This window comes from Calonectris borealis, chromosome 2 (genome assembly GCF_964195595.1).
Source record: "Calonectris borealis chromosome 2, bCalBor7.hap1.2, whole genome shotgun sequence".
Lineage (NCBI taxonomy): Eukaryota > Metazoa > Chordata > Aves > Procellariiformes > Procellariidae > Calonectris > Calonectris borealis.
The window spans coordinates 32,685,088-32,757,176 of NC_134313.1; the positions used below are offsets into that span (position 1 = coordinate 32,685,088).

Below are 72,089 nucleotides of genomic sequence, written 5' to 3' on the forward strand. Positions count from 1 at the left end.
CATCACATATTATGTATCACTCCTCCTGTAACTTCAACGTCGAGCCCATAAGTTCTGTTGTAATTGAAGTGGTGGTACTAGTGAATAAAAAACTCTATAAAAAGCTACCTTCTATTCATATCACTGCAACCAGCTTTCTGAGAATGTCACTTTAACTAACATTCCCTATACCACTTCCCTATCTATAAAAGAGTGACAGTGATGAAAATCTAATATGGCACTAAAGACCAAAAGAACAACTACACAAAACAGAAAGGTATTATTACAGAGTGATATAGATAACATGAAGAAAGATATGCAGACTTCCAGCTATGTAGTGTGGCTTTAATTTTTTATTTCAACCAGAGAGTTGTAAAAAATGGGGAAAATTTTAGTGGGATTGATTGTGATAAGGCTCACAAAGGCAGGGCTAAATTTTTTGGTACTGATAATTTACCATAAACTCAAAAATATGTATCAATTAAGTGTCAGCATATCATGAAACATCTCCATCTATAGGGTTCCTAAGATCGTTTAACTCCTAAATATGGCCTAAAATGGATATAATACTAATTTACTTAGTACAGAGGTGTCAAACCTCAAACCAATCAACTAGATCTGGCTTGACAAGCTGGTTAATCTGGACCAGTTCTTCCTGCTCTCTTTCCCAAAGCTCCCACAGCGATAGGAGGGGACTGCTCCATAGTGCCAACCAAACTGGTCTGGCAGAACCAACCAGCCTTGGCCACCAGCCTTCCACCACCAGGACCCATGGTCTCTCCCATCATAGGGTGACATCTGAGACTGGGCTGAATTCATTGCTCAGAAAATGGTAGCTTTCTCCTGGCTCTTTTCCTAGGGGCTTCTCAGAGGTGGTCAAAAAGCCAGCAGAAACAAGAAATATTCACAGGTTTTAAGAGTTATATTTGCATAAATTCAAGTCTTCAGGACATTGCAATGCCAGGAGGAGATGAGGTGAACAATCATGTGCTTGTGCAGCCTGCTGTATGAAGATTAGGTGTTAGGGACTTAAGTCTATCATCTATTTTATTATTGTGGTTTGCGTTGCATTTGTCTTTAATTAAAAGGCAGCGCATCCATTAGAAGTAATAAGACACAATTTCAGCACTTAGTCCAGAAATGGTACAAATTATATCACTAACGTATGCAAACCAATACCAGAAAATCTGCAGGCCTCTGAATGCGGAGAGGAGACAAAGGAGACTAAGCACATAAAAATAGGGTGAACGTAACCACTTAAAGCATGTCCTAACCATGCAAGCAGTTTAAAAAAAAAAGATATTTGTATTAACATTTCTAGTTTAAATGGTATTTGTTCGCCTCAATATATATTTTCCGCTGATGTGGGAGAAATATGCAGAAAATGAACAGTTGCAGGCTTTGTGGTTTTAAGGAATCATTTGAGGCCGTAATGCTCAGTGTGATGACATCTCCCCATGTAGGCAGCACTGGGATATATAGCTAGAGTCAGCTTTTGTACCCATCCGGTCCCTTCTCAGCTTTTGTATTGGTTCACAAAGCATCTCTCACACCACTGTTGAAGATTGCATTCTGTAGGTTGGTGACATTGTGGCTGGACTCCTCCATTCACAATCCAGCACTGTCATCACCCCGTTTTGCTATCTCACATGGTCAGAGGCCTGGGCTATCGCAGCACATCTAGCAAAATCAGTAAAAGGCTGAACAAAAGAAAGAAGTGTTCAATAGCTCATTACTAGTCTGAACAGCTGCTCGGGTTTCTGAAGAAATGAATTTTCTAAAAGGGTTGAATTTTCGCACACATTCATTTATGTAAGTCATACTAAAAGGGCTTGTCCCTGTCCTGTGGGGTAGAAGGAGAGAAAGAAAAAAAAAGTGCTCTGAGAGGGTATTATGTCTTTTCTAAGAGGGTAGCATTCAGAATTCTTGACTTTGGTGCCTTTTGAAATGCTGAGATCCCCAGATGCACATTCTTCCTTCATAGATTACATTCCCCTTGGAGCAGAGAGCATACAGCAGCTGTCTTCTTTCCATCAGCAAATATTGTACCAGACTTGCTGGATGGAGACTTTTGCTCTCTGACGCAGTGCTGTGAAAGAATAAACTATGCCAACATGGATACGGGGCAGTAAAGGGCAAGGAGCTGAGGATTACAGCTTTGTTCACGCTACTGTAAGAGTAGTTGGTTTTGATCCTTTGTGATCTCATGAGTAAAAGTTATGGCTGCTTCTCCCTTGCCTACTTATCCTATAATCCACCCAGCAGATGTGCTAAGCAACACAGAGAAAACTGCTTTGCAAAATACAAAATCTGGGTTGTGCAACAGTCCGCATTGATGAATGTAGCATTTGTACAGTCTCCAACACTTCAATTTCTAAGGTCTTTAGGCTTTCCAGAACATTAATTTGTCACATTAGGTGCCTTAATGCACGTTTGGAACAAGGACATACACACATCCATTTTCCCCCTGTCTTCCCATATCTATTTTGCATGATCCCTGTAAATGCTGGACAAAACCACATGCCTATCATTCAGGGCATCCTAGGAAAGGTTCCCCCAAAGGGAGACAGCTGCATCTTTTGTGGAAATGTGGAAACAACTGCAGAGGGAGTAGGTGTCGGGAGAGCTTTCTCAGCCAAAACGCTTCCCAAGGCTCCTGCTGAGGCAGGGAGGCTCTGCACCACTTCCAGCACAGCCGCTACCACGCCACGCTCTGCTGACTCAGGGCTGAGGCTCATCTCCAGCAGCCTCTCACCTGGCTGATGCAATCACGCTGTACTTTCAAATCTTTTCAACAACTTGCCTTTCACCTTGGAGGTGCATGCAACATAGACTGTGCACTACGGGAACCTTGAGTAATTTTATTTCAGATTGTGAAATGCTGGCTATTGGGCAATGGTAAATCCACTTTAAGCCTCATTATCTCACTGCTTTAAGAAGTGAAAGCATGTCTGCAAGCATATCTGAATCACACTTCCAAAACGAGGCTTTTCCACAGCCTGTTTTGAACAGGGCTAACTTATACCTGGAAAATCACCTCCCCAAGTATTTTCTTCTCTGCTGACCTGTTTTTAATTGTGGTTATAGTCCCATCTCACAAGCCTAGCAACCTACATTTATACTAAGCAAATTTTAAAAAGGCCTTGAAAACAGTTCCTTTATCATAATATTGTCATCATAAATATGGCCACAATGCAAGACTGAGATCTTCAGTTACCACGTTCTCAAAAGATCATGTGTTTCTTCCAGAAAAAACAATAGACCCAGCAGAAAAAAAAAGTAACATACAGACATATCAGTGTGAAAAACATGTCTTGAGAATTGACATTCCCTCTTCCTTCTGGGCCCCCTGATCTCTTTTCTTTACCTCTTCTATCTCTTCCTGCTTGTTTTTTCTGCTTATGCAGAAAATGAGTCAGAGAACACTGACAGGCCTTGAGTTTTTTTTAAAGAACACTTTAAAGCACGGAAAACTACAATGTTTCAGTAGGAACGTGAAAGCAAATTTAACATAACACCTTCCTGGCAAAGAGCTGAAGTGCCAGATGTAGTGCAAAGTGAAGCATCACGCTGCTTTTCACTTCAAGGTCCTATCCTGTTCTCTTCCACTGTCATATATTCTCTACTCATGGTACCCGCTGGGCTCCTGGTAGCTGTATCCAACTATTTTGTGGGACAGGCCCTTTGAGTCCTTTTCTTCTGAGTGCTTCAGTCTGTGCTTGACTCTAGACCACCTGCTCTAATACCACTCCTCCGACAACATCCTTCTTCTAGGTGTCGTTTCAGTGTGTCATTTACATTCCCCTTTAAATTATGGATTGTTCACAGTTCAAAATGCTTCCCTTTCAGCTTCACCAAAGTAACACTAGATGTAAGTGGTGGGATTTGCTCTAGGCATTCATTTGAGGGCACAAAGATAGAGGACATAGACTGGGTCATAGCCACTCCTTAACCCAATGGACAATTTAATCCAAACTGGAGATTGCAATCTCAGTTCTTCTCCACAGAGATCATTGAAATGAATAGGACACCTTTATGAAGGAGAATGCCAGAATTATAGTCACTATAGTGTCACAGTACAGGGTACTAAGCAAACACATATTGTGTAGAGTCAGTCCAGAACAGGCTACAGAAAACCATACTACTGCTGCAAACTTACTATTGTTCCAGTGGCACATAACTTTAATTCTACAACTACGGTAGCTAAAATGCCTATAAAGGATATTCTCTAGATCTGCAGATAGGCTAGTTGTTCAGACGCCATACTTTGAGTACATCCTAAAGTCGTTAAGTTTAACCTCCTCCACCCCAAAAAGGGAGAGAAGGTGGGACAAAGGATCTGCCCCAGAAGGATAGGAGGAAGCTTACTAATGGGCAGGAAAAAAAGAAGAGAGGAAACCTTAGTCAGAGCGAGAGTACTAGCCTGGCACCAGCAGGCATCAGTTCCTTATTCTGGTGAGGCATTTGGCCTTTGGCCCGTGTTAAAGGGGCCTTTGTAAGTGCCAGAGTTCTATCAGTTGGTCTAAAAATACCTTTTTAAAATGGAAATTTTTGGCATGACATTCTGATACTAAATGCCCCTGCAGCAGGGACAGCATCACCAATGACCTGGTGACCCATGTACTGAGGGACAGTAACCTCCTCTCCCACCTCGCCAGCCCACGACGCACTTGGGCTGGACACCTCTCTGTCCAGCAATGCCGTGCCACACTGCCAATGCCTCGTGGGCCTGACAAGCAGCAGGTTTTGAGAGGCTTATAACTAATGAAATTGAGCCCAATTTTCAGTGGCGCAGTATAAGATGTTCCCCTTCAGTGGGGCTTATGTCTGGCTCACTCCATGCTTTTTGATTTTTTTGGTGCCAGATTTGCTCAAAAAACTGTGAGTGAACTTACTATGGGGAAGTTATTTTCTCATTCTTCCCATAAAACTCAGCCAACAAACAAGAAATACTTCCAATAGTCTTTCTTTTTCTTTTGCCTTTTTTTTTTGAAAATATGAATTGTTCACCTCATGAAAACAGGAGCCTGGAGTGGAAACATGTAAGCAACCACAGGAGCTGCTGGTGCTCCAGTTGTGTTACAATAAAGCTAGACAGATCTGTTTGTGTGCATGCATGTAAAATGAAACTGCAAGTAAGTATGCATTCTTCTTTTAGATAAAGTTGTTGGCTACCTCACTAACAAGTATTATTACCAAAGAACTGATTATAGAAGAAATAAATATACTTTGCTAGTAGATTTCTTCCTCATCCACAGTGAGCACACTCCATAAACATGCACAAAGTAGTACATCCTGTTTTCTTTTCAAAAAAATCACTTTCTTGAGAAAAAAGTAATGTTACTTTAGCCACAAGAACATGCATGCTACACGCATGAGGTGTTTATTGATCTTCCTACTGAAAGACACCCAGTTCTCCAAGCTGTCGGTTTGTGTGTCAGTTCTGCCATTCTTTCCAAGTACCTGTATAATTTCTCCATACATGTGCAAGCTACTAATCAACAAGGTTGTTTTGGAAATAAGCTATCTCAGATAGTATGCCAATGCCTCCAGCTCATTTGGATATGAAGGAAAGGGCTGAGAAACAAAATGTTTGACTTAAAATTAAACTACTGAAATAAAGGATTAAGAAAAGAAAGCATTTCTGTTAGTGGAGGTAAAAATCTACCATTTTGTAACCTAAAATTAACATCTGAGTTGCCATCAGCAATTCATTTACTTACATTAAAATGAAATTTATCCAATTCCATTCAGAAGAAAAAATCAAGATTTTTTAAAATTAAAAAATATTTAACCTTCATTTTGTCTAATTGCATCTTTGCAATTTTTTATTTGGAAATGACATTTTGACATAAGATTGAGACACCTAAATGTGTAATGGGTGTCTATCTGTGCTCTGGGTGTCTAAATCCCTTCATGTCCAGCCGATATCTAACTAGTACAGTTGGTAGAGCCTGCGCTGCTGCTCAGCTGACCAGTGAATCAGTGTCTACTTTAGGGTGATCTGGACTACCAGGCTCCACTGACTGGTTGACTTGAGGTTCAATTCAGCTGCCTAAACATAGGCATCCAGTGCCACCATAGGTGCCTTACATGCCCACCTGGCCTCCAGCTGCCTCCAGCAGGTTGCAGGGCTTCAGTATGTCCCACATGGTAACCACCAGGCATGTGGAGATGACCCAATGCCTCCCAAATGATGCCAGGCACTTGTGTAGGGGCATTGGATTGAGGGAGGCCGCCAAAGCGCATGTGGACACCTAAGGGAGACACCCAAATTGGGTGTCCCAGGTGGGAGCTGAATCCTGCCTTTTGTTTCTTTTTATTCAAAAGATTAAAACCAGCATCCAAACCCCTAACAGATTAAGCAAAAAAAAATTATTTTCCTCAAAACAATTTTTCAGTCTTTCAGTTTGGCCAAAAAGAGAAAGGAAACCCGTTCTTCCCTTTCATCTCTATCACTATATCCCATTTAGCTGGATCCGGCCAGGGAAGCTAAAAGCGACAGTCAGACTTTAAAAGTACACATAAGATCATGAATGTTTTTTGGCCATAGACGTAATCCATGGCATTTCTAACTCATGTGAACTTTTTTCAGTTAAATGGTCTATTTTTACAACTGTTCATCTTTCCCCATTCACGTCCTTTGCCCTTGCTTCCAGCGTGCACCAGTTTTTATTCCATCCTTGCTGCTTCCTCACTCTTAGTACTCTTCTTTTTTAACAAAGGACCTGCTTGTTGGTGAAACTCATATGTTTATTTGTATGCTTTTCTCTGTAACGTACTTCATACAATGATAACCTGTTGAAGAGCACAAGGTATTTGTGCCTGAATATCATATTTACCATCAGTTTCCCTAGAGAAATTGAAGAAAAAAGTCCTAGAAAGTCTCTGCTTACTATGTTAGAAGAGTCCACCTTGCAGGAGCCAGGCACAATCTACACATGGGACACTTACTCGTTCTATACTTCAAGCATCCTATTTTTCATTAGTAGAGCATTTTTAAAGGTCCTCAACTGATGTTTTTGTGTGTGACAAAGAGCAAAAGCATTTGCTTTCTGTGAAATTTCCCAATATTTTTATTCAGCCTTGTAAAAATTAAGTTAGCAAAAAGCAAAATAATCTAATCAATGTCCCAGGCAAAATTTCCTTCAAGAGTATCTAAACGCTCCAACAGTGCAAAGCAGTATAAAGTCCCAATCCAACAATCTTCCTTAAAATTTGCCATAAATTTTGAATGCATTTTAAATGCATTTGAATGATCCATAGTTGCTTGCTGCAAATTCCTGAGCCTTTCCTCAAAACTACCACAAACTAAATATTTAACTTTTTAAGCCACTGTGCTATCACCCATACCCTCCCGTAATAAGACGCTGTTTTCGTTTTCTAGCTTGATATACAGTATTATAGCAAAAGTTGGTTTTAAAACATCCCAGAAAAGCACACGGCTCAGTTTACAATGAAATCCACTTAAAACTGTAATTGATTTTAATAGGCATCGAAGAGCTTTCAGCCTGTTTAGGTGTCCTGAGACATGTCTGATCAGTCGTCCTCACGTTCATGATCAGAGAGTTAATGTGTGGTTGCAGATGGCTAACTACACAGAAACATGCTCCTTATCAAGGTAGAGTTTCTTCTTACATAAGAGTTAACCAAAAGATTAAATTGAAAGATATGACTGAAAATCCAGGTGCTAAACTGGAAGACAGCAGCAACTTGGAAACATATTCCCATTTTTTTGGCTGGAGAACAAATAATAATAATAATAAAAGACTTTTGATAATTAGTTGTGTAATTGCAAGTGGTTTTTCTTTTTGTTTTGGTTAGGTTTCTTTAGGAAAAAACAGTTTTGTCAAATGAAAATGTAGTCAGTTCAGAGCACGGCTCCAAGAAGAAAGCATTGCCTCACTGGAGGGAGAGGGCAATGTGGCCTCCCCAGTGCTCAGGGCGCGAGACAGGCTGGATATCTAAGAGCCCTGGAGCCAGGGCCTCATGTCTTTGGGGAAAGGAGTGAGCACACAGGCCTTGATCCAGCACAGCTGCCCGGAACCAGCGCCGTGGGTGCCACCAGGCCTCCAGCCACCTCCAGCAGGCCCCAGGGCTTCTCCACCTCCCACTTCGTGTCCACCAGCCCATGGCAATGCCTGCGGGGAGCCAGGGCACTTGGGCTCCGCTCCAGCTGCGCACCGTCTGTCAGCCGCAGCCCGGGGACACCCTGGACACCCACTGGCACAACGCAGCCACCGCTGCCGGCAAAGCCAGGCCCAGACATGGTGTGAGCTCTTTCAAGGATAAGCACTGAGGCCCGTAATCTTTTTGGAAAATAGCTAAAATAAAAAGAGCACTTGCTGGGGCTGCTGGAGCGAGAGGGAGGTTTCTAATGCCCCAGTGGCTATCGCTTGAACTTGTGCAATAGCAGCTCTTGCTCCAGGTCCTGGAGGCCGTCCAGCAGCGGGCGGGGGGCTCCGGGCCTTCCTGCCGCTGTGCGTTTCCAGGCCGGCCCGCCGTCAAGAGAAAATAGGAGCCTGAAAATGCCTAAGCAGGATTTTTGGATGGTCTGTCTCCATGTAGTCCCTCTGTGCTGGCACCGGCCCAGGCCCAGCTGCTTTCCCACGGGCTCCTCGAGGGCCAAGGCCCAGCAGCCATGTCCAGCATCCAGCAGCTGCACCCAGCTCTGCCGACCGCTGCTTCGGGTACAGCCATCTCCATCTGCTGGCGATTCCTCCTGTGTCCATGCACAGCCATGGCCCCAAGTGCCGGGTTGCTAGCAGGAATAGTCAGTTCCCAATTCAACACTTGTGTAGGCTTTGTGTCTCTCCCTTCCCGGACGAGCGATGCCTGCATGGCATTGCAGTGAGGAGGGACGTGGTGGAAATGGTGTCTCCTGTTTAGCAGGTTTCCACGGCAGGTTTCCACGGCAGGTTTCCACAGAAAACCACATGTTTTCTGTCATGCATGGACTTCAGCACCAATATGTGTCCCACAGGACAAACTTCTTCACAGCAGTCTCTCAAGAGCTTGGCCCACACAGGGTCTCCATAGCATCTCCTAAATGTGGCACATGGGCAAGAAAGAACCTGCTTTCCTCTTGCTTCCTTGGATGCCGTGGCTACACACACATAACTAGGCAATGATCACTTCAGTTACTGATATTTAAATTGAATTTAATTTGAACAGCAGGAGAACAAGGTTGAAAAATCTGAGTAAAAGAAAAAAATGTTTGGCCAGTTGTATGGCCAGGAGAGAAAGGAGCTAAACTCAAATAACCTTTTTCAAGGACAACTCTCAGTTTGAATGAGTTCAACAAAAGTGCATCTCCAGAGAGACAAAATATTCCTTTTTAGAGAGTTGTTGCTTTTTTTAAAATAAAGACTGAGGTTCTGGTATTACCATAAATTCTGACTTTAAAAAAAAAAGACTGGATAAAACTGGGTGGCTTTATTTTGATTGTGATCTCAGGGAATACATTGTAAACTTGCTTGTAGAAAGCAAGTAGAAATTTAACACTATTTATATTGCTTGGAGGCAGAAATCTAGTTGAACTTACAGTCTCATTGAAGTTTTATCTGCCCATGCTGCAAAATGCAATATTAATGAAAAAATCTGAGGGATTAATTTCTGAGGCTTAAAAGCATTTTTGTGAAGAAAGTAAACCTCATTTCCATGCCATCAAATTCCTCATTTTATCACTTTCACAGGTCAACTAAAAATGAATAGTTGCTTGAATTCAAAATATCAAATTAATAACACAGAGAAGAAGGAGTATCATGGGAAAACAGAGTGAGTATTACAATTTTTTCTAATAAGAAATGAGACCAGAAACACCTGTTCCTAGGTGTAGCCATTTTGAAAAGTCAAAAAAGTAACAAAGAACGCTTACTGGATAAGCTGAGCCAAAGGACTAGAAATTGCTTCTAGTCTTGCAGCCTCAGTTTAGTGGTACAAGTCAAGCACAGGCCAGTTGTGTGTCCCTAAGCTGACATTGTTAGTTCTGCTCCCATTTTATATCAGGAATGAGATGACAAAAACTCACCACTACATTTGGTACTGATTCAGAAAATCAGCAATAACCTGAAGGCTTCAGGTATGGAGAGCAAATCTGAGAAGTTGCCTTTGCAGCTCACAGTCAAACAGCTGTGGCTGAGAAGGCAATACACACAGTTTTACCTGCTCTCTATACATAGAGAATCTGTGTATCATTTTTCCACGGCACCTTTAAGATGATAAGATTTTTCTTTGATATGGAAGGCAATGTGTTAAGGAATATGCTGCTTTCAGACTGGAAGAAATCTCTCCTGCCCAACTTTTGTGGAATTTGTGAAGGAAAATGGAAGTTATTAGGAACAAGAGAAGCATTCAGCGAGGCAAAAATTGGACTTTGAAGAAACCTACGTGACACACCTACATTGTAAATGACATTTTTCCTTCACAGAGGAACACACAATTCAGTAATTCAGCCCCCTCCACCATAACGCATTAGAAGCCAGCACTGCTTGTCCATTCATCCAAAACTGCACATTCTCAGAAACTGGGAACTGTGCAGTTCCTAGTGGGCTGCCTGGATGATAATAGTAAGCTGTTTCCTTCTAAGCCCACTTAATGGCAATTAATACAGCTTCGGGGATGGTGATAATCAAAACATTTATAGTGTTCTCCAATGGAAAAAGGAGCCTTTACCAGTATTTACCAGACAGCAATAGCTGGGATGTGCAGGTTACCTGGGGACAGCTGCACCTCTTATACAGACCCTGACTACAAAATGCTATCGAGTTTTATTATGCCTAGAGAGCATTGGGCAGATTGTACTTGATAAGCTCTTGTGACATATCACTTCCACCATAATTTTCCTAACTACAAAACCTCCACCCCTCTCTGGGTAAACTGTTGTCTGGAGGGAAGAGTGAGAAGCTGTTGCTTCTCCATTTGGCCCTTGCCTAGCCAATGCAAATGAAGACATTTCTTATACAGCATTCTACCTGCTGCCCAGACTAACAACAAATCAAATCTGGATGTATGCAAACGGAGTCACTGCCTTGGACTTTTCAAGATCCAGCTAGAACAAAGCTATGGCTGACCTGACGCTGTACTAGTGGTAGTCCTGCTTCGAGCAGGAGGTTGGACTAAATGACCTCCATAAGTGCATCCAACACTTGTATGAAGCTATGAAGTGTGTATAAAAGCCTTAGACATTTAGAACATGCTGGTTTTGTATTTGAGTTGCAATTGTTTTGCAACTGAACCAAGAACGCTGTATTTAATGAAGCTGGTGCTATTCCATCTGTGCGTCCAGGACTTCTGATGACACATATTGTTGCACATCATACTTCTGTAGCTTGCCTATCCATTCCATGGATTGCAGAGGTCTTTTGATTTCAAAATAGGAAAATGGAACATCAACAAGTCAATATGGTCCCTCCCATGCAAGAGGGATGCAATTAGCTTCAGTCACTGGCCTGACCTGAAAACAGAGGGCCATGGTATCACAGGAACCACTGACAGTGGTTAAAGCCTGGAGGAGGAACTTCCAACATCTTGCTAACAGCACAAAGCCTTCAAAAGAGAGCAAAATAATTGCTAAATACTGGTTAAGTAGCCTCCTTTATTCCATTGGATGAAAATGTTTTAAAGTCTGTAAGACTTCTTCCATTATACCACCTCCATTATGTTTTGATTATTTTCACATGTGAGGGATCATTTCCTCTGAAGTGTTAACAGTGGCAACAGCCCGATGAAGACTGAAAGGGAAAAATGGTAAAGTCAAGATCCTTTTCACGTTGGGCACTTTCAGAGCAGTTTTGGGGCTTAAAGGGCCTCGTCCCCTGAGCGTGTTGTGTCAGCAGCACCTGCAAAGTGGTGCTGAACAATGGAAACTTCCAGGAAAGCTGAAGGGAAAAGCTGTAAAGATAAAACTTCCTTGTTTTTCAGGATCTGAATCTGAGGACAAAAAAGCAGACCGTATCTGTTTTTGTGCGTGCCACATTAATATTTTAGTGAGTGTGGGGGCAAAGAATATAATTTAAGGTGAGGCTGATGAAGGTGTGGGGGTTTTTGCATAATTTTAATTCAAACTAGTGGGAGGAAGTGGTTAGTGTCATTTTTAAAACACTCCCCTTCTCATAGCCTCTTCCCTCGCCTACCTCTATGACCCCATTATTTTAGTGTGTTGAGTATTCGGAATAAATGCCTGCGAAGTAGAGAAGTATTATCTTGATATCTTTCAGATGAGAAAGAAAAGCACAGAGGCTACAGTCAGATGTTAAAAGACACATAAGCACATGGCTTTGAAGATGTATGCATAAGTAATTGTATTTGCTTAAAGCAATTCGGAAGATTAGTGTCAGTGTCTTGTAGTCTTGCTCACTAACCACTCTAATAGCATTCTTCTCTGGTATTTATTGCTCAACAAATGGACGTAATTAGGTGACCCTCGATTGTTAAAAGCATTTGCTCATTTGTCTGTTAAGATATTAATAATAATTTAGTCCTGTCGAAGTCATGTGCCATAGTCCTCTGATTTATTCTGATATTAATATTACAGTAAATAACAATGTTCCAGCAATACTTTTTTTCATGGATGTTTCCCATATTTGTAGACTAAAAGGGGTCAAACCTCCTCACATCAAAGTTTATGAAAATACCAGTTTCAGTTTTCAACCAGGTACAAAGCTAGCTGAGATATGACTGATTTCTAAATAAGAGAGGGAGAAGAATAAACCTGTACTGAAAAATCTAGCATACTCATGCTTTTTTCTATTATCCAGTAGATAGATAGCAAAAATGTGTTGACAGAAATGTGTGGTTTAATAAGAAAAATAACCTCCTCTGTACTTTTCGACTTAATCAGTCAAGAACATCAGCATCACTGGGCATGGAATGTAATATTGCTCTTGTGTACTGAGTTGTTCTATTTATAGTCATTTTTCATTTTTGTGCAATTTACTTGCAGTAGGAGATACGCTAGCAATGCATTGAGAAATCAATATCTAACATTAACTTGGCTCTTTTTCAGTGCATGATTCTGCTCTAAAAGCCAATGGGAAACCTGTGCACAAACTTTACACTGTATCATTCCCCAAGGCAAAAGCCAAGACTGCTCCAGATTGGAACTCTGCAGAATTTAGGGCACAGACTAAATATTTCTCAAATTGCACAGAATTTAAGTGACCCATCATTTATATTCTCTTTACACCAGTTTTCATCACCTATTTCCAGCAGGCTCAAGGATTCGCCTGTCTGACATTTCCCTGACTGGCCTCTGTTACTAAAACATTTTTTAGTTTTCCACCTACAATATGATTTAATTTTCATTCTTGATTGCAGATACTGATTTACTTTTTTCAAATCAAGTATTTTAAAAAAAAAGTCTCATTTAACAACTGTCTTCAGAGGAAATATTACATTTTAAAGCTAATAAAGTGTAGTCCATTTAGTTAATCTATCAGTTCATCAATCAGCCATTCTTTCTGAGCCTCCTTTATTTATGTTTCCATATACCTGTGCTCACTATCTATCTTTTTTTTTTGTGCCATTTTCTTTATTTCACTCCCACTCATATTCCAAAACAGATTTTACCTCTTATATTTTCCCCACACTCCAAAGCAAGAGCCACCACAACTGTGCTGTGACAAGTTCTTATAAGAACAGACATGTTTCTGAAAACTCAGTTACTGGAGGTGCCAGCTGAATCTAAATTTGACTCTGATGCCTTATTAACATCTGATACAATCCTCTGTGTTAAACCTTGTCTAGACCTTGCATTAATGTCCATCTCAACATTACCTTCACAGACTGCCTCTGATGTATGCGTATAATATCCCATGTGTGACATTTCAGTGTGAAAGACAACACAGAATCATTTAGACCTGAAGAGACTTTGGGAGGTCACCGTCCAAGCCCCTGCTCAAAGCAGGGGCAGCTCTGTGTTCAGACAAGGCGGCTCAGAGCTTTGCCCCATCTCGCCACCAAAATCTCCAGGCTCAGAGATCCCACAGTTCTCTGGGCAATCTTACTCCACATGGCTGTCCTCAGGGGGAAAATATTTTTCTTTATATCCAGTCAGACACTCCCCTATTTCAGCTTATGACCATTGTATCTCGTTATCCCACCATGCAAGTTAGTATTGGGCCTGGCTCCTTTTTCTTGGTAAAATCTCCTTATGAGTATTGTAAGGCTGCACTTAGGTGCTCCCTAAACCTTCTCTTCTCCAGGCTAAACATGCTCCAGTGGGTTGGGAAGTGCACTAGCTGTGGAATTCAACTCACTTAAATGTCATCTTCTAAACCTTGGGTGTCCAGGTAGGCTTGCTGTCTAGGGTAACCTTACCAATGGAGAAAGAGAGAGGCATGTTCTTAGGGGAATATCCTCTTATAAAATAGGTGTGCAAGGGAGGTAGGATGAACTTGCTTCTGCAAATGGCAGAGATTTCCTGATGACAAGACAAAGAGCCTAACTACTTAGCTAAAAACGGAGGACTATTCAAATGGCAAACTTCAGGTGCAATGAATCTTGCTGGTAGGGACACGGATTGTTTTCTCTGGTCTTTGACTGCTATGTTTGTGTGGCACTGGTGAAGAAACAGCACTTCTTCATTCTTCATTTCCTCTCTCTTAGAAGAAGAGAGCGATGACTGATCTGAGCGTTTTGCCAAGTGGCTGGATTTTCACATATGAAAAGTGCCAGATGAATGGAGAGGGCGCTGGTCCAGCATGAAGCCGTAGGAGAATGAATTACTGGGCAGAAAACATAATCCTTTTAAGTGTCACACCCCAGTGGTGACAAAATGTAAAATTCTTTTTTTTTTTTTCAATTATTGTTTCTGGTTCGTAAATAGAAGAAACATCCCTAAAAAGGCCAGGCCCCATAAAGGGAGATAGAGAGAGAGATTTCTGCCTGGGAAATGCCTATTCTGCACAGAGAGCTGGCCTACAAAAATCTTCCCTTGTTACAAAGTTACTCTGAAAACATATATAAAAACAGAAGAAAGCTGGCACCTCCTTAATCTTATCTTTGTAATTGCACCTATTATGGTTCAGGACACACCTTCATTTAAATACAAGTTCAAAATCTTTCTGAATCAATCTGATTTTTTATTTAAGTGTTGTAAGAAAATGATTCAACACTGTAATTACCTCTGGCCATAATTGATTGTATTTGTTTACATAGTAGGCTATTAACAAAACATTATCTGGAATTGAACTCTACGTTTAAGCACAGTTTAGATTATTGCAGCAATATACCAAATATAATGTCATAAATGTGCAGCAGGTGGCTACTTAATAACAGTTAGTAACATTCAGCATTCATTCTAAAGAGTGCATTTAGGACTAAATTAGCTGTCTTGCATGAGTGATTAATTTGACTGATAGTGCACTGTATGGCATGACTAATAAGCATTTTGCAGTTTTATTAAGCAATAACTCACAGCTATATGGTGATGTCAATCTTTATCTTTGAAATACTATTTTAGAAAAGGAGTGAATGGTCTTTGCTTCTTTCAGGGTGATGTATTCTATTCCAGGAGCAGTGCAGTACTCCTCAGTGCCTAAATTCGCCATCTGGTTTAGCCCAAAACTATTATGCTCTCATCTTGTCATCTTAAAATGACAATATAATTGGCCACTCCAGATTTATAACACTGTCTGTCTGTTTGAATGTCATGCAGTAATACTATATTTGATCAAGCCCCTAACTACATGTAATATTTTAGATTTCTGTGTATAAAACTGTGTTAATTTTGAGGAAAACATTTAAAAAGATGGAAAATGAGGGAGGCCATATTTCTGAGTATGCTCAGAACAGATCCATGGAAGCATTAAAACCTTTCAGCAAGTCTGTCTCCCACACTTCTCTTTTCATGCTCTCAAACCAATTAAAATGCTAAAAGGGTTGAAGTCAGTGATGTGGCAGACACTGGGATACAGAGCCATTGGCATGCAGTTCACAGAAATTTTTTGAGATGGATGACAAGAGGCTTACAGGGATTGTGGAGGGGGGAAACATAGGGAAGCCAGGTCCTCCTGCCCTACTGCAGTGCCTTCAGACTCCTGCTGCAAGATATTGGGTGATCTTGTAGTTTATAATACCAGCAGCAGGATTGTCACTAATGATATGTGATGTATATTCACTAATATCACTAATATATCACTAATGATATGACTAATATTCATACATACCCCTTTTGCCATGTACTTCCCATCGCCCGTGGTCATCTCCTTCCACTCTTGTTCCTTGCCTCAGCTGAAGACCTAGCTGATGTTGGCAGGTGTCAGTGAGAAGCTGCAAAGGCCTGTGGCTGCCATGGGACTCAGCTGAAACCAAATGAGAAGATTTCCCTCCTTTTAGACAGAAGATATTCTCTTGTGCTGCTTGTTCAGTGCACAGTATGGTGGTGCACTGAGCCATGCCTCAAAGAGCAGCAAAATGGCAGATAGTGTACATGTAGGTGGATGTACTGCGTGGTGGTGGAGTGCTGGAAGGGTTTGTTTTTTCTGAAGAAAAGTAGACTTGGAAATGGAAATGCCTGCCTGAATTTAAAAAAAAAAAAAAAAAAAAAAGTGATTTTACAGGGTTAAGGAAAAAAAAATCTAAAAAATACATTTTGTAACATTTGAAAAACTGAAATATCATCTTCAGAAAAGATTGGTGTCTCAGGCTCCCACAGATTCAACTAGTGGTGTACTGTGGGTCCCACTGGGGAGCTGAGAATATATCCTCCCAGATAGTGTAAAACTCATACTGCTAGGCAAGAATGATTGATTAGTTTATAAACAGACAGATGGGAACACAAGTGGGAAGAAGAGGAAGATATGTCTCATTAGTGGCATGGATTACTCAGTTTTAGTTTGGAAATAATCTAAATTTAATCTGAGGATTGTTCTGTTTCTAAACCATAAGCTTTTTTCATGGTGGAGCTCTTTCTGCATTCTACTTCTACACACCCTGTTTCACCAGCATATTTCCTTGTGTTAGATACAGTCTGTTGATCTTTTGGATCACATCCAATTTATTAGTTTTCTATGGTTGGCTGAGTTAAGGCCCTTCGATGACAGACGTAACTCCCTTGTATGCTAGATTGTTTGCCATGAAACACTATGGACCTACTCTGCAAGCACCAGCTTGATGCATCTGATTTTTTTATTACAACCAGCAGCTCCCACATTTACAGCAAATCTATGCCCCAATTTTTGGCCCCCTCGATAAGAATAAGGAAAATATCAAGATCTACAGGATAGTATTTTAGATTATTTTATAGTTTAGATGTAAGTACTTGTGACACCTAGTGGTTCTGGCTGAAAAATGCAAATATTTTAGAGGAAAAGGAAGTAGGGGGTGAATTGGGGAAAGGAAGGAGGGATTCAGTATCACCTACGGAAGACAGTTACTACAATAACCTGAGAAAACACACAGCTGAGCAAATTCTTTCCCTGGGGATGTGACACACCTGTCTGAGGCAGCCACCCTTTGTAACCCATCACGTAAGCAATGGAAAAGTTCAGCTATATGAAACACTTCTGGGGTGGGGTGGGACAAGGTGATTATAGGTGTTTGGGTAGGGTGGTCAGGCAATTGCCCAAATCCTCTTTGTGAAACAGGAGGTGAGCACAGGAGCTGTGGGCGATGGCATCAACCCAGGATCAAAAGAACAACTTAAAGGCACACCTGGGATGGAGCAAGGCTATTGATTCAGGCAATTCCACATCATGAAGAAAAAAAAAAGGAAGATGTTATAACCAGTTCATTGCTGGCTCTTTACAAAGTTGTCCTTTAGATGTGACACTTCTGCAATGTCCCATCACCCAAGACTTTCCCTATATTCAACAGAAAAATATGCATGTTTCCCAAGCCACATTTGGACTCAGATCTTAGGCGGACTGAACCACTCTGTGAAAAAGCCTGTTTTAATACCCTAACAAGGTCTCCTGAATTGTATGAACTTTGTGAAAAGACAAGATCGAGAGCAGACACCTGCCTGATGCATAGCAAGACAACTAGGGGTCATGGCCAGGTGCAGTGACTGGGCAAGATAAGCTGTGCCAGCTGTCTGGGAGCCTGCACCTAGAAAGGCACAACCTGCTGGCTGTTGCAGGGCATAGCTCTTCATCAGCTACCCAAGCCAGAGATCCAAGGGTGCAAAATCTCAAGAACCTCCTATGCTGGAGGCTCTTGGGAGAAAAACTCTTTTGATGGTAGAGATAACAACTTCCAATGGCTTTTATCAGTCTCTAAAAGAAATCGAAATAATGGAGTGCAACATAATGCACAATTCCCTCGGAGACAGGTATTCACAATTAATTAATAATAGTGCCTATTTCTATGCAGTTATCCGCTAACACAGAATACCCATCTGAAGATCTTTAACAGGGATAACATAAACCAAAAATAATTTACTTCATAACTAAATGATTTTGCACAGCTAGATAACAGATCTATTAAAACACAGCTTGTAAGCATGCAGTTACAGACATATACATATGCATGGCTTGTATATACTTAGTGTGACTCATAAATTGAAGTACGTGGTGTGATTCACACAACTCCTGCGAGATTTGTTGGATGATGAGTATGCTATGTACCTCCTACTGTATCATGGCTTCTAGTCTTATAGTGCACCATTCTGTGTATCTCTGGAAGACAATGAAGTATGTCTGCAGTGGACTTGGCAGTTTACTCCTCAAACTCTGCCACCTGGCATTTCCAGGTCACATCTGCTCTTCTTCACTGCCTTGGCAGAAGCAAAGCACCTCAGCTGGGTGCTTCAGGTTATGTTAGGTGAGGTGGGTCTTACCCCACCGTGTGCCACAGTTGTTCTAACTCCTGACAGATGCTATTGCTAGGTTTGTCCAATGAAGGAATAAAGCTCGAATCACAGTAACTGCAGGATTTAAGTGTCTAGAAGAAGCATGTGAACAACAGATCCTATGTCACTCCCAAAGCTGCTCTCAAACTTTGCAGATGGTCATTTTGCTTGGACTGCTTAGTTGTAGTTGCTTGTCTAAGGAATCATTGTTAGGTGTCCCTTTAGAGATGGTTATAAGAGAAATAAATATATTCTGTGAGAGTGCTGCTACTACGATGGCAGGAAGAAAACTGATCTCCCCTAGTAACCAAGGTGTAAGCTGTATGCCATCAGAGATAGGAGTAAATACTTCTCATATGGAAAAGTAATACATCTGGTGGTGGGAGTGAAACTATTCAGAATTTGCTAAAGAATAATCTCTGTTTCTTCATCCCAACCCTAAACAGCATAACTGCAGTTAAAAATGGAAACTGGATCGATTCATTCCACTCAATACCATACTCCCATTTTCCCACGTGAACCCTCAGGTTTGCAGGGAAGCCAAGAAACTATGACCTGTCGGGTCAGCAGAGAAGCAGAGTCACTTCATAGGGCACAGCACCACCAGTGACCAGGGCAGCCTCGGTATGCTGCTGTGATACAGCCCACGTCTGACTAGACTCTGCCTGATATAAACCCAGAGTAAACAGAACCTGGAGAAACAATCAGTTTGATAGTAAGACCTTATCAGCCTCTGCTCACTGCCAACAATGCAGACAGCAGAACACCAGACAGAATTGTCTTGCATGCATAGGCAGAGCCTGTAGGAAAGGTGGAAGCAAGGCCATGGAGTGAAAAACTCTTAAGAGATGGAGTTGCCAAGAAAGCAATTGTCCACTTGTGAAGAATGATAATAAGAAAAAAACCTTAATTGGGATGTCGGCACCCACATCAACTTATGAGATAGAGGGCAGGGACAAACTTTGCAACAAAGGAAGGGACCTATCATTTTTCTTCAATATTTGAAAAATATTGCTAAGGAAGATTGTGGAATCTCCATCAGTGAAATGATTTAAAAATAGCTCAACTGTTATTTCTCAGGAACAACACAGACATCATTGATTCAGCTTTGGGATAGAAGAAGGAATTAAACGACCTGCGAAAGATCCTTCCTGCTCTACTTTGTATTACTTTTCTAGGATACATTCTTTGAGATATAAGTGGAATAGTAATGAAGAACAGTGCTTACAGTAACACCATCATCTCTCCCTTACAATCTCAAATATGTGTTTGTAAAAATGAAAGAAAGAATGAGAAAGAGAAGGGAAAAGATAAAGAGAGGGAAAGAAAAAAAAGAAAAAGAAAAAGAAAAAAGAAAAAGAAAAAAGAAGAAGAAAAAGAAAAAAAGAAAAAAGAAAAAGAAAAAGAAAAAGAAAAAGAAAAAGAAAAAGAAAAAGAAAAAGAAAAAGAAAAAGAAAGAAAGAAAAAGAAAAAGAAGAAAAAGAAAAAGAAAGAAAAGAAAAAGAAAAAGAAAAAGAAAAAGAAAAAGAAAAAGAAAAAGAAAAAGAAAAAGAAAAAGAAAAAGAAAAAGAAAAAGAAAAAGAAAAAGAAAAAGAAAAAGAAAAAGAAAAAGAAAGAAAGGAAAAGGGGAAGGAGAAGGGAAAGGAGAAGGTGAAGGGGAAAGGGAAGGGGAAGAGGAAGGGAAAGGGGAAGGGAAAGTGGGAGGGGAGGAAGAGAAAGAAATGAAGTAAGAAAGAGCAAGCTCTTGCAAAGCATACAAGAAACTAGGAAACTGGTTAGTTCAGGATCATCCTAGAATAGAGTAAAATCACATATTTGGCTTGAGTAGACTCAAACTTCATTTGCACTATTATACCTGAGCTCAGCATCTGAGTCCGTTCAGCTTTAAACTTGTGTTTCAGTATCTAGAATAAATTTAGTATACAGAATTAGGACAGTAAATACCCATAAAGAACCCTGTAGAAATTTCCCTTTTACTGAAGTGGGAATATTAACTACTAAGGACTCATAAAAAAGGAAAGTAGAATGATTTCCACTAAATTCTTGTCACAGAAGGGAAATAAACAAAAGCCTTCTAAACCTCCTAATAAAAACACGAGCAAAATCAGTAAAATGTTCAAACTTTCCTTTTGAAGAGGCCTTTTACTATGTGAAGTACTAGACCTAGCCTCACCAAAGGATAAAGAGGGGACAGAAAAATATGCCGTCTTGCTTACCAGTTCTTCACAATTGTTTTCTTTTGCAGAAATAAAAGCTTTGAAGAGTACATGGTTTTTTACTCCCAGGGGGCATTGAGTATTTTTGGGTCTGAGACTGAAGGAGTACTGTTTGGTTGGCCAAATCAGACACTGGTCATTAGATGAGCCAATAACTTCTAAGGTCCATCAGAACTCTCAAGGAGTGCAGTTTTATTTGGTAGAAAGGCGAAGTCATAAAAATAGAGGTTATGCCACTCTGCCCTACAAGAACTGTGCCTTTTTATTCATGTAACCTATTATTCTCAAATGATATCCAAAATTACATCAAATTACATCCTAGCGCATCTTTCAAAAGCAACAGGTGAAGTCAAAAATAATTCATAATTTCACTGGTAATGTGAAATAAAATAATATAAAATAATAAATTTCATGTGAAAGCTATACAAAAAAATAATTTGGCTTTTCCAGATTTATGTTGGATCCATTGGACTCACAATGATAAAATAACATCAAATTTTCCTTTTTCTCCCTGATGTAACTACATGCAACTTAATATGCAAAGAAAGTTGCTCTGCTTAGTAAGTAGCTGGCATTTTATTACATGAAATTAATTTAAAGACTTGCAAGGACAACACCCCATTGTATAGGGTAGTCAAAAATTAATTACAGCCTTCTTTTCAGCAACATTAAATAACTGCATAGGCATGATTGACAATATCGTACAACGTGTTTTTTTGGTGTTTTCCTCAAAAGATGTCCCAATAAGCATTAAGCTAAAAAAAAAAGGCATTGGATCCTAAATGCTTTTTCCTTGTTCATATGTCATCATAACATTATTGAAGTTAACAGGGAGATGTTATTGTAAGATGCAACTGAATATCCATCCTACTAAAATCTCCTGATACGATTCAAGGCCAATAAACCATGAAAGGGAAATGTTTTCTCTATGATAATGTAATTAAATAAGAATAACACCAAGAGAACGCAATATATTTTGTTCTCTACTCAATTCCACACATTACTCTTGGGTTTTATTTCAAGAGTAAGACAGTGAGAGCATAATAAAACCATTCTGGCAACAGTGATCTCTCCTTTCTGTTGTAAGCCTTAGCCTCATCAACCTATCAGAATCAATGAGTAAAAACATGAATCTATCAAATTTTCTTGCCACTCAAATTGTGTTCCCAGTGAACTCTCTTATCATCATAAGTGTTATAAACATCAAGGAGGAAAATTTTATAATCTAATTTTAAAGAGTCAGTAATATGTCTTAAAATTAATCATTCATTCTTGATCTCTAATATTAGCTTTCAGCTACTAAAGCCTAATCCAATTTTACTGAAATAATGCAAGGCTTTCTATTGATGTAGAAGGCTGTTGTTTCATAAGATACCATCAGTGCCTCTATAATAAACGCGCTTAGCTCTTGATCTTAGCAGGAATCCAGCTCAAAAATCCAGCTCAGTATGCTTCAGCCTCAAAGCAGAAGTTAGCTCTCTAGTAAAATCTATAGAAGAAATTATGGAAAAGTCCCAAGCATCCCCTGAATTTTAAAGCCATGAATACAACAGGACCAGAGAAATCTCACTAAATGGAGGAAAAATTTGTATTTTATCTTTAAGAAAATAGTTGATCACAGTGGAACAAAGACACAACTGACAAAAAGAGTCAGCTGGGAAAAAGGGAAATTCCAGTAGACGTCTGGACAACCTCTCACACAAACTGTGCTTTTATTCACACGAGGGATGTCCAGCCAGTCCCAAATAAGTCACTATCTACATGAATGGGAGCTGTGGCTGACAACCTGAGTTTGCAGAGCTTTATCTAAGAATTTTTAAATATTCCAAAGGGTTTGGTACACTTTATTTTCCAAGGATAGGTAATATTTCAGATTTGTGTTTTCTTTAACAGAGAAAAATCTCTGGGGAGACCTTTTCTTCCCAGACTTATTATTTTGGACATATTATATCAAAGGATATTTAACCTGAATTGTTCCTTCCCTCTCCTCTACAGAATCAATGAGGAAAAATAAGTTAAGAAACTTCTACGGACTGTGTCTTAAACATTGACCACAAGGGAAGGATATCATTGAGTAAATTCTCAAAGCAATATATGTATGACAGATGTGAGTAACTTACTGGGAAAAGATCTAAATTATGAGGGAAAATCTCAGAACCCTGTAAATTAAGACTGCAACAAGACAGAACCCAGCAAAAATTAAGCTGCGAATTTTCAAGTTCCAGCTTGAAACTTGAGTTCCAGTTCCATCCAGATATGATCAAACTTATTCCAGGACTGCAGAGCTCTAGCTGACAGATTAATAAAGGAATCAGATCTTTTCAGATTAAGTTGTTTACTTCATTTGATTATCATAAATTGCATTCAGAAAAAAATAACACTGTCATTATTTAAAAAAAACTCAATCCAGCAGAGAATTGCTTTTTGGGAAAGCACTTATCTATCTACTTTCCTAGGTCAGGGCTATACTGGCTAAATACTGGAGAAGATTCTACTTAAAACCATTTCAGCACAAGCATAAGAACAAAGTACGTGGGACCAGTTAAATCTGGGGCTAATATTGTTTAGACATATACAACTTTAAAATTGGACTTTAAAGATGGCTGCCATGGATAACACTGCATGTAGTTAGAGGGGAAAGCTGGGCACTTCATTTTCTTCATTCTCTTGGTGCTGAAAAACAAAGAGTGAAAAAAAGCAAAAAAAAAAAAAGAGAGAGAGAGACTGGACAAGATGCAGCTATATTTATTCTTATCTTTCTTATTCTCTATTCCAGTAGTCACACCAGCTGGACACTCAGAATCTGAATCCAAGAGACCTGATAATCTTAAACATAATAGGAAAAAACAAGAAACTTCATGAAGAAAGCGAACATCCAGAGGGATAATGTGTAGGCTCAGATAAGCATGAATTGTGTTGTGCAAATACATGACAAGGGGAAAGGGGACCAAGGCTGCTAAGGCACTGAGGCATCTATGATTTCTGTTTTAATCAATTGGCTTCCTCTCTTCTATTGCAGTTTCAGAAAAGCAGCCATCAGTGAATCTGGTTAAACAGAGAAACCATATTCCATGAATTGTGCAAAAAGAATATGATTATTCAAACAATGTCCCCAGTAAAGATATGCAGCTTGCATTTTCATTCTGCATCTCACCAAGAGAAAAAAAAAAAAGTAAAATAATAGAAACATCCCATTTTCTGAACTTTATTTATATGCAATTAAATCTGCACAAAGCAAGGTGGTCTAGGAGGATGAGTGGAGATGAGACAATAGAAAGCACAGAGAGCAAATCCCAGTATCAATTACTGGTTTACACATTTTGGAAAGGGAAAGTATTGATGATATTTTGCCTTAATTGCACTCTGCAATAGAATAGGAATAATTCCTACTCATCTGCTTCACTGGGCTACTTATAAAATTAAATTGCAAAGCCGTAACAAGGCCTGGCCATAATTTCTAGAGCAAGGAGTCAGTCTGAGTTGCCTTCAGCTCAACTTTCCATGTACCCAAAGAGCCCTTGTACTCCAGGAGTTTCCAGAAACTCCCTGTCATGGACTCTCTGGTCTCAGTTCAAGGATGCTGTTGAAGTCAGGAGACACAGGCTACACTATTCTTTATGATTTCAAATTTACTGTTCACCATACAGGACTATACCACATGGCCCCAGAAGACATCAAGCCACAGAGCGAGAATGTCCCTGGAGTGTGCGGCAGCAATGCCCCACCAGCCCAGCCTGAAAATTGCACTCAGTCCCTGGATTTTCTGTTGGACATTTGCACTGCACTGAGCTGAGCTGCATCTCAGCTGATGCCTTTTCTGAAGGTAGATGCATTGATTTCAAGCATGAATTTCTGAGGGAACCAGATGCTATATGTGTGGGAGTAAATGTCCAGTCCTAGGGAAGTAGTATGCACGGTCCTCAGAGTGGGATATTTGTCTTCTGGTGTTTAATTTCAGAGTGTCCATCTGTGATTAATGACAAATGTGTTATTTGTTTTGAAGTCTCAACTACAACATTTGGGATTCAGTAGATTTTTGCAGGACATTATCTGAAACAGATTCTGGATTGCACTTATTGCTGAAATTTTACATTTCTTCTGAAACTATAATGGACTTCACCTGTAAATATCTCCAGAATATAATTAAGACCATCTGGTAGAGGGAATTGATTTTTGAAACATTTTTGCTGGAAAGGAAGCCAAATTCGCTCTTGGGAGTGGGGTCTCTAATAATGTTTCCCTTTCCTCTGAAATAATAGTATGAAGTAAAACCATTCTGGGAAGTGTCAACAAAATCTTAATTTGATGTACAAGGGCTGAAAAGCCAAAGCTAGAAGGAGAACCATGGGACAAAAATGTGTTTACACAGATGCTGGATTGTCTCCAAAACCCGTGAAAGTGCTAAATCCTCCCAGGGCTGAACAATGGGACTGAAATGAGACATCAAAGAATAATTAATTTTTGTTAACTTGCTCCCACCCACTATCACACTGTGTGGGATTTCTTTCCCCTACAAGCACAAATAATCAACATAGTGCAAAGGGTTTCTAATCCATTCATTGTGTTAGCACATACTCAGGCAGGGAAGTTTGATTGGAGCTGGCTTGCATTACTGCTTTTATATTTGTAAAACAATTTTAAGTAGAATACAAGCCCTTTATAAGGCAGTTCCTTCATAGAAATTAGTTTAATGCATGAATTTTTGTGTAAAATCTGCAGGCATCTGAGCTGGACACTGACCCTCTGACAACTAGGTCAAGCACGGACTGATGCCCCAGGCTGAGCTGAAATGGGGCTCCTGGGCAGGGGTCGGGGAAGCCCCAGGGTCAAGGCCCCTCGGGGCCCTGAAAAATACTTACAGGGCAGTTATTTTCAGTATCTGACTTTAATAAGAGTTACTTGGAATGGACTGCTTTATGAACAACAGAATATATTGGACATACTATTATATAGAAGTAGATAAGGTTGTTTATTGTTTATACTCACTAGAATCAATAATACTAGATTTTTAGGTTCTAACCTGAAAAAAAAATAGAGTGCTTATTCAATGATTCATTTTCTTTTTGGATGTTTGAGTCTCACAGTTAATACTGCCCAAACAGCCATTGGCAGAGCAAAACTATCTTCCTCCATTTGACCTCCACACTTGAAGAAATAATCACTGCCTTTTTTTAGGACAGCTGACAGCTAAGAGTGGGACCATAACCTCAGAAAACTGAGAGATTTCCCATCATTGACTTTGTTTTTTAAAAAACTTTGATCTGAAGTGCATGTGTGAGGTAGGGAGGGGAGAGGAAAAGGAAAGGCCAGTATTAATTGCAGAGATTGCAGGCAGAGTAGGATAACAATTTTGAAATAAATCATATAACCAAACCATAACAGGAAAATCTTTGATAGTCTGAGCATTGTATAGAGCCAGTACGCTCTCCCTAAAGCACAGCGCCATTTCATTACTGTTCCTGGAAAGCTCAGACAAGAGATTTTCCTAATGTGGTAGAATATCAGATCTAAATTGCTAAACAATTTCATTTTCTACTCCTTTACCCCAGCTCACCACCAAAAAAACCCACCCAAACCCCCAAAAAAACCCACCCAAAAAAAACCCCCAAAACCAACCAAACAAAACCCCCAAACTCCCTTCTTATGGAAACAGCAGAACTACACCAATTTGAGAAGACAGTAAGATATAAAGATATAAATTGGACACTGCTCATGACTTTAAATGAACATGTGTTGGAGTGGATATGGAAGCTGCTTCTCTTTGAGCAAGTTTTTACTTGCAGCTTCAGTTTGCTGAACATGTTTCTCTTATCCCTCCAAAATATTTTCAAAAACATGCACTAAAATGTCACAACAAAACTTGTCTCCTTATTTCATAATTCTGTAGCATTATAAAGCAGTCCTGGCTGGATAACACATAATTTCTTCTTTATCAGTTGTTCTCAGAAGTCTGATTTTCTGCCATATTATGTAATATAGTGAACTACAGAGAGTTATTAAAATCTCAGGACAATTGGTTATTTTACACTGATGAGAACATTGTATATACATACTTCATGAAGAGTAAAACTTTTGGCTTGTATAGTAACGAATAGAAGGAATTTGGAAATGAATTATATTTTCAAGTCTTGAGCATTACCAATCTTGGCTTGCAGTACTATAAATGAATTGTTGTTTTAAGTATATGGTCTAATCTAACACAAACAAGTTGTATATATGGTAGTTCTGGGCCACAGTACACTTGCATTGAAGTTACCAGCAACATACACTGAAGCTAACAGCAAAATAAAGCAAATCAATACATGAGCCTAAGTAGTTTTGGAGAATTAGTTCTAAAGAATTCCAGTTTCCTGTTGATCTGCATCTTACCATTGGTCAACTTTTGTGTTTAAGATAACTTCTTATGTGTGCCAAGAGGGCTTATAATGTTTTTCTTCCATTTAATGTCAAACAAAGTGTCACTTCCATGTACAGTCTTTCCATCATCAAGGCACTTTAATGGTCTCTCTCCTTAATCAGGCCACCTATTTTCATGACATTTGTGGAAGAATAATTATCTTTGGGACCTCTAGCCTCTAATTCACATATGGCTGAAATCAGAGAGCACACACACACAAACACAGACTTTATAAGCCTTGTTTCCAAAGGAAATTGCTCTAAAAAGATACTCTTCTGCCTTTTGTTTTACAAGAAGTGATCTCATTGTAATCAAAACGGATGTCCTATAAAAGACATTGGAAGCTTTTTTCCATTCAAATGAAGATAAACAATTAACACTACCCAGTATCAGAAGAGTAAACAAGCAGCGGTAAGTGATAGGCCAGTGACCGCAAAGGCATAATGTCCCGCTTAAAGCAGTAATGTTGTTTCTTTTGGAAGGGAGGCAGGATTTTCATATCATGCCATAGATCGCTGCACCCGTTCTCCTGCTACTATTCAGTGTATTTGTGATTGTAAACTTACCGGGTTCCTCATCAGATCAGTTTGTTTTCTGTTTCTATTCTTTCCATAGGGAGATTCCTTCCCCTAATAACAAAAATATCTGTTTCTAATGTCCCATATACGAATACAACATAGATCTTGAGGGTTCACATTAAAGTCAGGAAAAATACTAAATGAAGGTGATATGAAGATTGGCCAACTCAAAAAGGAGACATTAGGGGATCAGGAAAAATGTTTGCTTTTATAAGAGCATGAAAAACATAATTGCAAGAAATATGCTCCAGCTATAAATTCTTTCAGATGACATAGGTAAAGGGGATGATTCATAAATACTCAGGAAATTATGAAAGAGATAAATGGTCCAAAATTATGGGAAAAGTCATTTTCCATGGTTGGTAGGATGAACGTAAAAGAACAGACTTTTCTGCTATTAGGGTAAGCTCAGTAACATGATACATGCACTGAGCAGCTAAAATATTGGGGTTGAAGTAGCAATGGATTCTGCAACAACTGTTGTTGCAAACTGGAAGTGTGCGATTGCATGATCCCCCGGGCTTCTGAATCTGATAGAAATCTCCCCATCACTGGCCGCCAAACAGTTTCGCTTTCAGGACTTGTTTGTCTGGTGTGACAGAAATTCACCTAAACTTTTTAAATTTTGTCTGATCTGATATCTCTTTGGAAGAATAGTAGCATCGTAGGCTCTGTTTCCCAACCAGTGTAAAAGTAATACTCAAGACACTGATATTTCTGATTATTTATTATGGCACTTTAAAGCATATAAACTCCATTGCTAGATGTTTCAAGCCAGTTTAAAAAAAAAAAAAACCAAAACAAAACAAAATGAGGCTTTAAGTTTTAGGCAGTATTTCAGTAGATTTTGGTTAAGAATTTTTAGAATGCTACTAGACAGGAAATAAGAATTTTGCTAGGAAAACAAAGAGTCTTAGCAAAATAAGGCTTCCTTTCAGTAAAGCACGTATGTGTTTGCTGAAGTTTATCATGTCCATTGGCTCACCAGTATATATTTTTTCAGACAAGAAATTTGTGGGTTTGAAATATGAAAAACCAAACTAATCCCTGCAAATACATTCCTCTATTCAAACACCAACAAAGCTATCTCTTACTTATACCCATCCAATTCTATTTACTTTGTAACACACAAGTTAGAAACAACTCTAGAGCCTGAACTCTGAATGTTTTTTCCATTTCAGATTTTACTACCTTAGCAATTAAGGATGCTGGTCAAAATTCAGCTTGCTATTAACTGTTCGTTGCCATATATTGATTGCATTATCTTGAACTGAAGGCAGTTTGTAGTAGAGCCTAAAACCAAACTGAGTTTTTATAAAACCTCACTTTAAAATTCCACTATAGTAAGAACATTTCCACTTCATATATTTGACAATTTTATTCCATAGCTTCATAAGTTCAGAATAGTTACATAATAGTTACATCACGGCTTTTAAAAAGGATTGCACTCAGCTACTCAGTCCATTGAAATACTAGAAAACAGGGAAAAGGAAAATATGGAGTGTAAAGGAGCTCTGTCCACTGAACCAAGTTGTTTGTAGCAAGTTCCTACTGAACATGAAGATGTCCTCATGCTTTCTGGTAGACTCTAATACACTTGACACCGTTCATGTCACATTCCTAGAAGATAAAGAGATAGATTTATTAAGTTGCCTCAGTACAGACTGTAAGGAAAAAGATCTTTTAGAGTTACTTTTCAGGCTACCGGCCAGCAGCACTCAGGGATCAGAAAGCGGGACTGAACTCACCACCACCAGTTGTCCATCCACTAGTTTCCGTGTTATTATGGTCTTCTTGCCATCCCATTCCTGCTCCTGAATCAATGACCCATCATCTTTTAAGCTGATAAGGGTCTGAAAGAAGAACCCGAACATCAATATTTTACCCATGACATCTGATGGAAACTGAGGCTTTCCAACACCTTATTCCAAAGGAAAAATTCCCACCCCAGCTCACTCAGTAGTAATTTTGCCACTGACATCTACAAAGCCAGGATATTATCTTAAATGTTTTATTGATCCTCATCTTACAGTAGCTCACTGCCTGTTCACTCACTGCTCTGACACATTCCTGCATCAGGTAGACCTTTGACAGCATGCACAATTTCAATTAACAAGAGCAGACGATGTTCTCTGTTCATGTCTTTGTGCACGGGCTTTGAGCTTTTGTGCAACGTTTATCTGATCTTGCAATAACAGATGAATTGCCAGTGTGTGGCTGGAGGTGGGGGGGTGGTACACAGAGACCACTCACAAAAGGAAATGAGAGAGACATATTTGAGGGCTCCTTTGTGTTTAATCTCTTTTTGGATGAATGTTCTCCCTACTTGGTGCAGGGAGAAGCTCTTTGCCTTCTAAAACTGGAGATTAGGGACTGTGATTCACATGTATGCCTTGTGTGTCTGTTATCCCTCTGCACAGTGAACCAGGCTCTCTTGTTATGCAAATACGAGACTGAGCGGAAAGGTTAACCCTAGGGCTGAATTGCCTCTGATTAAACATCAATGGGATTTTTTCCACAGGCTTCAAATGAAGTGGCGTTTGGCTTTAACGGGGATTTAGAGGTCTGTTAGTTTTACTAACGCAATTCTTCTTTCAACAAATTGAAAACAACAAAATACACAAGACATTATTGGTTTCAGCATTTTCCCTCTTTGGAAGTTGCTTAATCCAGGAAAAAGAAAAAAGAATTTATTTCAATGAGACTTACAGCGACAGCTGTTCATCAAATAAGGCATTGTTAGTATGGATGTCAAAACTGATTTTTAAATAGCGTCTCCATCTGTAAAACACCCAAAGAATTGTGTTTTTTCAGTAGAAAGTCTAGTATACTGACCTGAGTTTTCCTGCCATCTAATGTATTTTCCTCAAATTTCTCACCAAGCTTGAAGCTGAACTGTGAAGTTTTGAAGGTGCTTTCTGTTTTTACGGTGATTGTGTCCCCATCCTTAATAATGTAAACATCTGGTTTGGCCATGCTTCCCATTTTTCTCATGGCCATACCCACACCTGCAAGGCGAGAGGTACAGAGTATCACAAAGTCAGTTAAACCCTAAGGCTTAGGGCCACACAAGAATTCAAATACCTAATTCCCATTTAATTAGGCACTTAAGTACACTTGAGAATCAAAGCTCAAGAGCCACAAAGAAAGAGGATGTTTTAAATTATCCACTGATGAGGAAGGAGGAAAGCTTATTTGTAGGGTTGTTCTTTAGCTTCCTCAGGGAGCTAAAGTTAAATCTATTTTGCCCTCTAGAGGACTCGCAGATGTCCCAAAACTCAGCATTGAATTTTTACAAACAAATAAACAATAAACAGGGAAACAAGCACAAAAGCTTAAACTAATACGAAATTACTCCCTTCAAGTTATGAATGCTTTAAAAATTCTGCAGATGATTTTTAATTGACAGATTAATCCACCTGTGTATTTATTTCAACTTACTCAAGAAATACTCTTCCCTGTACACCCTGTACACAATTGCAAACATGCAATTTTCAATATAAGTTCATCTTCTACATCCTGTATCCAAGGTATGGACTTGTGAATTAGGAAACCATTACCATGCAAAATAGCACGTACACACACAAAAAAAAGGACTGTGAAAGAAATTAGTTTTGTGAACGACTGAAAATTCATCACCTGGAGACAGCGGCCCTCAAAACCCTTCAGCAAAAAAGATTCTCCCTGCCTCAGCCCCTGCGTGCACTGTTTGAGTGGTTTGCTTGGGCCTTTTTGATCTGAAGGATGAAGTTACGAGTAAGAGGGTAGTCAGGCAACAAACATGACTCCATCAAACTGGAAAGTGCAGATCTGAACCAAGAATTGATAAGCAACCAGATGGAGCAGAAAGTGCCACCAGGTCAGTGAGTGTCTGGGCTCTGCAGCTGGTGTAGTTAGAAAATGTTGTCAGCAGCACAGCGCTCCCCCGGGGCGTACAGGATACTTGGGTGAGGGCTGAATCCACAACGCAAAGATTACAGTTTCCTTGGGAGGTGGAAATAACAAAGTACTTCCCAGCCACTGCTTCTCCAGACTCAACTGAGATTCCAGGACTGAGCCTTAAGCTTCAGACTGCAGAGCAAAAACCAGTCCTCTTCAGTCCAGCTTTTCTGACCAGAATTGGAAATTATTGTCACAGTGACCCCCCACCCACCCTTCTGCTGTCATCCAGTCCAGCGTAATCAGTGAGTTATCTGATCAGCTATGCCTTGGAATCCAACTAAACAGAGATGAGCTGCATATGTTTTCCATATGGCAAGGAGTGAAATTCAAACTTCTTTATCCCTGAATATTCCTTTATACAGACTGAGCGGAATCTGCAGAATCTCATTTATGGTGTGTCAACAGGATCAAAGGCAGAGAGTTTTCTAAGTAGTCGGTCTCAGAGGGTGAGATCCACTAAAGGACTGGCTCCTAAAGTGTGACTTGGAGTAAATTTAATTGCCTAAATTGTAATTGTAAAAAGGAAAAGTGACTGGTTTAAGATTGTGATCTAAAAACAAACAAACAACACTCAGTTGCTGCCTACACATGGGAGGTGCTCTGCAGTTGCAGCACTTATTTTCTACTTTGAAGTTGCAATTTGGCACATGCCTAGCCCTGGCTGTTAGACGTGAGCACCACAGCATCCTAATCCATGGCTGAACTGAGCTGAGCTTAAAATTCTTTAATTTCCTCCACCGAAGTCTCCCAAAGGGCTCAGTCCAGAAGGCTTTCTCACATCACAGCTATGACACATTGACAGGCCTCTCGCAAAACGCAATTACAGCCACCACTGTCTGCAGAGTGTAAATGCAGTGACGCCTTTTGTATTTTACATGAGGAGTGCAAGACCTAAATTCCTTCCTCTCCTCCCTCCAAAGACATTCAAGGCCACATCCTCCGCCTCTTGAGAAAGTATCCTAGCTTTCAGCAGAGAATAAATTGCAGAAAATAGTAGCTCCTGGGCTACACAGACACTGCAAGGTGTCTATCACCTGTTGGCCAGGGTGCTCACAGGGAGGAGGTAAATCTGAACTTGCGGAGGAGGCTCCTGGTGTTAGGTCTGTTCTTGATGCAGTAACTTCGTGTTGCAAAATGTACGGCAACCTGGAAGTGGGGATAACAAGCCAGGACTATCCCCCTGAGATAAGGGTGCTACCCACAGAAGAATACAAACAGCCTCTGGCAGTGGAGTCAGCTGTCGGTTGCCCATAGGCAGTTGATCCAGTTTGGCTTTCTCGTGAGGAGACACCCAAGGTGACTTCACGGGAGAGCAACCCGGGCTCAGCAGGTCTGTGTGTAGCCACCCCCGGCCGCGTGAGCCCGGCCCGGCCCCGGCAGCAGCGCTGGCGGCGGCCTCCGCCATCCGCCTCCCCCCGCCCCGGCGAGGGCAGCGCGGAGCCGGTTCGGGCAGGTGCCCCAGCGCCCGTCCCACCGCCCCGGGCTGCCCCGGCTCCCCGCCCCGGGGCATTACCCGGAGAGGGAGGAGCAAACTGGCCTAATCGCAGCCGGGCTGCTGGCACTGGCTGGTAATCCGGGGTGCCGCCGGTGGAGGGGGCGGCTGGGCAGCAGGGAAGGCGCAGCACGGGGCGGCGGGAATGTGCCTGCTGGCACCGGCATCTGCCTCCCGGCAATTACGGTGCAGAAAGGGTTGCCGACATCTTTAGGACGCGGAGCCGGAGGTGGCTGCTGTCCCGGGAGGAAGGGTCTGCTCCCGGCCGGCGCTCTCTCCCCGGCGCCGGGAGGGCGCGGAGCCCCCGGTGCCGCATCCGGGAGCATCCCAGCATCACCCCCCCCAGCCGCCGCTCCCCGCCCTCCGGCCCAGCCGCGGGGCCGCGCACCGGCCCCGGGGCCGCGCCCGCTGCGGACCTTGGACAGAGCCTCGCCGGCCGGCGGCGACGGCGGCGGCGGCGGCGGCGGCGGCGGCACGGACCCGGGGCTGACGGCGGCCGCGTCCCTCCCTCCCGGGGGCGCGGAGCCGCCGGCTCCTTACCCAGCTCCTTCATATACTCCTCGAAGCCCTCGCTGGAGACGAGGCACCATTTGCCTAAAAACGCATCGATGGCCATGGCGGCGGCGCTGGGGCTGGCGGCGTCCCTCGGGAAGCGCGGAGGCAGCAGGACGGGCTGCAGCGGGGCCGCGGCCGCCTTTATAGCGGGGCCGGCGACATGTGCCGCCGGGGAGAGCCAATGGGGCGCCCGCCGCGCCCCGGCCCCTTCCCCGCCGAGCCCCCGCCCGGCGAGTCCCGCCCGCGGCGGCGGCGGCAAGAGCGGGCACGCCGCGCCGCTGCCCGCCCTCCTCCCGCACACGCACACGCACACGCACGCACCACACACGCACGCACCACACACACACGCACACAAATGCACACACACACCCCCGCTGTCTGCACCCCGGGCCTGCAGCTCCCCGGGACGGCACGCTGCGCCCAGGAACCGTGGGACACTGCCGGAGCCATCCCGCCATCCCGCCGAGGGTGAAAGAATCCCGTGCGCTGTGCTCTGGCACCCATGGGGTCCAAAACCAGTCTCCAGGATTTTGGCTCCAGGGAATTTTCAGTCTGGGGCACTGAATCCTAAATGATGCCATTTATTATGAATCATCCATATTTTATGGATAATCCAGGAACAAGCAAGCATGGGGCATCATCTGGCACAGAGACATAGCAATAAGAAGCCAATATCCCAAAACTGTTTACTGGGTTTGATTGCAGGCCTTCCCAGCATTCCCCCAAGTCCTGCTGGTGTATCACATATTCCTGAACTACCGCAATCTGTAGCTTACTGCTGACCTGGGAGCAGACTTGTTACATGCACACAACAATCAGGCAGCAAACAAGATCAATTACAATACAGAACTAGTGCAGGTACTTGCAGTACATAGGAAAAATCAAAGCCTGAATGCAACCTCATGCTTTAGCACTGGAAAAATACAGATTTGGTACCTTGGTTTTAGTCCATATGAACTGCGATATCCTAATTCCTACTTCTTAAAGGAAAACACAGCAGTTGCCAGTGCTGCACACTATACCATCGTACAAAAGTACCATTGTAAAATATATGCCATTACCAGGCCCCGTGAGGGTTGGGCCTATCTTTTGTCAAATTCTGTCAGGTGAGCAGAGAGCTTTACTGTCATATCCTGTGAGAAAGCTGCTATTTCTAAGTCATAACAGAAATCCCGATTCCGATGTATCCCCAAGGTTTGTCTCTGCCATCAGGTTATGCCAATCTCTGCCTCATTTGGCCTTGTGTCAGACTGGATGAAACCCAGAGCTACTTTCTCCTCACCAGAAAAATAGAAATCCGAAGATGCGCCTAGTGCCTGGAGTTTTTTGATGGAGTAGCCATCTCTGCTAGTACCTTTGTGAAGGAGTTTGAGATTGAGGTGTCAAAAGTGGAGAAGACAGCAAGGTCTCTGTGCTGGTTCCAGAATTTCACAACATGAGAAGGTGCCGTGAATCCAAATGATTTGGTGCAAGGAGGTCGCTTCCCTTTATGCTTTGCAGTGATACAACTTAGTAGAGCTAAACTGAATCAGTTTGAAGGTTCAATACTTTCTAGAAAAGATCAGATTTGTCATACGCTAAGAATCAGCTCATTTTTCAACTGACATTTTTTGAGAAAATTCTTCTGTTTAACTATCCTTCCCTACTGAGCTGCCTTTAATTACCTTCCACTCCTCTGACTATGTTTGCTTTTAATATGCAAACAACGCTATAGCGTCTACTCATAAGGCAGCAAGCCACATTGCTTTTTTTTGTCATTAAGTAGGTACATTGAAACACAAGACTTTCAACTTCCTTCCACTTTTATCTTGTTTTTTTTTGGTCTTGCGCAAGAGACTTTGGAGTAAATTTTAAATTAGGCTGATGTTTACTACATAATTCATGGTAGCAGAACCAAAATGTCGTCCGTCCTGCAGTTCTTTTCTGGTTGCTTACAGAAAAGATAAATGAAAAGCAATTAGATTAGGGATCAAACAGAATCATCCTTTAGGAATCAGGGAGTCTTCAGTCTCATAAAATGGGGACAATTTCTAGAAATAGAAATCTTGGCTTTACTCCGTGTATGCTAGCAAAGAATTTCGATCCACATTTCTGCAGTGCTGCCTGCAGATGGCTTACGACATGCAAATAGTATTCAGGTATAAGTGCTGATAATGCAGCAGAAGATGTAAAATCCACTATTTCCATCTAGTGGTGAGACAGTATTCCTGGATCTGAAGTACATGGAGATCCAGCTACCTACCTGTGTAGAACATTGCTATGTTTTTGAATCCTCCCACAAGTCGTGTTTTGATTTATTCTCCTTACAAATTTTTCAAGTCCAGGCACGTAAATTCATATAAGATGCAACAAGAAAAGAGAATCTTATCTCTCTTTTCTGAAATGCAGACTGTTAGGATACAGTGAAAAATCTCTCTGAATTTTTACAAAAATCTAATGTTTTGCAAATTAATCCTGTGAAATAGATTACTGGCTGTGATGATGTCAAAGCCACATCTCAAAACTTCTTTGAAAGAGCATAGTGCTGAAATTTGTGGTATCTCACATAGCAAATAAAGTAACTAGAGGGACCAGAGATGTATCCTTCTGGGTAAGGTACAAGCGGACTGGCCTGCAAAATATATGTTATTTTTTACTATGACAGTACAATATATATATTGGTCAAATATTTCAAAGGTGAGGGAATGCAGCTCCCTACTTTGGCAGTCAAAATAAAATGGTCAGATATTCAGAGATGCTTGGGCCACTGGGCTCTGTCTCTATAAAACCCAATTTCTGCCTGGTTTGAGGCTGACATCTTGGTCAGATGTGTTTTGTGTGTGTAGTCTCCTCTTCTCTCTAGATACACCCAAAGAGAAGCAGCAAATACATGTATTCATATGGAAAGCGTTAGTTCCTATGCCACATATTACTGTTTCAGCACAAACAGCTGAAGTTCTCTGAAGTTCTGCTCATTTCCACGTTAGACTATACATTGTCCGAGAGAAGGAGAATCAAATTTACGATGAGAAGTGTAAATTTTTCCGTGGAAATTAGCTGCACGGAAGGCACGTAGCCACAGTTAGGAGCAACCACCACCTTGGTAGCTTGGGCCTGCCAGAGCGAATGTTTTCCCGAGGTAGTCAAGCCCTTGCGTCCCGTAGGAGGGGAGAATATTACAGTCCTTCATTACCAAGTGTAAAGAAAAGGATCAAGCCAAAAGAGTGCACAGACCTTCGTTCTACTCCTTTGCGCAAGTGTGCGTCGTGCAGTGATGCTTCATCTGACGTGAGAGTTGGGAAGCTGTGGCCAGCAGTGTTTGAGGTTTCTCTTCACGTAGCCATAGCATTACCCACTGATTGCAAGCCAAGCCATATTTTGTCTTTTGGAGTCATAATACCTGCTGCTTGGGCAGGGCAGAGCACCACCACCTCCTCGTCTGCAGCATATCGCTGATCGGGTTGCATAGGAGGTGTAACTTTTTCCCTAGACCTTTACTCGTTAAACTATCCATATGTTTAACTTGGAAGGAACCCAATCTGATAGCGCTATACTTTGCTTTACTGTATAAAAGGGAGGATCTTGCTTTCCTTCCAGTATACAGACATATTGTGTACATATAGTACCTTCTCTAAGTGGTAGGCTTCTTCCATACAGGATTACCTCTTAAGAAAGCCTTAAAAAATTGCCAGGAAAATTGGACACCACAGCCCAAATTTTACTCTTCAGCCTATCCCTAGCTGTGAAAAAAATTAAAGCAGTCCATGAATAATAGTTACTTACCCCCAGGGTATGGATGAGAAAAATTGCATAGGTAGCACAGCTTTGTTTCTGTTTCCTTGTTGTACAAATGTGGTTTTCCCTTCCCAGCCTTGTCATCACTGGGCAGACATGATGAAACACGTGCTACGGTTGCATAGCTGGCCTAGGTAAGCTTTACTCCAGCTCAGAGCTCTTTGTTTGGGCAATACTAGACCAGGGATTATGAAGCAACACATGAACCTACAAGTTTTCATTTGTATGTCAATACGCACAAGATCTAGAGTATTGGCATGTCATTACCTCTGAGCTAAAAGAGCTGGGCATAGCCTGTGTTTTATCAATGGGCTTTGCGTGATACATCTCAGTTTTCACATTAAAACAAAGCCATCTTCCTCTCCAGCATGGCTTAGCTTAGGGAGCACGGGCCCAAGGAGTCCTTGCCCTGGATCCCGGCCACTGCTGCATCTGCTCCGGGAGGCCGGCTGTCGGGGACGGGCAGGCGCACGCATGCTCGCGTTCAGTGCCGAACTAACCGGAGCCCCGATCCTTGCTGATGCCACGGAGCGTTACTATAATGCAATTCACACACCAGCAACCTCAGCGTATGTCCTGTATGCTGTCAGCAGCATGTTCAAAGCAAGTTTAAAGGGAAATGCTTACATCGAGGGCAAAGTTTACTGCGGCAATGGTGTGACAGCTCACCTAAATGACAGGAGAGAAAGCCCCAGAGCCTGCAGCAACCAGAAAAAGCGCTCTAGGCTTCATTTTCCTCATTCCAGACGAAAAATGACCAGCTCACAGTGACTGCAGATACACGAGCTTGTGCCTAACGTTGGAAGCTTTGAAAAACCCTCTTTATTTAGCAGCAGTATCCACCCTGAATAGCAAACATCCATAATTAGTATAAAAATATTTTTATTTATCTTCAGAATCAGATAATCAGCATAGTTGTTATAATGTTAAAAAAAGAGATCAGGATGACTACAAATTGTCCATAGCTGTAGTTTTAGCACTGAAAAGGCCTTTGATCCACGTGAAACAAAAGCACATTAGCAGGGGATACCTGCTCACAGAGGAGACTTTCAGAAAGATAATACTCTATCATGGCTTTTTAGAAATGTCAGATGTACAAAAAATTATCCCAAAACTCTATAAATAAAGACAAATAAAAACCCCAACTTTGTCCTTTCTGTGCGGTCTGGAACAACAAGAACAAGGAATGGCAAAATTATTTGGAATAAATAATGATAAAAGAAATATCTCTACCAATGATGAGTAATTAGCCTACGAAATTTAGAATCATAAATTACAGATGTGCCCACTGGATTTTGGAAGGGGTGTATAAAGCTTTAGCATTATTTATTTGATTGCATATTGTAAGTAGAGTTTCATTACTAAGGATATTAATTGACCACTGTGAAGGCAGCCTCAGGAAAAAAGTTTAATTCATAGTTACAACGATTGCACTACTTTTCATTTTCAGGATGTCACCAAGAAAAGCATCACAGCTACAGAAATCTAGAGGGCAGAGCCTGTCCTCTACAGAGGAAGGGTCTTCTCAGCGTGATGCAGATACCGATGCCTTTCCCAGCAGCATTGGAGTGAGAGGGACTGTTGAGCAAAGCCCTGTCGTAAGGTGTTAGGAATACGCGTAGTCTGTCTACCAGATCAGGGCTCCCGAAGGACTTCATCCTGGGGCGACAAGGGCTTGGGTGTGAAATAGATCCCCATGGCACTGTTGATGAAGGCTAGCTTTTGCCAAAAAGCACAAGTCTCCTCACACCTGCACGCAGCGGGAAGAGATAGGCTCTCTGGGGTCTCGCTCAAGCAATACCTTCCAGTTCTGACTTGCCTTTCAGAAAAGACCTCCTCTTTCACGGACTGTAGAAGAACCTAGGGAAAAACCATTTGGAAGATAAAGCTAGTTTTTACTATTATCCCATTCCTATTGCCAACACACTAAGTTTCCCAAGTGTGTTGACTACATGACTCGTGTTCAAAAGATCATCTAAGAAAATTCTTGCCTCTGGCATCTCAGGCAACCATGCAGGACTGGCAGGTATTCTCCAGATTGCTCTTCTAGACTTGAAAAGCCTCATAGTATTTGGGTTTATCTCCTTGACTCCTTCTCAAGATACGATCTTACATATCTAACATCTAAGCCAGAGAAAATCTATAAGGAAGTAAGAAATTACATTGCAGCTCCCCGACTTTTTCCTGTGCTTCTGCCACAAGATAGTTTCTGATACTGATTCTGTCACTTTTATACGCAGCTTAACTTGATACTGATCTAGCTGTGAAGGAAAGGAAGAATTAATCATCCAATTCATAAATTGGCCATTTCCACTACACTCTTCGAAATTCATTTGAGAAGTGGATTTTGAAGACAAGTTCTATAAAGCCCCACCTAGAACAAGAGGCTTTAGAAACTCCATGAAAAAAATTATAGTTTCTTCTATTCGTGCAAGTGATTTGAACCACTCAGATTCACCAGTAATGAAAAGACAATTCGGTGAACCTGTGCAAGAACCGTGTTTGAGATGACAAATTTGCTGGCTTTGCATGCTGACCATGCTATTTTTACAGTAAGGCTGGTCTTTGACTCCTCGCTGAAAAAGGCTGGAGGGGTCTAAAGAAACAGAGAAGTAGCGCCTGTGTAAGGAAAGAACCTTGCTGCTTTGCCTCCTGCCTGTCCTCTGAACTTCCTGCAGGGATTGCCAGTCTGAGCTGTGAAAACCTGTCCATGAAGGACTCGTCTTTCCCAGGCTTTGTTCCTATTGACCGAGCATTCCCTTCACAAGGAGGTCTTTTGTGGTCCACTTTTCCAGCTATTTTGCCTTAAAAAAAATGTTCTTTTCATACGTAAGCAAGTCAAACTTGCCTCATCCAGTGAAGCACAATGCAGAGATCTCCTTTGATATGTTATTAACCTCTACTGGCAACACTGCCAGTAGGTAGGAGACAGCTTTAAGTCAAGCGGAGTCTCCACACTCGCTTTAACTCTGCTTTCAAGTGCCACTTTGAAACTTAACGAGACATGATCAAAACAGGTCTGCAACTCCTTTGCCCTCACACCTCTAACATCTATCCCTGGGCACAGCCTTCGTTTTGTAAAATCTTGAGAAGGCCAGCTCAATGTAAAGATGATTTGTTGTTAAGTTAAAGACTATCAGAAGCAAAGTAGCACCTCTAACCGTTCGTGCTGCTCTGTCCCAACATTTCTCAGCATACAGAGCGAGGTTGAGCGGGAGGAAGAGAGCAAGTGGTGGACTGCCAGGAGCAAAGCACCTTGGCTGTTTGAAGTTACTGCAAGCTCTTGGCAGACAATAAAAAAGGCTCAGAAGAGTGACTCAGGCCTTCCAGGGGAAAAGGTGAGACTGGATGAGATCAAATCATACCAGGAAGGAAAAAGGCTATTACACCAGGAGAAGGAGAAGGGAGGGGAGGGAAGTGCAGTTGGGAGAGGCACGGCGGATAGGTGACCTGTCAGTCTGAAAGTGACTCCAAACCTCTCAGCAGAGAAGCAGGGCCCAGCATCCAGGGAAACTGGTTGCACATGTAGTTGATGAGGTGGGCAGTAATTCTTAAACTGCAAGGGATGTGCACACCTGCACAGGGAGAGTACGCATGCAGAAGATACATTTGGGAGCAAAAGTCTTGAGAACTGTGAAATACAGTTCAAGGATATTTACTTTTTTTTTTTTTTTAAACTTCCTTACACCATATAAACTCCTTGGTCATTCAAAATTCATATATAGTAGAAGTGAAGAACTAGGAAAAGCCAACCAAAACTAACGCATTCTTCCCATCCAACAGGGCAAATACTTGTGGGCAATTTTCTGAAATTAGTAGATGACACCTTTTGCATGTTCACAAACAGCAACAACGTATTAGACGGCAACATTTTCAAAATAAGTGAGATTTAAAGTATCTTTCACTCCTCAAATGGGGTTTGCACAGCAATACTGTATTGCACCCAGTTTTTCCTACAATATGTAGCACGAATTTGCCCAAATTGAGATCCCCACAAATAACGAAGAACGGAATTTGCACTGGCATGCATGAACTACCTCTGATAGCATGTTTCTACTTGTTTCTACCTTGCAAGAAAGGCATCAGGACATTACAATTTTGTACTTATTTGGGCCAGCTAGTAGTTAAAACTTGCTGTGTTCACCAACACTGCTGCTCCCAGTTGAAATCTTTATTAAAGATACCATTATCTTTTTCTAAAAACAATGCTGCAGATATTTAAAAAGGGAGTACCCTGACCAGCTAGTGTTATCTGAATGGCACATGCGTATGTTTCAGGACTATTCTCCCTATGCATTGAAAAGGACTTCAAATAAATAGGTATTTGTACAATAAACAGGTCTAAGATGATTCTAATCATTGTTTTAAATCTCCAGGTATTAGAGATCTAGACAGTTTAATGTCATCACCTGCTATCAGACCCCCGACACGGATGTGGTGTTTCTATTTAGTTAATCCTAGAGTTTTTAGGGCCTGTTCCAGTTCCTTTTATATTTAGGCAAGCACCCACATTTTTGTCGGGGCATAGTAATCAAGATTAGTGGACTAGAGAATAATAACATGCAAAGGCAATGCTCACCCAGACCTGCTTTGTTCTGCGTGACTGACCTTAATACCCTCTACATCCACAGCCCTAGACTGTGCATGTCAGGAAGACGTCAGAGCAGCAGGTCACTCGGCTTTGTTTCAGTCAGCAGCAGAAATTGATACTGCATGAACAGCTTGCAGCAAAGTTATCTAAACGCTTAGAGGAGAAATTCATTAAAGATTATCTTTAACATACTTGAAAAATAAATTTGTACCTTTATCTACATGGTACAGGGAGGACAATTTTCTACATATTAGCATAATAATCACCAGAGGAGTACCTCCTTGCCTATATTGCTTGTTTATATCACTTCAATATCTTGTAGTCTTGAGAATGCACATTTTTAGCTTCATTTTCATGTCCTGTATGTTTTCCTTTATACCTTACATATTCAAAACCTAGTCATTATTTCTTTTTCATGCACAAAACATATCAGAGTTCCACCACTGCAAATTGCAGCTACTAGCACACACACACAGCAGAAGTAGCACTAGCTAACACCTCATCCACTGAACTGTCGGTCATCTCTCAACGGCTACATTACAGGCCTTTGGCCTAACCTAAGCAAAAAGGTTGGGCATCTCTGGGTTAAAATGAAAGCACCTAGTAAAAGCGTGTCTTTACAGAGCAGAATGACTATTCATGCGAGCAAAGAAAAAAAAAAATCACCTTTCTTCAACAGTGGAAAGGATTTATTTTGGCTATAAAAAGCCTGAACTAGGATCTTCATTTTTCTCCCTTTTCTCTTCATAAATATAAAGCCCAATCTTGGGCCAATATAAACACTATAGAAACTTAATATTACTTAACCCGTTTTACTCTTTAAGTACTTACAGATGGCTAATTATTTAAGCTGGATGTAAGTGCTTCACATTTAAACGTAAGTTTTACACACTTGACATTGTTGTACAAACTGTCAAAGAAAAAAATAAAAAAAAAAACCATCACAGAAATCACTGATATATTACAGTAAGAGGGCTTTTAGGCATATGAATACATGATTAACCGGCAAATGAATAATTCTGCAGTGTTTTTCCACTTGAACAATTCTCACTTTCCCTGTAAGGCTTGTTCAGGTAAAGTCATGCTATACGATGTTCTTCTAAACTGGGAAAAAAAAAAAAAGAAACCTGTCCTTTGATCTCTGTTTGGTTCACTTTCTAGGATACTCTTCTAGCTTGACAGGATTTAAAATCCTCTCAAACAGTTTCAGATGTTCTCATAACTCCTCCACTAGAAGGGAGCTCAGTAGCAGGTTCAGGAGCTCAGCACTCTGAAACCACTCGGAAGAAGGATAACAGACTGCAGAGAAGTCTAAGACTAAGTCATTCAAATCTATTGTTCCCACGTCTAAATTTCATTGACCCATCTGCCCCAATCATATCTCACTCTCTTCTATTTGTTACAAACACACGGAGGCGGCCACCATAAAATATCATCAAATGTCTTTAGCACAGCTCTGCTTCTCCAACATAAGGTATCACCTTGACTTCAGCATCCTGGTGAAGAAGTTGCAAAGAACTACCTTGACAGAGCTATTTAAAACAATGTTGCTTTCAGAAAGGACACTGTCCATTTACAAATCTCGGCAAAATCAAGGTAAAACTAGTTTCAGATTTGTGCCCTAAATCTGCTGCCAAATTAATTTTGGAAATACATGTACTACGATTTTATAGAAGTCAGGCATCTGATTAACAACAGGTAGAACTAATGCCTCTCAATAGTACTGCACCTGCAATTCTCAAAACTGGAACTTCAACTACATTTTCATTGTGAATTGAACTACAACAAACCTGATGCACATAAAATACATGTGTAGTTGACACCTTCACCTGCACAGCCTGAGGAGAGATCAACCCTCCCAAACCCACACAGCTCTGCCATACAGATGAGACACCTAAGCACTTACTTCAATAAATAATAGGGTTGGACATAGGGCTATAAACACCAAATAAAGCTCTCCCTTTGATCTTTACAAAATATTTAATGAAATCTCCCAAAAGTGAGTGACAAAAATACTACAAAACTGAACTTCAAAGACAGCCCTTTTCTCCAATTATCAAAAAACCTAACTTACCTTTCCCTTTGAGCTAAAGTTAGCTACTTTTATGCAGGATGAGTTGCTCTACTGTGTGTTCACTGTCCCATTACCTTGTTACTTTAATTGCTGAGCTAAATTTAGCAAATTTCACACATTCTTGAAGAAGAGAAGAAGAAAATGGCAGGGACTTAGCAACAGATGTATTATAAACATAGTATTACAAAATCTGCTCTCTATTTGCAGCTTGCTTTCCCTCAGCTAAGTCAATGATGAATGCTTTCAAAGTTTTCTTCAAATTTTTGTATTTAATAGTTTTCAAAAATAACCACTCTAGTAATATTTTGCATTCTACCGTATAGAAATTTTGTAGGAAATAATGTCCAAAGAGATCTGTCTTCACTGTAATATTAATTTAATAACTAACGTGCATTATTCATATTTATATGCAAATACATGTGATATTAGTCCAACATGCAGACAACTGAGAGGCAGCTGCTTAGGAAGACGCATTCATACATCTTAAGCCACTCTGACCCACTAGTGTTAGAAGATTTGTTGATCCACTATGTTTTCCTTCAGGTGAAGATGGGGAACATTTAAATGGTTCGTTCTCCTGCATGTTAAACTGGTCAGTGTTTTGGCCATCTCTCTCTTTTTCAGATTTAGTTGCATAGGAAAAAACCCTTCTGCGCAGCCTGCTGTTTTTAACACATGTAAAAGCAAACACAGTTGTTTTTCTGTTCTTCAGGGACTCTTCTTCTTGCTTTTCTGTTCTTCCTTAAGCTCTTTTGCATCACATCTGGACCCCAATGCTGTTAACATTTCTATTGTCGTCAAGTTGGCTCCCTTCATTATCAATCGCTCTCCATCAGCTGTAAAGGGAAAAAATTTTAAGAAGTCACAAAGTCTAAGTCACAATTACTTTAGTGTGCCGTTCTGTTTTGTATACATAAATCCAAATACCCTGTTCATCTTGTCTGATTATGTACCACCAACAAACAAAGATATTAAACTGCACACAATACACATGTAGTTTTCATTTCTGTATTGCATTATTGACAAATCTGAAACATTTGTCTGGATATACCTATAGCAAGAACACATATTTGATGAGAATGGCTCATACTATGCCCTCAAAGTCATCTAACAGAAGGCACTGTAAGGCCTAATTTCCACACATGGCTCATCATTTTAGCAGCATGTTGTCTATGGTACGTTTAACTTACTTCTTTAGCCAAAACAATGAATTGGTTTACACAATCTGTCTGGTGGTTATAATGTAAAAAAATAGACAGCACTAGGATTTCTAAAATTCTGAAAGAAATTATTTTAAAACAGAGAGGAGGCAGTAGAAGTTAAGTATTGTACCTAAGTTAATTATTTATTTTTGCAAGATTTGCAAATACAAAAGCCATACTCAAACCCATATAATGCAATACCATGCATGGCATCCAAGTTCCAGCCCCATGTTTGCCAACTACAAGGGCTGCAAACTCTTCACTTGGAAAATAATCAGCTCTTAGAAAATGAAGAGTTCAGAGCTGTAGCTCTTGGCATTAGTGAAATAAATTGTTTTGGTTTTACGCTGTGAAAAACATTAAGCTTTACTGCTTAAATCTTAATACACCACAGTTAGAGACAAGGATGGGAAAGACAGAGGCATGGGGGAGGGAGAAACAAGCAATGTCAACACTGAAATAACTAGACTTTCCTAAGCAAAATGAAGTACATTCAACACTCTTGACATTTCTACTGATTCACTAAATATGTGGAAGTTTAAAGAAAAGGGAGTAGCAAGAATCAATAATAATGAAAACTTTAATGGGCTACATGACATATTGGTCCATTATATCACAGCAGGAAAAAAGATGCAGCCAGAGAAAAGGACAAAAGCAGATTAGAGCCATCTGTTCACAGCCTAGAATCTGGGCCGCTTCCAGAATTGATGAAATTTCCACCATCAATTCCCTGCCTGCTCACTACACCCTCAAAGAAAACCAAGAAATTTGTTGTACATCGGTTGACCTCATTCTGCAAGTCCATCTGCACATGTATGGTCTTATCCATATGAGCAGTTCCTTCAAACTGCATAGTAGGTTACTTGGTTGCATAAGCAACTAAAGGTATTCAACTTTTCTGTTCTCACGATGGAGATGCCTCCACCACAGATAATATAAAAAAATTACAGAAAGTGAAGAGATTCTTACATCAAAACAGAGCTACACTTACTTCCCTGGAATTGTACCTGACTGCAAGGTCACACAAGTATGTCACTACAAAAGTAGACTCAACCCTAAAGTTAAGTCAGTTCTTTGATCTAAGATCCACCAGATCTAACTGTAGTACAAAGACCTATACACACATTTATCTAGACATCAGGCTGTTAGTGACTCCCTCTTCCTTTTTTCCTCCCTGCTGCACAACATCTAGCTGTGGACCAGAACCAAAAAAAGGTAACCACATTAAAAAAAAATCATAAAGACGACAAGAACATCATAACAACATAAACCCGGAAGATCTTTTTTTTGTCAAGATTAAAAATGAGCTCCTTACCAAACATAACATCTACAAGTGGTTCAGACCCATCATGTCTCACATCAGCAGTCACTTCACAGTTTCTATTAGTGGCTTGGATTTTTTTATGGTTTATACATCCAAGAAATTTTCTGAAAATATATTTGAAAATAAATTAAGTATGTTGCAGATAGAAATTATAGTAAGTATATTTCTAAAACTAATTTGAATATCCTGATATTGCTGGGGAACAAAAGTATAAACAAAATAGGATTTGTATTTAATTATTTCAGACAGGTACTTCTTATGAGATAATCACTCTTAAAAATCCAAATGCATAGTCCTTATACACTAACATGTAAAAAGCATACCAAAGAATTTTGCAAAAATTCAGTGTATGCACTTCTCTCAGCTGGGTTAGTAACAATAATAAAAAAAAAAAATCAGCAAAGTAATTTTCATTTTTCTTTATACACCAGTTGCTTGCCAATGTTTTATTGTTTAGGTTTGAGACAGCATTTATTTATTTAACACCATTGGTCTCCTGCAGATTTCTGAAATGCATGACAGCTACTTGACATTCTGGCGGCTTAAAGACATTCTAAGTTAAGTTGTGTTACTAAGTTCATTTCAAAAGTAGATGTGTCTGTAAAGCTATTGCAAAATGACATTTTACAATTGTTTGGTGCAGAACTTACATCACTCAAGAAGCATAATTACTTAGATTTCTCCAACAGTTAATTACCAAGACAGAGCAGCAGCTGTTGCCCCCTCTCCTCTCCCATTACCAGCATTTGGACTAGTGATTACAGACCCTCACCTACAGGCTCAGCAACTGAGAGGGGCATCTCCCTGGGTGGTTTGGTAAAGCTAAAGGCACACGCCTACATGCAAGGGTCTACACTTAGGCACAGCGAGCCTCCAAAAATCAGCACAGAATGAATGCTGTGTGCATCCCGGTAACACTTACCATAAACAGAGCCCTTACTACAAACACAGAGTCTTCTCGTTCTGGAACATTAAGGTTCTGCCTAGACTAAGCTACAAAGCCCTGATAAATGCAAACCTTCAAAGACCAAGATCATGAAAGTTAAAGCACAGCGGATGCAGAAGTTTGGGAAAAGGAGAGGGAACAACAGATGCTGCTATCTCCCTCATGATTTGCTCCCAGGATGTCTTTTTACTTTTGCTGCCTACAGTGGCAGCAAGTCACAGGGCCCTGCAGTGACAGCAGCTTTAACGGCTTCGTTTTGCATCTGCCGCTGCTGCGACCTGGGCAGCAGCCGGCTGGGGCGGCCGCTCCCCCTGCTCTTCAGGAACCCTCCACGCTTCCACGGGCGGAGGGCAGCAGGCCTGTGCCCCTCGCCATGCCTGGGCTCTGCGGCCGGGCCTGGGGCACAGGCCGCACTGCGGGCACATATAAAGCCCAGCTTCTACCCCCCCAAATAAATAAAATTAAAGGGAAAAAGTCCAGCCCTCACACCTGCTGTGAAACGTACAGAACCCACGCCCCGGGCGCAGGAAGGGCGTTGGGTGGTTTCCAGATAGGGGAGCCCGGCCAAGGCCCCGCCGCCGGGCGCGGGCCCGAAAGCCAGAGCACGTCCAGGCCGCCGCGGGGCCGGGGCCGGCGCTGCCCCCGCAGCCCCCTCACCTCGTGCTCTCCACGTTGGACTCGAAGGGGCAGAAGCGGACCACGATACTCTTCACCGGCCGCAACACCACGCGGATCTTGGACGCCATCTTCTTTCTGCCCCCTACTACAGCTCCCAGCAGCCCCCTGGAAGAGGCGGGAAATGGAGGCGGGCGTGCTGTCCGCCCCGCAGGCGCCTGGGAAATATAGTCCGCGGCCACCGCCCCCTCGGGGTGTTGCCGGCCCCGGCTGCGCCCCTCACGGCAGCCTTGCGGCCCGCCTTCCGCGGCCGTGGGGCGGAAAGCCGGGGCACGGCAACGTGGGGCCTGTGGCCCTGCGTGCCCTGCCTCTGCTCTTGGTGTGATGCCGGCTGCCTGCCCAACGGGCCTCGTTTAACCACCCGAGGCGCCCGGGGCCGGGCTCATTCATGGTTGTGGAGTGAGAGGGACCAACTGTCCAACCTGTCCCAGCCCCCCCTCTGACTCTGTAACACAGTAGATTTAGTTAAAAAAAAGGCACGCTTCTGACGTAAAATTGACGTAAAAGACCTCCTCTGGTCTCTGCAGCAGAAGTAGCAGGCCCTTGTGCCGTCAAGACTGGCAGGCAGGAGGCAGAGGGCGCGGGGTAAGGCTTACGGGAAGCTGTACTATGTAGTATCCATAAACTTCAGAGGCACCGTTAGGGTTGTTTATGTTAGATCTATCCCTATGACGTGACAGCTTTTGATGTCTTCCAGAAGCGGATTATTTAATACAACTGAATAGACAAGGATATTAATGAGGGTCAGTAAGGAGTAGCCGATACAGATGAGGATAAATGAGAGGCCACGTTTTGCAATACATCCAGCAGAAGGCAGACTTGTAAGAGGCCATGCTTCCGGCAGCGAATCCCTCCTTCTGCTGGCGGGTGAGGTACGGCAGAGGCACACCTCGCCTTTGAACAGCAGTTTTGGGAAGCTGGGGTGGTTGGTGTCCGCTGTCTATTTTCCACTAGATGGCACAGACCTCCCTGCTAAGTCGCTGCAGCCGTCTCGTCGCGTCCTTCTGCTCCACAGCACCGAGATCTTAGGGTTAGGGATGGGATGGAATGGAAACCCCAGTAGCGATGGCATTTAAACACGCGTTGTGAATTTCTGTGGAATAGTCAATACAGACCCATTCTGATCTACAGGAACTGCATTAAATATCTAGCATCCCTTGTAATGGGTAACCTATTTTTAGAAGCTTATCTTTGTTTATTGGAAGTCCTCTTTTTTTGAAAATCACATAGTCATTGAGAAAAATCATCCTCTTTGCTGAGATTTAGCCAAGAGAAATTAAGTAGCAAAACTAAACACAGCGGAGTCAATATAGTTTTAATATTTAATGTTTTTATTCCTTTTTATATCATAGTCTTTCCATTATGGGAAGAAATACATTTCTGTGAGATATCTTTTGAAAGACTCCACTGTAACCAATAAGTGGCTGATTTAAATAGGAATTTTTCCTATTTAATAGGATCAGATACAGGACCAGGTAAATAGAGTATTTTACATTTAGAAGGCAAAAGTAACTTAAAAAATGTCAACATATCTTTCTTCATTATAACACAAAGAGCTTGATGTATTCCATTTAAAATCTGTAGCAAAATTTCCATTAGCTTCTATGGCAGCACTGAAGAAATAACATCAGCAAAGGACCGGGGAAGAAAGAATGATCACTGATTTTTCTCCATTCTCCACACTGTTGGTACGATGCACTTACTGACTTAAAAATATGCATGGCAAAAACAGTTTTGTATTTGCTCTTATTGCATTTTGATAGTAATGAAGAATGTTTAGCTTACATTGCACGATTAAATGAAGATAAAATTTTGTTTACTCCTTTCCACGCTCAGATTGGTTAACTTTTTAACATTTAGGGTCAGCAGTAAAAGTTGCATCTTTCCCATTAAGCCATCTATTTGGAATAATCGAAAACCACCTCTGCTTTTTCAAACGAATTTTTAGTTTTTTGAAGTGCAACAGATTCGCAGTGACATGAAAGAACAGATATCTGGTAACTGAAAGGCTCTGTGTTCTTTTCCTCCCCTCAAAAAATAGACTGTATCTGTGAAATGAAACCATGGAACTATGAGTAGGAATATCCCATCCTTAGACGCTATCCTACTTGTTGACGACCAAGTCTTTCTCAACACTCCCTCTAGATGCAATAGTTTTAGTTGTTGAGTGCTAACTTTTACAGTTACTAAATTACATAGATAAACAGCAAAGTGACACAGCTATTTAAAAAACCCCAAACATTTCTTCATCTGCCTTTAAACCCAGGTGGTGGTTAACCCCAGTATGTTGGACTACCCTCAGCTTACACCAGAGTAACTCCAACTGAACTCTAAAGCACAATATTTAAATGCTATTTCAGGAAAGCCGATAATTTATCCATGAAAGACCTTGAATCAGTCTCTCCAGCTCCAGCAAGTAATCTGGGAACTCTCAAATGTCTGCATTTGAGACTTGGGAAACTGAATGATTCATGATTCTTATACCTAGTGATAATCATATACATTCCTAAAGCATAGTAACATGAAGAGGCATAAAAGTTATATTATTATAATGGAAACAATTTTAGTATTCCTTTCACCAAGCTGATCTTTTTTATTATAAATGCTGCCTCATCCCAAGTCTACAGACTTTCATGTCATTAGCTTCACTGAAATGTAGTCACGAGCCCATAGATGATTTATATCTAAGCACCATACATGGCAAGGAAAAAATGCAGCCATATTTTACACTTTAATTATGAAGACAGGCAGAAAAAGACTATAATATTAATTATAGCAAGTCAATGTTCCTCTTTTCTCATTGATCCTCCCAGGTCTCTTAGATCCAGGGAGGATTCTTCCGCTTTTCCCCCTGTTTCTTATCGCGTTCATTTTCTGTCATGTTTTCTGACTATAGAAAGGGCCACATTTCAGAGGTTTTGAAATCTAATTTCTCCATAGTTCGGGCATGTCTGGTTTTAGCACCTTGGCTCTGGCTTTTCATTGCACTTTAGTTCATTTTTGCCCCTAAAATCTGGTGGTGTTTCAGATTCTTCTTCCAAAACACTGCATGGGAGAGGGCTCTCCACGCTGCATTTCAGGTACGGTATTACACCTTCATGCACTTACTCGGTTCTGGAGGCTTGGATCATTATCTCTGCTTTTCCTCAGCTGATTCCTTCCACTGCATCTTTATCCGTTGTAACTCTCTCTTTCTCTGAGTCTTGTCACAGACGTCAATAGGCCCAGAATTTGGCAATCAAAATGTCATGTCTGCACATCTAATTATAATGCTGTGTAGTCCAGGAATAAAATGTAATGCTGCCTTCAGGGCAGTAGCCAGTACTGAGGAGAAGTGAGCCAACACAAATCCAGCAGCCTGCTTGTTTTGCACTGAGGTGATGCTTCCAGATGGCCACCCAGAAGAGGCTCTTTGAGAAGACGGTGTGCTGGGCCTGACAGGAGAAATAAATTATTTCTGGAAACAGAAAAACACTCTGACAAATGCGGTATCATGGGGCATATCTTCATAAAAGCAATGGAGAGAGACGGTGAAGATCACAAAGGACTTGTAGGAAGTCATTATAAAATACTAGTGCCACGTTGAAGGACACGTTGGGATGAATCCCCTACCATACAGGAGGAGCACTGCTTATTGTACTGAGTCATAAAAATATAAATCAGTCTGTGTTTTCTGTCTAGTTTTGTTTCTTCCTTTGAACTGGATATTCTCACACCATATGTCAGTTACTGAATTTTAAAAATATTTCTCCAAAGAGAAGAGCTTGTAAAGGTCCTTTAGTCTCTGAAAATCGTAGAAGTCAAGCATAGTTTTATACTAATAGTACTACTAATTTCGTATTATTTATAAACCCAGTAATAGTTGTACACTGTTAACGTGGGTTTCAGAAATAAAACTAAACTCAACCAGCAAAGGTGCCACTTAAAATGAGCTTGGTTTATAATGCGTTCTGAAATAGTAACTCTGCATATCAGTTAAGAAAAGCTTTTATGGGAGTGAATAAACAGATTCCCTAGTTGCTCTTTCCTCCTCTGCAAAGATGTATTTCTATTGCCTGAGGTTAACAATTGCCAGCAGAAATGTTTGCTAAAATAATATGCAGCATTTAACTGGCTGAGAACATACTGTGCCAGTTCCTGACTTTTGTAACTTAATTTCTTGAGGATAATACTGAAGTTTTTCAAGCTTCGTATGAGATAGAGCAAAAGCTTTACTTCATCTGTCTTCTCTGTCTAATAAATACTACATTGGATACATGCAGCTATCATTTGGCTTTCTATGTTGATTTAAAATATGCACTTGCTCCCAGCAAAAAAGTTCAAGATCATAATAGCACAAGGCACAAAGATGAGCTGAAATGAACGGCAACCACCCAAGGTTAGCCCCTGAGTCCTTGATGTCTGGAATCTGTGCTTGAAACTCCAGGTATATTAAATGAGTATGTTTTTACTTTAAAGGTCCTTGCACACGGTGATCCATGGGTATGTTCCCACTTGACAGACCTAACTCTAACAGAGTCATTGTCATAATTTAAGAGAAAACAGATTTCCAGATGTGCAGAATTTGGAGAAAGGAGTTGTATTGGAATTTGAACTATATGTTCAAAGACTTCCTGAAGGTTTGTCTGTGCTTTGGATAACTTGTTATGGATTTTGAGGAGCTCAGCAGCATATTGACATTTGTACCACTCCGCTAAGGGCGTACTTTGATGTTGTGAATATTGTAAGCAAAGCAGTTTGTTTTCACTGTCTTCTGCTAAGAATAACCATGTCTACAGATTGATGCCTTAAGTTATTAGTATTGTCAGCAAACTATAATAGTATTGCTCAACTGAATCTGGTGACCAGTCAATATAGTCTCTCTATACACTTTAATTCTTTCCATGGCAAGAATTTTCACCTGATATTCTACAAGCTTATTTATGCATCAGTTTTAACTTCTATTTTTATAGACTTCCAGAAGGTATCTAGGCATTACATACATGTAAGCCATAGAATACCTACTTAACACAGATAAAAGTTGAAACACAGAGAGTCTAGTCAGCAGACATAAAGGAACTAGATATCAAAACAGGGGATTTTTATCTAACCATTTCCTAGAACTAGATTAATTTCTTTTTATCTATTTGTTAATGTAAGTAAAAGGTATCTCCTCAAAAAAGTCACTGTAACAAATTCTTACCACCTACATGACTAGAAGACCATATTTCTTTAAACTTGAAAACATATCAACATCAGTGACGTGCTACTAAATTTAGTATTGTGATTCCAGTATAAAGGTAGTTTGCATTACTGAGAGGCTGTGATAAAAATATTCTCTGTTGTAAATTTAAATATGCCACAACATCCTTTGCATGAAGCTCGTTCTATGTTTGCAGTCCTATGCTCAGTTACGAAAAAAACCCACACAAAAACCCCTAGCAACTGGATCATGAATTTGTTGGTCTGACACTATATTAGAATAACAGTCGTATGTTTGGTTAAAAGCCTGCATAGCACAGGAAGAGTATGATTCAGTTGGTTTCACACAAGAATTCCAGATGCAGTGCAGTCAATGGTATGCACAGAGGTACTGCAGCAATTAGTAGAATAAAGATCTGAGCCATTTTGAGGTATTTGTCAGGTATCTCCTTATGTGATTATAATAATAGTGTAGTAATTGCATTATTCTGTACTAATTGAAGTAAGCATGTCAGAAGATAGAGGAGAACAAATAAGATAATGCAGGAGTTGTTATACATACAGAAGCTACATTATAAAAACAATAGGGAGCAGATGACAATTTAGATAGATATTCCTAGGGAAATTATGTTACAGAGGTGAAATTAGGAATATGGAATGCCATATAAATAGCAAAACTGGTGAATTTTCTTTAAGCATTCATTGCCAGTTAATACTGGAATGAAGCAAGTATCATTTCTTACAGTAGTGGTTTTCAGCCTGTGAACTCTTAGTCATCTATGGACTATTTGTAGTGGATTCATGAAGGATTATTTGAAAAATATAATTCTTACTGTTGGTAGGCTTCCAGTCAGGATCAAGGAGTCTCAGTGTCCACTTGAAAATTGTGAGAATCCACAGATCAGTAAAGATTAATCACCAGAGTGTAAGTGGTCACTGTTCAGCCCCGACGGTATGAGATAGCAGAGTGTTGGTTACTAGGCTAGTTCCAAATGGTCAGATTTTCCAGACAGGGTTTCTTAATCTTTTAAAAATACCAAAGATTCTTCTCTGTATCGTTCAAACCAGAAGAAATCATGGCAATTTTTGCTCAGTCTTGAATAACTGACAGTATGTCCACATTTCATCCCTCTTTAACTACATTAGCTAAGATAAAAATCTCAGGGCCCTTAGGATAACCAAGTCAGTCCTTACCTTTATTCACTTTCTTGCATGAAGTATATACACAGTAAACAGAGAATGTATGAGTCAGAGATCTCAAAAACTTGTGTTTGGTTTTGTGCATATAATGCTTTTGTTCACATACTGAAATTGCTTGATCAAATTTCACTTAGGTCAGTCACATTTCCCTCTATAGTATTGATTGATAAAAATTAACCACATGAATCAACACTATAAAACTAGAAATATTTGCAATACATTTATTTTTATGCTTTTCCCATTTTTAAATGAATTAGCAATGTATAAAGACAAGAGATTAAGAATTATAATTTATTTTCCAAAGATCATTTCTAGCAGTAAGCAAATTCATCTCTGCTTCTCAGAGCCTCATTGAGAAACTTAGTGAAAATCAAACATTTGTGACCAGGTATTACCATACTAAAATAGCTCTACAGAGATTCAAGCAAATATTCAAGGGATAACCACTTCAAAATGAAGGCAGAGAAAGTGTGAATTTAGCCACATTTAGTCAATCTCCATCATGCCTGCAATGAGGGAGTATACATTCATTTACTATCTACTGTAGTCCCCCCCAACAAGTCCAGATCACCAAAGAAACAGTAAACCAGCATTTTCCAAAGAGGCTTTTTCTTGCAAAATGCGTCAGTACCGTATTGACTCCAGATACAGCAACAATGTGAGGTTTGGGGGATACAAGCTGTCCCTGTATACGTATCCCTCGTACCGTGGTAGCCGGGTTTATTGGCACTACTGGAGTTACAGTGATGTCTGACCATTCATAGCCCACTCCCGCGCTACAGGCACAAAACAGGTTTGTCTCCGCAGACGCTCCCTTGTCCAGACTAATAAGAGCGATGCTCTTGCCGTGACCGCACAGAAAGGAGCACACCATTTGAGAAAGGCAGCAGCGCACAGCGAAGAGGCAACTGCCTGTGGCTTCTCACAAAATACGTTTACGACAGCAGACAGCTCCCGTGGAATAGCTGTGATGAGCCAAAGGTCTCTGCTGCCTTACCCCGCGCTGCCCGCAGCAGCTAACAACCCTGCTCGGCCTTTTGTGGGGCTGTCACGTAACTGTCTATGATCAAGCAGAGGTAATCAGCTCAGAGGAACAGATTTCTTCTCCCAGTCATATACAAATATATATAATCTATTATTTCAGTTATTGATTTGTGCTATTTGGTAGTGACGCATTTAAGTTTTAAATCCTCTGTGCTTCTCGCTGTCTTAATAAGCTGCTCCTGCCTCCCCCTCTCCTGGGGCTTTCGGGACACAGTCAATACCTATAAACTCTAAAGATGTGACGGGAAGTTTCATCTCATTAAAGTGCTTCACGAGGGGAGACTTCTTTATTCCCTCTTGTGATTTGTGTTCACAATTTTGACCTTTAATATCGGTGTTGTCTCACTGATACATTGTGTGCCCCTGGGGAGTGTACTCAAGTATGTCACAGGACTTACTAGGGGGTTTTTGCTTTATGTTATACACCTTCCTCATCCACTGTAAGAGTATTCTCATCTGTTTATAGATAACTGCAATAGCTCAATGAGTAAAATCGTTCTTCTAGAAGATCAGGTTCTGGGGAATGACTTATATTGCTTTCAGATATTGCTTTTCTACCATATTTTTCAATGTACTTATGTCAATAGTGCAATTTTTTACTCTTTAATGGTACAATTCCTCAGTAAAGACCAAATATCTTTAGCAATATCATAGCTGTCGGGTTTTTTTCCCACTGTTCTTATCACACCTGTGGTTCTGACTGTGTCATGTTGCTAAGGTTTCTGGAAACTGGCTTATGACTCATCCTCTTTCTCCCTCTTAGAGCACCTCCAGGAGGCTTAAAGAGGGTCACAAAATAAAAATACAAGTGAAGGAACAGCTACCAGCTTCCTAACCCTACAATACTTCAAAGAGTCCACATACTTCAAAGCGTCGAGGGTTTGTGGGCATGAGATGACAGTAGGTTCCCAGGGCATCCCATTGCTCCTTTGCAAGCCAGCAGTGCTGGCTTCAGCAGTCTCTCCTGGATCTCCTGCTGCTAGATATTCATATTAACCAGTCGGCCCCATGTTAGCACAGCCTCCCTCTGCTCACGGATGCAGCCCCAGCATAGCAAATTGCACTCGAACAGCTTGAGAGCTGCAGGTGGCTAAAGCACCCCAAAACTGCCACCCACCATCTAACAGCAGCCAGCAGTTTCCACATTTGTTGTAAGTCCTTGCAGCAAGTAACTACAAACATTTATCATTTTCTCCATCTAAAGAAATCAGGCTGCTGTCTTCTTGCCCTAGAAATGTGGGGAGGGCAAGTCAAAGGAGGGAAATACGCTGAAAGGAGTCTCACAAAGACAGATGGGGCCAGAAAGAAGCTCAAGAATACTCAAAGAAATATAAGTCTAAACCATTCTCCACGCTCTGTGTTGCTAAAATTTCATTTTACGAAGAGAAATGGCTGATCAGGATTCTGATCCTCGTCAGAAATTTGCTGAAGCCACCAACAACTTTACTAAAACTGCTAATTTTTGAGCGACACTGCACACTCTTGCATAAAAATGCTCTTTCTATCAACATCAGGTTTAAATATATGCATAACCGGCTCCACATTACTTGAGAATGATCAAGTTGTCGGAGCAAAAATCAGGAAGCTATATAAAGAGAAGTGCCGTGGGAATGACAACATGTTTTATGTATTTATGAAACTTTTCCATTAGGAAAAGTAGTCAAACGTGAAGCAGCCTTAGTCTGCTTTCATATATGCATTTTTCCGTAGGATTCACACAGCACAAGAGTATGCATGAAAACATGTAACATCTAGATGAAATACAAAAGTGATATCAATCCCTTTGGTTGGTATCAATATGTGAAAGGGATTGCTCTGCCCCCTTAGGAGCCTGATGTGGTCAGAGCAGCACTGGTCAGCCAGTGCTTGAAACCTTGGCTGAAAAGGCTCATGCTTTATCTTTTTGGTAACTCTTCCAGAGAAACACTGGATGCAGTGAGCTGAAAAAGACATTTTATTCCAGGTGTCATTCAGTAAAGAGATGTCTCAGTTAAATAAGTATGCTTTAAAGCCTTTACGTATTGTATTAATCACAGAATCAAAATGAAGAAGTCAGTTGCTTGAAAACTGCTGATTAATGGTAAAAGTTAATACTGGCGCAGAAGAGAGAAACAAGGGATAAACTGCCAACCTAATTCTTGAGTTGTGGTCTAGAAACTACTGAAGTCAGGTAACCAATAATGATAGAGTAGGAACCAACCCCCCCCCCCCCAAAATAATAAGCCAATATCATGGTATATGATTTTCAGCAGTTTGATAATGAAAGATAAGTAGCCTCAACAAACTTGGAAATAGATCAGGCTGATGGTGCCATGGGCACCTACCTGTATATTGGGCACCAAACCAGAGCTTGTGCAGAAGGAGCTGATGCTTTCCGTTGCTAATATTTCATTGCAATGGGGATCCAGGCTTATGCTGGGGTACATCCATTGACTCCACTGGTGTTATGTGACAAAATGCAGCCCTTCCTGAGGTGGCCCACGGGTCGGTGACTCCCTGGGTGAGCCTCTCTGAGTCCATGGGAGCTGACTTCATAGGGTCACTGTTTTGTTCAGCAAGTGCATTTGGATCCGTTCCCTTTCTGCTTTCCTGTGCTCAGGGAGTGATTTTTCTGTGCAAATAAGAGAGAAGAGAGTAATCCAAAACCTTCCCTGCATATTAAACATGTTTAGGCATGTTAATCTGTCTCTCTGTGCTTGTTCCTGGGATGGCACTGGTCAACGACAAAACCTGTGCTCAGTTAGAGTCAATGATTAGTTGCTATTAAATTTATCCAGGTGACATCGGGTCAAAATTCTTGTTGAAATTTCTGAATACAACTAAATAAAACCTCTTTAATGTCAGAATAGCCTTCTAACTAATACCAATTTAGTATGAATTCCTTAAAAAATGTGAGTGCCAAAGAAATGATGACTGTGTCTAATTGTGCCAACAGTATGTGGAGCTCACTTGTATTTTGCAGTTAGACAAGTCGTATCAGATTTGCTTTAATAGATTTTTCCCAGAAAGCATTTTTTCAAACTGGTGCACAGCTGAACAACCAGAGCTTGTGCAATTCTTCTCTTGGATGTTTCACAATGTCATTTTTCGGCTTTCTAAAAGTGAGATTCCAACTAAAGTAACAGAGCATGTAATGTTGGCAATAGAAGCAGGTAATGTGAAATTCATACCTCACACCTGCTTTTCTACGCCACTTAGGCTGTGCCAAAATGCTACTCTCTTGTTGGACGCTAAGCAAATATCAGATGCCTTTCATTTCCCTGACATGTGTGCCACATGCCACAATGTGCTCCAAGTCTTATTTGCATTTGAAGAAGAAAGAATCAGTCTTTTGTGTGCTTTTATTGCAGTCGTCACTGTTGTAAGGGTATTCCTTTCCTGGCAGGTATAGATTGCCTAATTGGTCCAGTACATCCAAGTGTCTCTGTTTTTTTCTACATTATCATCCTGTTTGTAAGACTTGTGCTACCCTGATTTCTTTTCCTAGTGTCCTAAACATGTGTGATGAAGATAAGCAAAGGTAAGGTAAAAGGCACCCCACATTTTTTTCTTTGCTGTATTTCTTGCTTCTTCTACTGGGTGCTGGCTGTTTTGCTTTGGGGGAACACGGACCTCCAGAACTCCAGAAAGTCTTCTGTGACTTACAGGTGTGGCAAGCTGTGTGTTTAAAGGATGCAGGACTTCCCTACTGCCTCCTAACTTCCCTGTTCTTCACAGCCACAAGTGGCCTGGAAACATTCTTGACTAGGCTGCTGAGTTTGGATTTCTTTGGTGGAAGATGAAGAATGATAGCAGGAGAAAACTCTTGATGGCCACAATGACATCCCCCACTCTGCCCTTCATTTTTAAGGATGGGTTCATCTCTCCTTCTGCTGAACTCATGGAGAGATTCGAAAGGATCCAGGAGAAAAAAGCAGTAGTAGAGTGCTCCACGCCTGGACAGGATTCAGCTGTCTATACATGGGCGCTTACTGTTATTTTAGACAGTGGGTGCATCCTGCCAGGCCTCCAGCTGCCCACCTTAAGGGAACGTGCAGCTTTTCCCATAAGTCCCATGTCATACTTGCCAGCCTGTGCAGATGACTTGGATATCCCAAAGTACCTCCAAAGGATGTCTTAAGAAGTGCACTTACATCACTGGATTCTGTAAGCATAGCAAATATTGCAATTTAATTCATTGGAGGTGGGAATAAATTTGGACTGATCTCACAAAAATCATAGCTCTCTTCAGTAAGGTTTTTACAACATAAGATTCTGGTATTAGGAAACCAAACAGAATTCAGTCTCATTAACAGTCTATCTGCCAAGATCTACAAAAGAGGAAATGAAAGTGTATTTTTAATTTTTTGTGTATTTTTCAATCATTCTTTGGAATGTGCAGTTGGTTCATGAGTAGAGATCAGCACACCCAATAATAAAAATAAAGGGGGATAGAATATGTATTAGTGTTATTATTGTTAGGGAAAGTCAGAAAAGAACTGATAGTTTGCTTGTAAAATATTCTCTTGTATGTGAGAAGGAAAGGTCAGCCATAAATAATTTCAAGTGAGGAATGCAGCTAGATTTGGAGGATTTTCTGGGAATATGATTTTCTTCCTGCTGCCCCAACCTAACAAGCAGAATGAAAGTAAACAAATGGCATCAGCCTGTGAGTTAGATTTTAGTGAAGACAGTAGTTGACAAGTCAACCAAACTGTGTTGCTAGAACTTAGCTGCTAGATGAGGTTGGAATGGCTGAACATGCTGTCAACAGTGTCACCAAATCACCTCAGCTTACAGCATGCCTGCTGTGCCTTCCCTGTTAGATATAAAATCTATTAGTTCCTTCTTGCCTGCCTGGATGAATTTCGTACACTCTTATGAGAAAGGAAGATCTCTCCATCTCCCAAGCACAACCAACAAGAACCTATCTTTAACCTGTTTGGTTTTATTTTTCCCATGAGCCAGCCCAGTTGACCAGTCATTTGCTGGCCATTGCTGCGCTCAAACAACTTGCTAAGGTAAAAGTTTTGTGCAGCTCTGGAGAAGACAACTCCAAGCTAAAGACTCCTCCTTAGAAGAAGTGACTTGCCAAAAGAGTTACTACAGGGCTGTACTGTACCAGGTATGGTTTTGATCTGATGAATAAAAGCTATAAATTCATGGCAATTTAGAATTTTTCAGAGGACAACTTCAACTTCATGATGTTTCGTTATTATGTGGCATCAAAAAATATAATTGGGACATATAAGAAACAACATGTGTTAGGAATGAAGAAATCATGGTACAGATTCAACATCTGCTGAGCAGGGAGAATAATGGGAGTTAACTCCTCCATCATAAGCAGCACACTTCAGATGGACTCCTTTGGCCTTTCAGGTCTAGCAACACAACAGATCCGATATAGTTTAATTGCAGTGGTAGTAACGAACAGGCTTGAAGAGTATAGAGAGAAGAATCACATCTTTCCCCTTAGGACTCCTCCCAACAAGATGTCAGTGTTGTTGGTTGCCACCATGAGAAGTCGTCATCTTGGGTCAAAGGTGCAGAAATGTCCTGATGTGCCTAGGACGTGCCACCCTGTCTTGGGATGGCAGCTCTTAACCAGAGTGGAGCAACTCCTGTCTTAAAATGTGTGTCCACATTTGCACCTTCACAGTTCGCAGCTGCCTTCATTCAGCTCTTATCCAGCAGGTTTTTGTTGTTGTTATAACAAAGGGCTTTTGTGCTCTTTGGATTTAGTTAATCAGATAATTTGATAAAGCACTGTAGATGGAAACAGTATGTTTCTTCCACTGCACAGTGCATTGTTGTAGTAGTAGTAGTAGTAGTAGTAGTAGTAGTAGTAGTAGTAGTAGTAGTAGTAGTAACAACAACAACAACAACAACAACAACAACAATAATAATAATAATAATAGGTAATTTTTCTTTTTTCCTTTCATATGCTCAAATGAATGTTCCTTAGATACTTAGACACTCAGGCTACTTAAATGTGGATCACTCCAAGTGGCTACCTCGGCCATTTGGAAGCAGCGCACAGCAGCTTCACACAGAGAGGGAAATAGTATCAGCTTTGCTTTCCGCCAGGAAACAAAGATGTTCTCTGCTTGAAACTAGTGTAATTTATCATTTCCTGTACACTAACAGGCTGCTAGGTTCAACATAAAGGTAAAGGTGAAACACTGAAACAAATCTGGAAGATCTTAGATTATATGAAATAGAAACTTGTGCTGCAAGGGACACACAGAACAGGAATAGTTTTTATTGGTTCCTTGTCAGTATTTAAAATCAGAGTGACAGTGGTGGTGTACTGGTGCTGCCTGGAGGGATTGGAGGGAGAAGTTTCTGTAGACAAAGGTAAAAATACATGGTTTTAATCTTTCCAGCTCCCATAAGAAAAACTTTAACAGATTGATCAATATTTGGATGGAAGACATCTAAAGAAACCCAAGTGATTTTGGCTGAATATAATTGGCTATTTTCTGTTCACGGAGTGTTCATATTGCCTTAAATTTATGTGACAAGGACTTTTGTACTGAACTGTTGAAATTTGAGTGATAAGATTTTGTGGTAATTGATCACATTTGTCCTAAGGTATTCCCTGGCTGGATGACTAGGTATGGATGCAAATTTTCAATTACATACGTGCTTGTCCCAACAGCTTTGAAATACACTCTCCGAATATCTCTGCCTGCCAGATAGATATGTACGGGGCTTTTTTCGAAGTTTCACAGGAAGAAAACATGAAAGTGGGCTTAAAAGTATAAATGGCTTAAAAACAGGATTTGAAAAAATCATGAAGAATAGGTTTATCAGGCACTGTTAAGTACAGCAGCTCCACTTCAGCTCAGCTCCCTAAACCCTGATTCCTGGAATGAAGGAGTGCACAAGAGGGATCCCTCAATATTTGTGGCTTCCTTATATTTCATAAAATCATAGAATCATAGACTACCTGGCTGGAAGGGACCTCAAGGATCATCTGGTCCAACCTTTCCTGGCAAAAGCATGGTCTAGACAAGATGGCCCAGCACCCTGTCCAGCTGAATCTTAAAAGTGTCCTATGTTGTGGAATCCACCACTTCCCTGGGGAGATTATTCCAATGGCTGATTGTTCTCACTGTGAAAAATTTTCCTCTTGTCTCCAATCGGAATCTCCCCAGGAGTAACTGTACCCATTACCCCTCCTCTTTTCCATGTGACTGCTCTTAAAAAGGGAGTCTCCACCTTCTTTGTAGCCACCTTTTAAATACTGAAACATGGGGATAAGGTCTCCCCTAAGCCTTCTTTTCTCAAGGCTGAACAAACCCAGTTCTCTCAGCCTTTCCTCATATGGCAGGCTTCCCAGTCCTTTGATCATCTTTGTGGCCCTTCTCTGGACCCTCTCCAGCCTGTCCACATCTTTTTTGCATAGTGGGGACCAAAAGTGAACACAGTATTCCAGGCGTGGCCTGACAAGCGCTGAGTTGAGTGGGATAATGACTTCTTTATCTCCGCTGGTGATGCCCTTGTTGATGCAACCCAGCATCCTGTTGGCTTTCTTTGCCGCAGCAGCACACTGTTCACTTATATTGAGCTTGTTGTCCACCAGGACCCCACAGGTCCCTTTCCGCAGAGCTGCTCCCCAGACAGGTAGATCCCAGCCCGTGCTGCACTCCTGGATTATATTTTCCCAGGTGCAAGACCTTACACTTGTCCTTGTTGAACTTCATAAGGTTCTTGTTAGCCCACTCTTCCAGCCTATCCAGGTCTTCCTACAGGGTGGCTCTCCTTTCTGAAGTATCCACTTCCCCACTGAGTTTGGTATCATTGGCAAACTTCATCAGGGTACACTTGATCCCATCATCCAGATCACTTATGAAGATATTAAACAGTGTTGGGCCCAATATCGATCCCTGGGGGACCCCAACTTGTGACAGGTGGCCAGTTTGAAAAGGAGCCATTTACCACCACCCTCTGGGTGTGGTCTGTCAGCTCCCCACCCACCGCACAGACTACTTGTCTAGACTATAATGCATCAGTTTCTCTAGGAGGAGGCTGTGGGAAACAATATCGAAAGCCTTGGAGAAATCCAGGTAGACAATGTCCACCACTCGCCCCACATCAACCGAGCAGGTTACTTTGTCGTAGAAGGCAATCAGGTTTGTCAAGCACGATTTGCCCTTGGTGAATCCGTGCTGGCTTTTCCCAGTCACGTGCTTCATTTGACTTGTGATAGCCCCCAGGAGGATTCGTTCCATAATTTTCCCAGGCACTGAAGTGAGACTGATGGGCCTATAATTTCTTGGATCCTCCTTAAGCCCTTCTTGTAGGGTGGGTGGGGGTGACATTAGCCTTCTTCCAGTCTTCTGGGATGTCCCCCAATCTCCACAGCTTCTCAAAGATTATGGAGAGCAGCCTCTCAACGACGTCAGCCAGCTCTCTTAACATCCTTGGGTGGATAATGTCAGGGTCCATCAATTTATAGGGGTCAAGCTCCTGTAATAGTTCACATACCAACTGTTCATTCACTGATGGTGGGTCTGTTTTTGCATCAACCTGGATTTTTGTTCCCAAGGCCTGGGGCCCAACAGTGCTGGTGAAGACAGAGGTGAAGAAAGTGTTGAGAACCTCTGCCTTTTCAGCATTGTTGGTGACTAACTCACCTTTCCTGTTTAGCAGCGGGCCAATACTTTCCTTCTGTTTCTGTTTGTTGTTTACGTACCTGAAGAACCCTTTCTTGTAGTTTTTGACATCTCCGGCCAATTTCAATTTGAGCTGAGCTTTTGCTTTTCTAACTGCATCTCTCCACACCTGGCAGTGCCCTTGTAGTTCTCAACAGGTATTCATCCGCTTTTCCATCTCTGGTACAATCCTCTTTTGGTTTTGAGCAGACTCAGAAGCTCGCAGTTAAGCCAAAGGGGTCTCTTGCTCTGCCTACTTCCCTGACCTTTAAAGGGGATGAACTGGTTTTGTGCTTCCAGGAGAGGATCCTTGAAAAACTTCCAGCACTCATTAGCTCCTTTATACCTCCGGAAGCTTCCCACGGAATCCCTCCCAGCTGAGCTCTGAGCGAGCTGAAGTTTGCTCTCCTAAAATCTAAAACCTTTGTCTTAATGCTAACCTTCAGCATGCTCAGCAGGATCCCAAACTCCACAATATTGTGATCACTGCAGCCAAGGCTATCACTAACCGAGATGTTACAAAGCAGGGTTTTTTTGTTTGTTTGTAACAAGTCCAGCAGTGCCTCATTCCTGGTTGGCACATGTAACATTTGTATGAGGAAGCAGTCCGCTACACATTCCAGGAACTTGATAGATGACGTGAGCTGCTGTATTGTTCTTCCAACAAATGTCTGGGTAGCTGAAGTCACCCATAAGAACCAGGTTCTGTCGACACAAAGCTTGCTTAAGTGACCCAGATATTGCTTTGTTGGCTTTATCATCTTGGTTTGGAGGTCAGTAGCAGATGCCTACTATAAGATCCCCCTTGGAGACAACACCTCTGATCTTGACCCAGAGGCGTTCGGTAGGGCTTCCACAATCGCTGTAGTTGAATTCTGTACATTCAAGGTTCTCCTTAACATAGAGCGCGACTCCTCCTCCTCTTCTTCCCTGCCTGTCTTTAGCTTTCCATCGCGATCCTCCAGTCATGTGAGTTGTCCCACCATGTTTCAGTCATTCCTATGATATCATAACTTTCTGACTGGGCACGGAGCTCCAGTTCCTCCTGTTTGTTCCCCAGGCTGCGGGGGATTACAGGCAGACAGAGCCCACATGAAGACATCAGGAGCACCAGAACCTCATTTCTAAATGAAAGTGAGTTAAAAATGTCACCTAACAAGAACTGCATTTTGGCTCTTGTATGTAAGCACCAGAACTGCCCCAACAATGCAGGATCTGACCACAAGCCAGACACTCCCTATATTGATGTTAACATGAGATACCACAAATCTCTGTGCCTGCAGAACCTCCTCCTTCCTTATCTGCTTCAATCAAGCGCGATTCAGTGTGCAGTAATTTGTCTCTGAATAAAGGTGAAAAGTTGCAGTCAACTCCTTTTACTGGCATTTTTTAAACTGTGAGGAAACTGGCACATGTTACAGCTCTGACATGTGCTAGAGGTGCAGTCAGGAAAAAATTCTTTGAATGAAATTTGGATTCTTGAGTATTGGATGTCAACCAGGATTTGAAAATACAGCTTGCTGAGCCTTTACAGGCCTGCTAATTAGGCTTCTGATTACTCCAGAGCAGCCTCAAAGAATGATTTGACAGCATAATACAAGTAAAATAAGAGTATTGCTAGAAAAGCAAAACAGTGAGACATGATTTATTGATACACCTAATCAAAAGACATATTTTTGTGTGATTTTAGCATAAACTGATCATTTGTAATATACATATGGAGTGAGATAAGTAATTTACATAGTCATCAGCTGTATAGAGCATTGTGTGGCTTAGGTCCACCCATTAATAAAAAGACTACCACAGAAAGTCGAGGCACTCTTCTGCTTTTCCTTAAATAGCCTTGCAGTGTCTGAATGGCCACTCTTAGAGTAATTAAAAATATCCAGTACCACAAGTATTTTCAACATCAGCAGTAAGAAGAGACCTCTATTACTTTAAGGAATATATTTCACATTCACAGAGGTCAGATTCCATTCGAGTCACTGGGACTTCTCCTGTAACGCAGGACCCAGACCAATATTCTGCTGTACCAAGGCAGATCCTGCAACACATGTCCTCCCCAACGGCCTCGGTAAATTATGCCCTGCTAAACAAAAGCCCGCTCGCAAGAAAAAGCCATTGGGATCACACAATGGGCCCTTCATAAGGGCTTTTCCGAAGTCGGTCGTAACCCAGCTGTTACCATCTGCTGGAAAGAGCTCTTGGCACCTTACAAATGCCTGCCGAGCACCAGCCCCTTGACAACGTGGACCATCAGAATTCTCGCAGGCTGAATCCCCTCCAGAGATGCATGATTTCGTCGACCTGGGGGCAGTTGCTAGTCATGCTTGCTGCCCGCGTGTCTCCAGGTGGCTGTCTGAAGGTAGGCGAAGACTTTTATGGACTGAATCCATAAAAGAGAAATAGTAATTTTTCATGGGTAATTAGGAAAAGCTGGTTTGAATTTTAAACACAGATACTGTCATTATTGCAAAAGCAACACCTTTTTGGGGCACTCAATTTCCTCTAAGCCATCTTTAATAATCATTATGTTTTTATTAAATTTCTAGCCCTAGGACTAACAATTAGCATTGATTTGCAGAATAAATTACTGATTAAAAGTTTTTCCATCATGATTTTATCCCAGTCTTGCTTAAATACTGGAAACTGTCAAGCTACCAGCATGAAAAATAGTTAATCTCAGTCTAAAATTAAGCAGTTAAATTTATCTGCATAAATATAAATTGACATCTTTAATCCCACAGAGAAAATTCCATATTCCCAATACCAGATCCTGTCACTTAAGTTTGCATTGGTGTTGAAGTATGGAGATCCTCTTAACATATGATTTATTTTTAATGCTTTCACTGAAATTATAAAACTATCACGTTTCTCTTCAATGGATTTAAGCTTTTTCTTTTCCAGCTACACACGAGCACTGCACAAAGACTCGAAACTATTGATGCATCACCTCTGGAATAGTCTTCAAAAGAATAAATGATTGCTTAACTGGCATTCTAGAAATTTGCCTTGGAAACACCCATACAGCCTGACATAAAATGCGAGAGAAGAGGAACAGACAACTGTAAAAGGAAACCATGACATAATCCAGAATGAAAAGTTCATCACACATTAAAATACAGATTGATACTTCACAGCCCTGTAAATTAAGTTGCTTTGGACTTGTTTGTGGCAAGTAAAATAATTTAAGATGCAAGGTTCTGAACCTTTTTCATAGTATTACGCCTGTTATAACCTCTGTAACTGAAGTCTTGATTTAAATTGCTCGTCATTTATATACATGTAGGTACTCTTTGAATGACAAGTGTACACACTGCTTTAATACCTACATCTGTTGCAGCTCATTAAACCCAGCTGTTCTTTACTTTTCCTCTCTTCCCCTTATGGTTCAATGGTAGTAAAACCATTCCTCCCAGGCCATAAGTGAAAAGCAGAGAAGGTGTTAGCTACAACCAGCCAGAAAAAGACTAATACTACCACTTTTCTTGATTTTCCATGCTTAAGTGTAAATTGATTGGGGAAACATACTCATTGCATAGAACCAAAGCCAGTTTTGCTCTGGAATGCTAAGCCACGCACAGAGCTATGCTGACATACTTACGGCATTGCAGTGATACATACTGGTTGAAATGGCAATGTAGAAGTTCTCCTAGGCAAATTGAGAAATCCTGGTATGAAGCTTGTTCATCTGTCCTCATGCTTGAAATGCCAGTGTGGTCTGTGCTCATATACCAGCTTGCAACCATTACTCATCGTACCACTGTATTTCCACAGCCAAATCCCCATGGTGCCAAGCCCTACAAGTCTGATCCTTAAGCTTTCACACCAACTAGCACAATCCTGTTTTTTCCCCAAAGAATAGCTTCTTAAATAAGTTTAGGTAGGGAGAAAAGAATCAGACCCATTTCATCCATACTAGTAGTTAAGTTCCCCCTACTTTAACAAAAGCTCTTAAAACCCAGTGATGTTACTATGGCATTACAAGGCTGACCTTGGTCTCCTAGCCACGTAAGGACAAAACATGCTGCATGGGGCATGATCAGCTTGATGCTCGTGTATCCTACAGTAAGTTCCTATCAGTATCCTTAAAACTAGGGTTCTCTGCTGTCACTGCTCCCCATGTCCCATTGAGAAAGAGGTCCCTTTTCCTGTGCTCAATGATTTAATGATATTTGCATGAAAGTCTAAGTGGGCACCTTGTTCCCCTCTCCCTGTGGCAGAAACAGCCTGTTGGACAAGGGGCATTTGTGCATTGGATGTAAGGAGCCCTGCAGATGTCTTTCACTCCCCACAACACAAGCCTTCCTCAGAACCCCGGCACCTTACTGCGCTGGTGTGGTAGGCCCAGAAGGGCTGCAAGACAGAGGGACGCTATGTGGGAAAATAGACCTAAAACCTCGTGAAAGAGTTTTGACTGAAGCTTCCCTGTCCACGTTGGGTTATTTGTAGTGTTAACATGGGCTTTTGTTTGGCTTTTACCCACACTGCACTATACCATCTGTCCATAAACATAAACTTTGTTCTAGATTGGTGTTTTGGACCCTAGCTGCAAGCTAAGACATCAGTGATAATTTCCCTAATACAGGGTTGACAAGGGCTTCACCCAGCATGGGCCCCACAGCCGTATTTGATGGCTATTGTAGCCTATCAAATGCATTTTTAACTGAGGATGAGACTAGTAGCAGTCTTAGAGAAAGCCCTAAAAGCAGAGTAAGCAGGATCGGACCCCAGCCCCGGGGCAGATCCTGGAAGCAAGCAAGAGTCTGCAGGGCCATTGGGTAAAACTTAAGAACATACCAGAGAAGGAAGGAACATCATCAGCACTAGAGACACAGCTGATGCCAGGCTGATGCTGCCTGGAGAAATATTCCATGTAATCTCATGACCAGTGATTATTTTGGTAGCTACTATTTGCTGTGGGATGGCTTTTGTCTCAGTCAAAGGAAGAAGCAATGTGTTCCTCTGCCATCATTAGCATGTGTGATCCCAGATGGAGAGCTAATATCTAAGCCTGCAGCTAGGGATTTTTTCTACTAGGCTTTAACTGAATGCTGCTTTTTAAGTGTTTAAAATGGCAGACTTAACAGAAGTGACTGTATATTTTTATTCTATCTATCTACACATAGTATACACTGAGTTTAGGACACTAATGCTAGCATTCAGGCAGTGTCCTGGGCGGTCTCTGTTATGAACTCTGTTGGCTGTGTTGACTGGGAAAGTCACTGGAGAGGTACCTGGTCTCTTCTTGTGCTCCCTGAGCACGGGGGGTGAAACAGGAAGACAGATCTTTTGTGAACAGGCTTCTGTATCATAGTTCAGCATCCTGTTTATGTTTGCTTACGTTTTTTGATTCTTCGCTGATGAAGCCTGATGTCACTGCGACTCTTACTTCCTCTTGTAAAGTCCTCCTTTGTCCATTGATTTGGTGCTTCACCACCAAGTGACAAAAGGCTTTTTAGCACAGAAACACTTTTATGAGAAAATAAGAAAATAGCTAAGAAACTATTTCCTTTTGCAATTTAGCATCTGCAATAAATTAACATGGATGGACTATGATATGAAGACCATAACTGGTAAAAAGGGTCATTTTTGAAGTTTGCCCAGGCCTTCTGCCAAGATTAAAAATATTATCTTGATTTTTATAAAAATAACTGAAATCTTAAGCCGTTGCTATTGTTTCTGTAAGCTAATAACCTAGGAGGCAAACGCTTCTGGTAGACACAGATTGAAAAAAGAAATAAAGGCTTAGTGAACTGTCAGAGTTATCTAGCTGTGACCTTGCTATAGAAAAGAATATGAAAAGGTATTTTCTTTTATTACTTTCCTTGGAAAAAGAAAATGATTCCTTCATTGTATATCAGGACTTGCACTTTTTCTAGACTACAGCAGCCACTGAGGGCTTTGGGGAACTTCATCCACCAGGGGAGAGAAGGAAGGAAAAGAAACTGCAAGGATGTACAGGTTGAGTCTGAGCTCAGCCACCCCTGTGAGCAAGGAGCTAGAGGAGACAGGGACAGACTGCTGATGGCCAGGAAGGGCAAGGTGATATCAGAGTGCCACAAGTGTAACTGGAGGGCGAGGAAGCAGGAGCAGAGGGGACTCTGCAAGCAGATCTCTCCAGCTTCAGCACCATTTCTGTACTACTGCACTCCAGACCTGAGAAACCCCCTGGAAAATGCTGCAGTGGGCAGGGGGGTCAGATTGGCACTGGCAGGGACTTGGGCCCCTTCCTCTTCTACCCAGCACAACAGTAGGGAGAAGAGCAGAAATACTGGTAACACGAAAACCCGTCACTGGGGAGGTGACGCTGCATGGGGTCGGGATCGCCTCCACAGGTAGCATGGCAGGCATTTTGCTGCCATTTGTAAACTTTGCTTACTGTCTACTTACTTTTTAAATGTCTTTTACCTGCTCTAATAAAGACCTTAGTTCCACACTCCATTGGCAGATAAGTACTTAAGAAAACACAAGAAACAGGAAGGCTCATCCAAACTTTTAACAGATTTCAAAATTATATAAAGCAGTTGCCAGTTGGCACGGACGTGGCAAAGTAACACAGCATCACATTTCCTCACCCTATTTCCCTGTGCACCGCCGCTTGCCACACAAAGCTGCAGGCACACAAAGCCCTTGCAATGCCTACCTCTTCTGGACTGTTCCCAATGATGACAGATGAGCTTTTTAGTTGCCTGTGCCAGGCCTGTGAACTGATGGTGCCCTAAGCCCACGCTGGCGAAAGCTCTTTGCATTATCCTTGTAAATGTTGTGCCATTTACCTCCCGCCCCACTACTTTGAAGAACACTGGGCTTCCTGGCACCTGGGCTGGGTTACAGACAGTGCCATTTTGCTTTCAGTTTGCCTAATACTGGGTCTGTGTCCATTAAGCAGCAGCTCAGTGCACAACTGAGCCATCTCCTGCCAGGTGCTCTCATAGCAGGGGATGGCCTCATCAGCCAGGCTAGTAGAGGGTACGCTGAACTCTCCTGAAATAACAGCACGTACTCATATTTTTTAAAGGCGAAAAGATGCTTTCATATTCAAATAGATCTGGTCCACATAGCACACTGCCAAGGTATCCCACAGTGGTATTCACAAAGGTTGTGTCTATAATAATAAATTAGACGTGCCTAGGAACGCTCCCAGGCGCTGAGGCCAACTGGCAGTGAATGGCTTACATCTATGCTAATAAATTGTCTCAGCGTCCAAAGCAGGGCTGCTGCACGCAAACCACCTACACCGCTCTGGCCGTGGCCAGGCATTACTCAGGAAGCGTGCTCGCTGCGATGGGCCAGCGCGGGCCAGGGATCAGTCTAACGGTTTACTACAATAGATACTTGGAGGCATGCTGGGCGTGCTTGAATCTGCTAGCAGAGGAGCAGCCAAATTCGCCCTCCTGGTCAAACAGGCCATCCTCAGTGGTGTTACTCTTTCACACTGATGTGTCCACAGAGTCTCTGTAGCACAACCGCTGTGCATATAGGAA

At 41.4% G+C, this 72,089-nt stretch overlaps 2 protein-coding genes across 3 annotated transcripts; both read right to left on the reverse strand.

Annotated features, from left to right (window-relative positions):
- Positions 1 to 28,675: 28,675 nt before the first annotated feature.
- LOC142078688 (fatty acid-binding protein 5) lies at positions 28,676 to 34,197 on the reverse strand. Its single transcript, XM_075141601.1, has 4 exons — positions 33,938 to 34,197; positions 30,799 to 30,971; positions 29,712 to 29,816; positions 28,676 to 29,583 (listed from the first exon to the last, which is right to left on the reverse strand). The coding sequence occupies exons 1-4, from the start codon at positions 34,011 to 34,013 to the stop codon at positions 29,533 to 29,535; spliced, it is 405 nt and encodes a 134-aa protein (XP_074997702.1). The 5' UTR covers positions 34,014 to 34,197; the 3' UTR covers positions 28,676 to 29,532.
- Positions 34,198 to 41,380: 7,183 nt separating this feature from the next.
- On the reverse strand, positions 41,381 to 48,657 carry MRPL53 (mitochondrial ribosomal protein L53). 2 transcript variants are annotated; one of them, XR_012672321.1, is made up of 4 exons: positions 48,521 to 48,657; positions 46,909 to 47,021; positions 44,392 to 45,227; positions 41,381 to 42,470 (listed from the first exon to the last, which is right to left on the reverse strand). XR_012672321.1 is itself a non-coding variant. In XM_075141602.1 (3 exons), the coding sequence occupies exons 1-3, from the start codon at positions 48,607 to 48,609 to the stop codon at positions 45,100 to 45,102; spliced, it is 330 nt and encodes a 109-aa protein (XP_074997703.1). In that variant the 5' UTR covers positions 48,610 to 48,657; the 3' UTR covers positions 41,381 to 45,099. The 2 variants fall into 2 exon arrangements, 1 of the variants encoding a protein (XP_074997703.1); XM_075141602.1 differs by having other exon boundaries at positions 41,381 to 45,227.
- Positions 48,658 to 72,089: the final 23,432 nt, after the last annotated feature.

Coding starts and splice junctions, on each gene's coding strand:
- LOC142078688 (XM_075141601.1), bottom strand. CDS start 34,013: ATGGCCATCGATGCGTTTTTAGGCAAATGGTGCCTCGTCTCCAGCGAG. Junction 29,817..30,798: donor TAGATGGCAGGAAAACTCAG/GTCAGTATACTA, acceptor TTCTTCTTTCAG/ACCCTTATCAGCTTAAAAGA. Junction 29,584..29,711: donor TGGATGGACAACTGGTGGTG/GTGAGTTCAGTC, acceptor TTTATCTTCTAG/GAATGTGACATGAACGGTGT.
- MRPL53 (XM_075141602.1), bottom strand. CDS start 48,609: ATGGCGTCCAAGATCCGCGTGGTGTTGCGGCCGGTGAAGAGTATCGTG. Junction 47,022..48,520: donor TCCAACGTGGAGAGCACGAG/GTGAGGGGGCTG, acceptor ATATATTTTCAG/AAAATTTCTTGGATGTATAA. Junction 45,228..46,908: donor ACTTGTAGATGTTATGTTTG/GTAAGGAGCTCA, acceptor TTCCCTTTACAG/CTGATGGAGAGCGATTGATA.